This window comes from Podarcis muralis, chromosome 3, assembly GCF_964188315.1.
Source record: "Podarcis muralis chromosome 3, rPodMur119.hap1.1, whole genome shotgun sequence".
In the NCBI taxonomy this organism is placed as follows: domain Eukaryota; kingdom Metazoa; phylum Chordata; class Lepidosauria; order Squamata; family Lacertidae; genus Podarcis; species Podarcis muralis.
In genome coordinates, this window is record NC_135657.1 from 89271676 (window position 1) to 89324829 (window position 53154).

General features: G+C 43.6%; 1 protein-coding gene across 1 annotated transcript; it reads left to right on the forward strand.

Moving 5' to 3' along the window:
• Positions 1 to 266: 266 nt before the first annotated feature.
• On the forward strand, positions 267 to 27366 carry GCLC (glutamate-cysteine ligase catalytic subunit). The gene is made up of 16 exons (XM_028722603.2): positions 267 to 728; positions 9184 to 9296; positions 11700 to 11882; positions 12363 to 12476; positions 14733 to 14791; positions 14878 to 15014; positions 15382 to 15456; positions 17011 to 17127; positions 18575 to 18713; positions 19135 to 19247; positions 19898 to 19990; positions 21121 to 21225; positions 22839 to 22920; positions 23291 to 23394; positions 24264 to 24384; positions 25216 to 27366. Exons 1-16 carry the CDS (start codon positions 579 to 581, stop codon positions 25413 to 25415), a joined length of 1905 nt encoding a protein of 634 aa, XP_028578436.2. The 5' UTR covers positions 267 to 578; the 3' UTR covers positions 25416 to 27366.
• Positions 27367 to 53154: the final 25788 nt, after the last annotated feature.

Genomic DNA, 53154 nt, shown 5'->3' on the forward strand with positions numbered 1-53154 from the left:
GCGGAGAAAGTGCTGAGTCACCGCCCCCGGCGCGCCGACGGTCTCCTGCTGCGCTCGCTTCCCTTCTCCTCGCCACACAGGCGGGCGCGCGCCTCGCCTCCCTCCCTGCGCCCGCCGCGCCGGGGACAGAGGGCGCGCGCGCACATTGCACGCACGCAAACGCCCAGGCGCGCGCGCGCACACAGAGAGCAACCTCCTTCCCCTTCCCCCTGATCACGTGCCCCACTGCTGCCGGGACGGTCACCAGCACCACCCCCTCCCTGCATCTACACACACACACACACACACACACACAACACACAGAGCCGCGCAGCTGGCCTCTCTCGCTCCGTCCGCAGCCGGCACAGGCGCTTCCCCTCCAGGAGCCTCGCGCGGAAAGAGGCGCGGCGGGGAGGAAGAGAGAAGTAGCAGACGCCGCCGCCGCCGCAGCCGATCTCCTGTTTCGCCACCGGCGGGGGATCCTTCTCCTTCCTGCCGCCGCCTGGAGGTAGCTTTTCTCCTTGGCGCTGCCCCGGCCGGCTCTCCCTTTCCCCGCCGCGCGCCCTTGCGCCGCTCGCCCCCCCCCCCGGGGAGGCGCCATGGGGCTCCTGTCGCAGGGCTCCCCTCTGAGCTGGGAGAAGACGCAGCGCCACGCGGAGCACGTGCGCAAACACGGCATCCTGCAGTTCCTGCACATCTACCGGGCGGTGGGCGAGAGGCACAAGGACGTGCTCAAGTGGGGCGACGAGGTGAGTGGGGGCCGGGCAGAGGGAGATGGAGGCCGGATCCAAGAAGCTGCTCTCCTTCCTTCTTTTTTTCTTTTCTTTCTTCCATCCACCCACCATGGCGCGCTTTTGCTGCTGCTGCTGCTTCAACTTCAACACAACAGCCTTGGCAGGTAGGCCGCTGGCCGCCCTGCCCTCGCCCAGCACCCTGCACAGTGCACACTTTGCATGGGGAGCGAGTTTCCTGGACGTCGACGGGGTTTGCTCCTGAAGAGGAATGTTTGGGGTTGTTTTGGTTGTTGCCCTTGGATCAGTTCAGGACATGGAAAAGCACAACATACCGGTACATAATACAGTGGTACCTCGGGTTAAGTACTTAATTCGTTCCGGAGGTCCATACTTAACCTGAAACTGTTCTTAACCTGAAGCACCACTTTAGCTAATGGGGCCTCCCGCTGCCGCCGCGCCGCTGGAGTACGATTTCTGTTCTCATCCCAAAGCAAAGTTCTTAACCCGAGGTACTGTTTCTGGGTTAGCGGAGTCTAACCTGAAGTGTATGTGACCTGAAGCGTATGTAACCCGAGTTACCACTGTAAAAAGAAAAGCAAGCCAATAAGACACACAAACACACACACACACACGTGGGTTCCCTTGCACCCCCAATTCTGCTCGTTCACACTCAACCGAGACCATTTTTAGTAGTGTGAAACCTGTGTCACCTTGGAAAGCCACAAGCGCTTCCGATTTAAAGCTTGTGTCTCTCTCAGTCGGTTTCAGAAGTGGTTTAAAAGGCTTGTATAGCATCCCTTATGAAAATGCCCTTTAGCTTCCCTCATGCATGTAACAGATTGTGCCTGGGTCTTCCCACATTGTGACAATTCAGTAGGCATGGTGCTTGTTTACTAATTAATGGGTTTGTATATGCTAGTCCTATCAGAAGGGCCAATGGGTGGTTGTAAGTGTGAATCCGTTCATTTACACCAGTGCCACCGTGCTCTCCTGTTATCCCGAGTTAAAATGATTGAAGTAGTGTGTGCCTATATTTGCTACAGCAGTTAATACCACCAGTCTTATGAATGAGGTGAGGTGGGGAAAGAGATAAAGACAGGTTTCCCTACACTTTTCACTGTCTTGGGTCATTTCATGTTTCTATTATCAAAATGCAAACAAAAACCGTTTTGGGCGGCAGTAGAAAGAGTTTTCAATATTATGATTTCCAGAATTTTGTTCATTAACCTTTTCTAGAAATTGAGGTGTGTGTAACAGATATACCTCTTCCAAAGTGTATGATGTCAAAGCTGAAGCTTTCTGTGCTCTTGTGTTTTGGCACTCTTCAAGTAATGCTGGAAGTTCAGGCAGCAGAAACGAAAGTTATGTCTTGAGGAGTTGCACAGCATTCCTAGTTTATTCTTTGGATCTGCCTTAAGATAATTGTACATTGAAGCCCCACCATATACATACATAATGTTCCGAATGTAGTTGAATGTCATATGTAAACCAAACCTTTATACACACTGGGCTGGGCTGGACATAGATTTCACTTCCAGGTATTGTCTTTGGGATGCTTCAACGTGGTCGCCCCAAGTACAGCTTCTGAGTTGCTGGCCCAGAGGATGCTGGACTATATCAGCAGCAGCAGCAGTTTCTTGAAAATTGTCCTTGAAGCAAAGCTGAATGATGGCACGTAAATTGTATAAGAGAAATAAATACAACAATAGCATGACCTAATAATGAGTGGCAGGTTTTCTATATTATAAATCCTTAAATAGCCTTGAAGTGAAAGTGAAGGGTGGAAAAGCGTTATACTTGAGATACAGAAGTGTGAAATGCATAACTTGCAAAGGTTACCGTAGGCCAGGGTGATTTAGCAGACAACTGAGCAAGGATTTGCATTTGGGGGAGAACCTCGAGGTGCACAAAAGTGTGCTTCATTGAGCCCAGCACATTTCTAATAAGAATTTGTCAGGAGCTCTTAGACGCAACGAACTTGAGTCTTTGGTCTCCCAACTCGGCTGCAAAATAATTTGCAAGAATTTGAACACCAAAGACACAAGTTGATTGTGCCTAAGAGATGCCCCCCACCCCAGAAATAATATTCATTGTGCTTCTTTTCTGCTGCATCTGGTAGGTTGGACTGGTTGAGAACATTATGGCACTTTTCATCCTTAGAGGTTCCAACCTGTTGTTGTTTTTTTGTTGTTGTTTTTTCATTTGCAAGCCAATGTGAGTATTTGTATCTGAGGAAGGTAGAGGAAAATGTTCAATGTGAGACAAGTTTTAATTTTCGCAGCCTACTTTGTATTGGGCACTTTGGCTGATGGATGTTGTTTATGAAAGGCATCACCTTGCAGTTCTTCTAAGCGTGCTAAAGAATTTAAATTAATGGGAGGAATTGCCATGCAACTTTATAACAGACATGCCTGTGATAATTGCTCCACACATTGTGGATTTCATAAAGCATCTCCTGACTTGCGCTGCCTAGGGCCATGGTATCTTATAAAAATTGAAGATGGTTGCCCGTGGAAAGCTGTTATGTTGAAAAACATTCAAGACTCTTTTGTTAATTGTTTTTTATATATTGAAAAATATCAAACTAATGTAACATGTTCCTAAGTGGAGGATGAGATATTTACAAGTAATTTAACTCACCAGAAGGGAAGATGGAATTGATATTTAGGAGCTACTTTTGGCCTCTCCCATCTTCACTTGATGCTGGTGTAAAAGACCTTTATAAGAATATCCTAGGTTTGCTTCATTCTTAGAGGCTTAACCTGCATGAAGATTAGGAACATCTTATACTGAGTGAGACCATTGGTTCATCCAGCCCAGTATTACATTTGACAGCAGCTCACAAGGTTTTTAGACTGAAGGGTCCGTCCCCCCGCCCAGTCCTACCTGAAGATGCAGAGATTCAACCTATTAATGCAAAGCATTTGCTCTACAACTGAGCTTTGGCCGTCACCCAAAATCTAATGCCCGAGACCACAGAATTGCATGGTTTCTTGAAGCTTATCTTGTATACTAATGAGCCGAATCCCTAATAAAAGTTGAAAAGTTACATATCATATTGTTATCTACACTGCATACAATGTATGTATATGTTATGTACACTCTTAACTTGTTTCATCAGGGGAAAGACAGCTATTCGATACTATCAAAGTAAAAGTTTAATCTTGTCGGGTTTTATGGTATAAAAATTAACCAACCAGAAGAAACAGATCTTCGTTTGGTTAAATCTGCGAATCTTCTTGACAACAAACCATATTTGTTACTCTTGTTTTCTCTTGGTGGTTTGTAAACTCTGTATTTTGTTAACATTTACAATTGTAGAACAGTATCGTTTAATTTAGCATAGGGTGTGTGTGTGTTGTGCACTACACATTAATACTGTGTCCAGCACACACTAAATTGTGTGTTAAAAGTTGAATCAGAGATTTGTGAAGTTAGAGGGGTCCACTAGCGCCATCAAGTTCAATCCCTTTCAGCGTTCTGCACTAGGCTCTGTTCTTTCCAGTCTTACACAATTTTTTACTCAGAAGTAAGATCCATTCTTTTAAAAATAACAAGTACCCTAAGGCCAACTTTAATTTGTAGAACCGTAAGTCTGAAAAAGAAACAAACACACATCTCTGCCATAGTTGAGCATGTCAAATCCTACTGACTTCAGTAAGAGTTTTTGCCTCTGGGCTAATTTGGTTCTGGAGCGGCACTTCAAATGAGTCACAGCCTTTTAAAATTAATTTAAGGGTTCTTACACTTCTGATTCTGAAAAAAGGCAGCTAACTTGAAGCTTTATGTTATATGCATTTACTTAAAGAAGTGTTTGCTTTTAAACATGATGCATGGTGTTTTGTAACCTGTCCGTCACCAAGTGGTCCCAAATTAGGAGTACATACATCATGAAAATAATACTAAAATGCAGTACACATATAAAAATCTTTAAACTAATAATTAGAAAAATGTGCATCCCTGCTTCATGGAAGCAGGTGAATAAATAATTTCAAATCAAGTGACTTATAACAGCAGACTTCCCCTGACAGTATTAAAAGACAAGTTTTATGAAAAGGTTAAGGACAGTAATCAATGTTTTGTTGTCCAAGTAAAGATATGCGGACAACATCTTTCCGTAATGTTGTCTATGCCTTACATTTTCCTTTTCCAATTTTAGAAACATTTTCTTGAACTCTTACGTGAGGCTTAGAAAAGAAAGTATAATTTTACAAATGCTGATTTGAGTTTTTGATTTTTTTTTACATACTTTAATTTTCTATTGCTGTTGAATAACAACTAATTATATTCCTCTGCTCCCTTGGTCTGCATGCAAACATTTACTTCTCCTGTACCTCTTTTACTTTTGTCGGAGGTGTTTGTTTACCGAAGGAAAGGACCTCAGTAGACAACTGAAAGAAGAGGATAATGAGACATTTGCTCTTCTGCCTTGGAGAAGTTCTTTCATATTATTCTACCTTGGTGCAAAGAAAGGGGTTTCGGCTCCTCCTCATGACACCCTGCCTGGGAGCATCCTTCCAGTCTGCAAATTGAGGTTCCCCTTTAGTCTGCATCCAGTGATCTCCTGCCACTAATTTGTGAAGCCATGTAGGCACGATATTCGGCACAATTCAGATTTATCCCATAGTTTCTTGAGTAATGCCGCATTTGGATTCATTTCCCCCAAAACCAGTTTTGATCTGATTTCGAAACATAAGCCATATGCGGACATCTCCTCTCTTGCCCACTGGTGTGGACAGGCAGCAGGAGACGTGGAACACACATGAAACCGTTCTGGTGTGGACAGCGATGCGCAGATGTGATATGAAACAGCAGTAAACAACCTTTGCTGTTCTAATACAGTAACGTGCGCACAGCCTTCGGTTGTGTGGTAAACATACTTCATTGCCCACTCCTTTGGCCAAGGGAAGGGAGAAACGTGACTGTATTTCTCCACAAAGAAGCTTTTGTTCTTGTCATGGTTATCTGCCAGCCTATGGAAAGCCCTAATGAGTCCCCGTTAAATAGGAGTTGTGCGGCATGGGTGTTTGGTGGGATTGAGAGACACAAATCTGCAGACTTTGATGTTCATGCATATCTGTGTGTGTTTAGGTGCTTCCTCTGAGCAAGGGGGAAATGCTCTCAACAGGCGGTGAGAAGCCCCTGGTGTACTTTCTCTTCACAGAAGAGAGCAGGAAAGCTCTCTGTGTTTCTCCCTTTTGATCACACCCAAACTGTATTACGAACAGACCTCCTAAAACTTCAGAAAAGATGGTCGTACTTTTCAGTGTATAAGATGCCCCCATGTATAAGACATTTTTGGGATTCCAAACAGAGAAAATGGGGGGAGATTGCCCAAAGTTGTTGACCTTTTTGGGGGGGTTGCCGAAAATCGCTCACCTGCAGGAACGCAACAGCCAATCGCACACACATCAGCGAAGACACCAATCGTCTGCACGCTCGCCAAACACAAGCACCAGTCGCCCACCTAATTGCCGCAACAGCCAATAGCCAGTAGACCTTTCGGCACCCACCAATCACCTGCAAATACGCCGTGGACAATATCCTTCTCGCAGCAGCCACCAATCGCCTATCCCACTTCTCCACTATCCGTGTATAAAACAACCCCAAGTTTTTAGCACAATATTTTAAGAAAATAACCTAGTCTTATACGCAGAAATTTTTTTTTTACATTTGAAAAATAGCGGCACATGCCATTTGGCTCCTAAGTTTTATACAGTCATACCTCGGGTTACAGACGCTTCAGGTTGTGTTTTTTCAGGTTACGGACCTGCCGAAACCCAGAAGTACCGGAACAGGTTCAGCAGTCGTGAATGCACAGAAGCACCGAATCGCAACCCGCACATGTGCAGACGCGCCGCTGTGGGTTGCGTATGTGCATCCCGCATGGATCATGTTCACAACCTGAGCGTCCACTGTATCTCGGTTTCTAACCCTGATCACAGTGTGCTATGGAAATCCTGGTGGACTATTACATTAACATCTTTATTTCCATATTTCTCAAAGCCTTCCCTGTTGCTTCTTTCAAAACTCATTGTGACAAAGCTTACATAATGCAAGAACTTCCAAAGCATCATGCTGTTCTCAGTTGGTACCCTACAGCATTCACACATTTGAAGCTCAATCTTATGACTCTTGACTCAGAAACAAGTAGCACTGAAATCTGTGCAAAGTCTCTAGGATCATAGCCTTAGACCAAGGATTTAATAACCTGATTGCGTACAGGATTTTGCACCCTTTGCTTTCTGTTAGTTAGTTGGTTGGAGTAACAAGCTTTAGGTGCCGGGATTTATTTTATACCTGCAGTTGTGTGTCTAATATTGTTCTGGATGGAACAAATACATATATGCAGATGACTGGAAAAATAATGTTAATGCATGCAACCAATTTCCACATGTCTCTAATATTAATCCCCTACCCACCCACCCACTCCCCCCAAAATAAAAGTCACTAAGTTTCTTCCCTAAACACAGCTTTGGCAGAATCTGAGAATTTTCCGGTAGCCTTACCAGCAGACTCAACAAACACAAAAATACTCAAATATTATTTAGGAGTTCAGTCTCTTACTACCAGAGTTGCCATGCTTAGAGCTTAGAGGTGGAGATGAAGATGCAGGAAGTTTGGAAAGCTTAGTGTACAGTTAGTTATCAAGGATTCCTATTTTGGAAAGGTGTATTGTGTTTTCAGTTGGACAATGCAGTACTTCATACTGAATTTGCCACAGGGATGCCACTGATACCACTAGCAGGTGTTTTCCCATCCCTGCTGTGACACATAGAAACAGACTGGACAATCTAGTGTCATGGCTTGGTGAGTTTCTATGCCTGTGATCTGTCACTGAAACTCACTGTAGGATTGCATCTACTCGCTGTGACTGGGAAGAGGCAAATGTACTCTGTACTGGTGCAGTCATTCTTTAACAGATGCCTCTATCACAGCTTGCTTTGGGTCACATAACGCCGGAGATTCCTCGCTTGTCAGAATTTTTCTAAAATGCAAATTCCTTGAATTAGACGTTTTAGGTTATTTCCCCAGTATTTCTCCTTTCTGCATTGTGTATATTTGTGTCTGCAATCTGTAGCTCATGGATAGTGACTAAATCCCATTTGGCTGAGAATTTGTTTCAAATTAAAACCTCAGTTTAGGACTTCAATGTTAGTAAATTGAATCACATATTTGTAAATTGAATCACATGTTTGAAAAGTGAAGTAGGAAGAGTCCTTTGCCCCCCCCCCCTTCTCGTGGATTCACAAGGGAAAACAAATTGAAGCATAATAGAATTCTACAAAAGTACGCATAAAACAGTACAGTTAAGAATCCCTTTTGTATATTTTTGGTTTAACCATAATAAACATCACTTTTTTAAAAAAAAAAGTCTGTTTTTATAGTATTGCCCTGCTTTGCGGTACACTGTTCAAAGAAAAGCACACTTTGTTCTCTATAATCTATCACATTTTTTTCCCTTTAGTTGTGTACAAAATACTGTAATCTCTAGGTTTAGTTCTCTATAGTAAATCTAAACCCCGCTTCCTGGTTTGTGGTATGTGTTGCACATCCTTTAGTTATGTCAGACCACATGACACAGATTAGGGCACATTGCTCTGGTACAAATAGAGGGGAAATGGCCAACAGAAATACCTGTGGCACATACAGAATCGCTTGTACAGTGGTACCTTGGGTTACAAACACTTCGGGTTACAGACGCTTCGGGTTACAAACTCCGCTAACCAGGAATTATTTGCTCCAGGTTGAGAACTTTGCCCCAGGATAAGAACGGAAATCGTGCACCAGCAGCGTGGTGGCAGGAGGAGGCCCCATTAGCAAAAGCATGCCTCAGGTTAAGAATGGTTTCAGGTTAAGAACGGACCTCTAGTTCTTAACCCAAGGTACCACTGTACTCCCATGCTATCTATCTATCTATCTATCTATCTATCTATCTATCTATCTATGTGTGTATGTATATTTACAGTTGTGTGTCTCACACCAGTAAAAGCACATCAGGGATTGAAACGAGTCTTTTCCCTTAGCCGTGTGATTATGTAACAGGCTAGTGCATCTATGAGGAAGCAACTCTTAGGCTTTTTCTGGTGTGTTTTTGAAAGAAACAATAATCTGAAAGGAATAGCATTAGTGCCAAATTGAATTTTCACAAATAGGGGAATGGAAGACAGCAGATTAGTTCCCCTGGGAGGGAAATTGTCATGGGTGGATTCCCCACCCCCACCCCAATTGAAAACATCTTGAGGATCCTGAAAAACCACAGTGACAGCTGCTGAGTATTGTCACTTGTGGCTTTAGGGATTTGCAGGTTTGTAATCTTATTTGTGATAATGAAAGTTCAATAAAACACCTGAGATTCCTACCTACAGAGCATTGCCATGAAACCGTCAATGTGTTTACAAATGATGTCTAGCCTGCCGTATTCATCTTGTGTGCTAAATGTTGTGGTGTTCTTGTTTTTGCACATCAGGTGGAATACATGTTGGTAGTCTTTGACCATAAAAACAAGAGAGCGCAGTTGTCCCTAACTGGAGGAGACGTTCTTCATACTTTGCAAGAAAAAGGAGAAAGAGTAAACCCAAAGTAAGTAGCAACTGTCCTTAGAATTGGTTCACTTATTTCCTGAAGTTCAGGTGATTTTCTAAGTCAGTATCCAAGCAGTAAGCAGAATGTGATTTGTATGTTATTTGCCATGTGACAACTAGCGTTTATCAAAGTGGTCAGCTTTGATACAGGTTTTCATTTTGCATGCCAGAATACTGTTAATGCTGCCCGCGGACTGTCTCGCCAGAGTGGTGCATGCTCTAGTTATCTCCCGCTTGGACTACTGCAATGCGCTCTACGTGGGGCTACCTTTGAAGGTGACTCGGAAACTACAACTAATCCAGAATGCGGCAGCTAGACTGGTGACTGGGGGCGGCCGCCGAGACCACATAACACCGATCTTGAAAGACCTACATTGGCTCCCAGTACGTTTCCGAGCACAATTCAAAGTGCTGGTGTTGACCTTTAAAGCCCTAAACGGCCTCGGCCCAGTATACCTGAAGGAGCGTCTGCACCCCCATCGTTCAGCCCGAACGCTGAGGTCCAGCGCCGAGGGCCTTCTGGCGGTTCCCTCATTGCGAGAAGCAAAGCTACAGGGAACCAGGCAGAGGGCCTTCTCGGTAGTGGCGCCCGCCCTGTGGAACGCCCTCCCATCAGATGTCAAAGAGATAAATAACTACTTGACATTCAGAAGACATCTTAAGGCAGCCCTGTTCAGGGAAGTTTTTAATCTGTGATATTTTACTGTATCTTTGGTTTTTATGGAAGCCGCCCAGAGTGGCTGGGGAAACCCAGCCAGATGGGCGGGGTACAAATAATAAATTATTATTATTATTATTATTATTATTATTATTATTATTATGTCTCTGAGCAGTATTTCTCAGTTCGCATGATTGGGACTTCCAATAGGCTGGTTTCACCGCCTGTCAGCCAGGAAGACAGGGGACATGTGACACACAGCAATGTGGCCCTCCAAATGTTTGTCACATGCTTCTGGGTCTGGGTAAAGGTAAAGGGATCCCTGACCATTAGGTCCAGTTGTGACCAACTCTGGGGTTGCGGCGCTCATCTCGCTTTATTGGTACAGCTTCCGGGACATATGGCCAGCATGACTAAGCCACTTCTGGCGAACCAGAGCAGCGCACGGAAACACCGTTTACCTTCCCGCCGAAGCAGTACCTATTTATCTACTTGCACTTTGACGTGCTTTCGAACTGCTAGGTTGGCAGGAGCAGGGACCGAGCAACGGGAGCTCACTCCGTCGCGGGGATTCGAACCGCCAACCTTCTGATCGGCAAGTCCTAGTCTCTGTGGTTTAACCCACAGCGCCACCCGGGTCCCTCCCTGGGTCTGGGTAGCAGGAGTTAAACCCAGAATATTAGAGACATCTCAGCCCATGTAGAAAGAACCTTCACGGCAGCATTCAAAATTCGCCAGGCACACTTTGCACCTGGCTATCGGCCACTTGCGACCCGGACATGGCACCTAGCGTCTTCACCATCTCGAGGTGCATGCCTGGGGATCCTTGTATCTTCACTGTTTTCACACATTAACAACACATCCTGTAGAATTCTGTCCATGATATTTTATCTGCACAGTCTGAATGGATTTCAGGAACCAAAAAGTTGTATTGAAAAATACGACTTTCGAGCCATCTGGTCCCAAATGGCAAGTAGGCATTCCGTTTTGGCGACCATAACCCTGGTTTAAGGAGCCATTTGGTGCCCAGCTTAGATATCTGCTTCATGGGTAGGTGGCTAAAATTCTCTTTCTCATAAAGATGATGGTCTTATAAACCTAAAGTAGACTTAGTCCACTCTGGGCAAACTGATCCAGCTGAGCAAGTTCATAAGCCTATGGCAGAAAACACATGATTCCAAGCTAAGCATTCATTCTTATATTCGTCCTTTATATTTGACTTCATTTAGCAATGTTTTCTTTCGAAATGTTTAAAGATTTTTTTGTTTTGTTAACTTTGCTTGTGTTAAATATGTGTTCTGTAGTTGACCTCCTTTGTGATGTTTTATTTTGAAATCTTTTAAGATAATATTTAAGTTGCCTGTTAATTTATGTTGGCTTTGACTGTATGCTTTATATTTGACTTTCTTCAGTAAGGTTTTTATTTTGGATTGTTTTATTTGATGATTCAAATGTGCTGTAAATGGCTTTGAGTTATTATCTTAAAAATATAAAGTGGTATAGAGATTATGTTGATGATGATAGACTTACAGCAGTGGTGGCGAAACTTGGCCCTCCAGCTGTTTTGGGACTACAACTCCCATCTTTCCTAGCTAACAGGACCAGTGGTCATGGATGATGGGAATTGTAGTCCCAAAACAGCTGGAGGGCCAAGTTTAGTCATCCCTGACTTACAGTCACAGTTGTATGCTATCCTTGCTGTTGGTCAAAAAGATTTCAAATGCACCATTGCTTCCTTCACAGCCATCCAACTCTGTGGAGGCCAGAATATGGAAGCTATATGATTGAGGGGACCCCTGGGCAACCCTATGGAGGGACAATGTCTGAATTTAACACTGTGCAAGACAACATGAGAAAGCGACGCCTGGAGGCTGCTTCTGTGCTGAAACAAAACGAAGCTGTTTGCACTGTGACATCATTTCCAAGGTTTGTCTCCATCCTTCTAATATGGGCCGAAACAGCGTTAAACATGCTGCCCACCAGGGCTGAGTGTGCCTTGCCACCTGGTGAGACACGCTGTCAGTTTGAGAAGCCCAGGAATAGCAGGCATTCCCCCTGCTTTTTCTGTCCTCCTCCGGGGTTTCTTGCAAGCCTGGAAAGCCACTGCCTCTTCCTCCCAACTCTTTGCACAGAAGGAGGGTGTCTTACAGCTGGTGACTTATCTAACAGGGCTTTCGTCAAGCCCTCTATCTGCTTCCTAATCTGGAGATTAGTGTATTTATACAGAGTACCCGTAACTATTTCCATTTCTGTCCATGTGAGAAAGTTGTGCCCAACCCCGAAGTATTTTGTCTTTACGTTACTTTCCTTTTCGTTTTGCTCTGACGTGTTTGTAGTAATTTCCAGCTTATATATTTTTTGTGATTATTTTTAAAAGCCTTTCACGGTTTGCTTTGAAATGTGTAGACTGGGCTGTCCAGGATTTACGATACCGGAGTGTGTGCCTACCCCTGTTGAGACGGGAGCCTCCAAGTCTCTCTTCTTCCCGGACGAAGCCATTAACAAACACCCCAGGTTTAGGTGAGTATATTTCAGAATGAAGAGAGTTGTCTTTTCTTTCTGGACGTGCAAGTCGTAGAATAATATTTCCCTTTGGGTGGAAAGCAAAACTTACTGGAGGATATAGTACAGTGGTGCCCCGCAAGACGAAATTAATTCGTTCCGCGAGTTTTGTCATCTTGCGATTTTTTTCGTCTTGCGAAGCACTGTGTCAGGAAAGTTTTGGAAAAGCTTCAAAAGTCACCAAAGTCTTTAAAAACCTCAAAAAAGGCTACCACACCGCGTTCTATGAGTTGCTCCTCGAAGTCAAGTCGCAACTGTATTAACGGTGTTAAGAAAAAGGAAACAAACTTGCAAGACGTTTCCGTCTTGCGAAGCAAGCCCATAGGGAAAATCGTCTTGCGAAGCAGCTCAAAAAACAAAAAACCCTTTCGTCTAGCGAGTTTTTTTGTCTTGCGAGGCATTCGTCTTGCGAGGTACCACTGTACTTTTGAAAACAAGCTGTGTACTGCCCTCCTTCTAGGTGCACACCAGAACTTCTTTTTCCTGTGTGCCCCCTAAAACTGTTCTGGAGCAGATTTGAGGCAATGCAGGGAAAGGTGCGTGCGAGGCAGCACCATTGAGCAGCCAGACGTCCTTCCCAAATGGAACTGCTTTTTTCTGAATACCAGATGAATAAAGTGCACACTCATTGATACTTATAAACTCCTTCAGGTTTAAATTTCTTTGCTCAGTAGTACAGTATATGTAGAAATCTTGATTTTGGCCAGCTTCTGGTACAGTTTTTATTGACATCTGATGAACGTTCCTTACATTAGGAGCAGGTAATTGAGACTTGCACACCCCTTTCTCCTCAGAGGAATTACTCTATTTATAAACTGGTTGAGGCTGTGTGGAGGTGTGTGTGTGTGTGTGAAGACCCTGACGGCTTGCTGCCTCCTGGCAACTGCTGCTGCAGCAGAACATTAGATTATAGTTGAAGATAAATAAATTCTGCTCCCCTGGCTTTCTCTTACAGCTTTCTGTCGTAGTTGTAGCAGAATAACAATGACTACTTGCTACTTTGCCAAACCTTTATTAGGCATTACAAATATAGGCCATCATGAAACATCCATATCTAAAATTGTAAAATATATACAAATAAACAGCCATGTAAAAATATGTCATAATGAGGATTTTCATGGGAGTTTCTTCCCGCTAAATAGTGGCATTCATCACTCTGAGAGATACTGTTGATAAAAATTTGCAGTTACTTCCAGGTTAATGTCAGACAGATAGAATCTGATATTTTCATTGTGCCGTGATGTTAGACTACCCCAAAAAAGGGGAAAGCACGTGTTTGTGTAGCTGGTTGTACCATGGACAGTAGAAAAGAATATTTTCTACGTGTCTGGCACATTCAAAAAAACATCTGCAATGTCTATAGTTTCTGGGGATGTTTAAATATCTGCCCTTGACAAAAGCTGAGGGGAAAGCGTTCAGTCGGGCTAATTTTGAAATGTAAGTGACCCTGTTATCTGTTGTATTTAAACCATAAAACTTGGGGGAGCAAATTGTATTTACAGCTAACTCAATATTTTGTTTTTCAATGTCCCTTAATCTGATTTTAATATTACGATAATTGTATTGCTCACTTGAATTATATAAGAGTTCCAAGTCAATACCAATAGATCTGATTTTTCTGTGTAAGTGTTGGAACCATAAGGATTTATAAGAGTCCTCAAATAAGTCAGAAATCAGACTCGAAGGCTGGAAATGGCAATGGCAATGCAACCAGTATTTTATAGTGCTAGCCCACACCCAATATTCCATCATGTGTGTACCTAGTTCTGCACACATCGTCTCATACTTGATTGAACTGAGGAGCCCCAGGATGTGTCTCAAGAAACTTGAGCGTATCTTATCTAAATCACTATTATATGCTTGTATCTGTATTGGAATCCCAAAAAGTTGCTGGGATGCCACTTTAGCTTGAAAAATTTGAAGAGCGGCTGGTATAAATTTGTTGCCTTTCTGAAAATAAAAGCGAGCTATATATAGTAGCAGAATATAACATTTCTGCTTCAGAGGATTCTTCATCCAGGGAGTCCTCTGAAGCAGCAGAGCTGTTCTGATACAAACCTAGCTGAGTAGGAAGATAAAGGAAAATCCAGAAAATTAAAATTAAAAGTTTACACCTAAGTTTAAAAAATAAAATAATAATTCTGCTGATCGCTAAAAAGGGTGAGGCTGTTGTTTGTTGAGATGGCATTTCAGCAGGTTCCTTTTCCATTTTAGTACTTTAACAAGAAACATTCGACACAGAAGAGGAGAAAAAGTAGTGATAAACGTACCAAGTAAGTGAGCAAATAATTTGCTTTTCGAAAAGGGAAGTAGGACCATTAGCGACGGGTTTAACTTTTTGTCACCCTGTCTAATGCAGTATTTAAAGACAAGAATACTCCGTCGCCGTTCATAGAAACATTCCCTAATGATGATGGTGAAGGCGCAAGAGCAGTCAAGCCTGACCATGTCTACATGGATGCCATGGGGTTTGGAATGGGCAACTGCTGCCTTCAGGTAAACTCGCGGAAACAAATGCTTTAGCAAATATATGTATTTTTACTAGTGCTTTTAAGCAATATTAACTTCCATATTAAAGCCTGCAGCTCCTGCTTACGTAAAGTGATTGTATAGCCTACTGGCTAGCCATCCCTAGGAGGAAAATGAGCAAGGAACTGCTTGGGAGACCATACTGGGATTTCCCATTACAATTGCGTCTTTATATCTGGATGAAGGGGTGTGCAGTTGGTTAAAATAGTGCAAGTGAGCCTGGGCTTTTGCAGCTTTGGTGTCAGGAGGAAGTTGGTTCTAAAGCCTACTAAAGTGACCGTGCATATTTTATTTCTTTTGGTTTAATAGCGGTTGGCTTGATATCATCCTACAGGTAACATTCCAAGCTTGCAGCATCTCTGAAGCAAGATACCTTTATGATCAGCTAGCGACCATCTGTCCCATCGTGGTGAGTGATTGGTAGACTTTATTCCACCAAACATTATATAATTCATAAAGAAAATCAACATAAAGCAGGTCAAGAGTCTGTGTGTGTGTGTGTGTGTGTGTGTGTCAAGTGAAATTGTGTATAATTGAAACCCATTGAAAAATCTTGCAAATGCCCTTTTAGTGACATTTCAGTGATATCTTTGTGGGGTCAATTCAGGGTTTGGCGCGATGCGCATATACACGGTCACACACATATTGAACGTGTGTAAATGTGTGTGTGTGTCCGCATTCTATTGAGTAGAACAACCTTTGGGCTTCAGGTTATATTGGCCTTAGCAGTCATATCTCTTAATTAGATTTTTGTCATAAGTAAGGATAACTTTTGTTTACAAACAACTCAAACAAGATATTACAAAAAGTTAATGGCTTCCTAGCGTATAAGTGGCGTCACTGCTGCGCTTACCAAAGAAGTTCAGGTAAAATAAGAGTTTGAAAAATCCTAGTTTACTTTCACAACATTTGTGAAACAGGCACTTAAAGTTGAACTCTCTGGTGCCTCCTCACTGTGGAAACAAAACGATATAAGGAAAGTGGCGCTGTTTTAGGAAGGGGTAAGGGAAGACAGGTGGTGAATGGCAGTAGTCAATAATGAAATTATGGATTAATTATTATTTTAGTATATCATGCTTTGTCTTGTGTTCTGTGTTAAGTATTATAATGTATTTCATATATTTTATAAAAAAAAATTTGAAGGGAAAAAATCAGCGAGGGAGGCAGGGCAACAGAATATTCGTTGCAAAGGCCCATGTACCCCATCAGATACAACTCTAACCATACAGTGTTCAAATGCACAGGGCTTTGCACAGGTTCTCTGAATACTACCAACTTGGGGGCACTTTGCAAGAACTGATGGAGCAGAAGAACACGAGGGTTCAGAGAAGTGGTCCAATCACGCTGGAATGAGATTTGCAGAGCAATTTGTGCGCGATGTATTACGTTATGCCAATAAAATGCTCACTTTGGAACTGGGTATGCTTGCACATGGCGTGCAAAACAACATGTGTTGGCGTGCTCTGGTCCATGGGGTCACGAAGAGTCGGACACGACTAAACGACTAAACAACAACAATGCTTGCACAACTTGCTTACCTGTGGATAAAAAAAACCTTGTCCTGCTAGGTGAAGAGTCTTTTTGCCAACTGATGGACAACACCAAATGAAACCAGGGTTGTCATTTTTTAAAAAATAGAATGAGGAATTCCTCATAGAACTCCCACTGTAGATGCTTCTTCCGGGAACATAAATACGCAGCTGTAGTACACTGAATGAGATTGTGCATGCTGAATTAGGAATTGGGAGACTATTAGAGAATGCTAACTGAAGCTCCAAATTATATGTGTTTTGTTAGCCAAAATTGTGCTGCTATTCAGTAAGATACAGCTCTTGTAAGAGTTCTCTGGTTGAAGGCAAGTTGGGGGGGACGGGACGTGCCTTGTGTTTTGGAACGAAAGATCTTTAGATTTAAATGGCGCTACATTAGCAGCTTTCTGTACTTCCTGACACTTTTCTTTTAGATGGCATTAAGTGCGGCAGCTCCCTTCTACAGAGGCTACGTGACAGATATCGATTGCCGTTGGGGAGTGATATCTGCCTCCGTAGACGACAGAACGAGGGAGGAGAGGGGATTGGAGGTAAGTGCACACAAGGACCTGAGCCATAATAATAACAGCCTGTGTAGCAAATGCTTCTGCAGTATGTATTAAGAGTTTGCGTCGCCTTGGGAAAAAGGCCAGGGCAAAACATGATGCCTGAGAAGTTTTTTTGGCTTGCTGGAGATCTCTGTAAAGGAGTATGAGTCAAAGCAGGGACCGCTGAAGTGTTTTGTGGTGCCTTAGCTGTCCAGACACTTTTAAAAAAGGGCTAAGGCACTCAGGAAAATGACTACAATCCACTCTGGATTGGGCTATACAGTGGTACCTCAAGTTACAGACGCTTCAGGTTACAGATGCTTCAGGTTACAGACTCCACTAACACAGAAATACAGACTCCGCTAACCCAGAAAGAGTACCTCGGGTTCAGGATGAGAACAGAAATCGTGCGGCAGTGGGAGGCCCCATTAGCTAAAGTGGTGCTTCAGGTTAAGAACAGTTTCAGGTTAAGAACGGACTTCCAGAACGAATTAAGTTCTTAACCCGAGATACCAGTGTGTGTGTGTGTGTGTGTGTGTGTGTGTATACACCATCCCTTTTAGCAGAAAAACCAAAACAAAAAACACTCTATTGCCATTTTTTAGCTTTCTGTTAGCGATGGGAAGGGAATGAAGCGGACTTGGACCCCTCGAACTGAGTCTTCCAAGTCAATTTGGGCTGCTTTATGAAGCACCAAATTGAGATTCAACCCAAATGGCATAGTCAGTGTGCGCTCCCTAGTATATAGCCTTAGTTACAAAGTTGTTGTTTTTAAAATCAATTTTTAAATTTAATACAGAGTTGGCTAGTTAACAAAGGTTTCACATGGGGTTTTTTTTTGGGGGTTTTTTTTTTTAAAAAAAAGCTCTTTTGGCACAGGAATGGGGAGCTTGTTGGACTACAACTCCCATCATCCCTGACTTGTTATGATGCTGGCTGACGACTGCTGCCAACAGTTTTCCATAGATACTAAATAGGGTTTGTAACAAAGCAGTGCAGCCAGTTTCTGCGCTCTGAAACCATCCCCTTGAAACCAAGCCACAGTTCAGGATAATGCTGTTGTTGATGGTATCAAGAGCCGATGAGAGATCAAGCAGAATTAACAGGGTTGCGCTCCCGTTGTCTTGATAAAAGTCATCCATTAGATCACAAGCAGTAACCAAGGTTTGTTCTTGGTAGAAACACCATGAGCATTGGTTCAGACAACAGAACAAGCCAGACTAGGGGCTGTTTTCCTCTTTGTGGAACAGCAGCGAGTGGGGGAAGAGGGGGAATTTTTAAATAGCATACACCAACTCAGTGCTTGTTCAGGTGAAATCATTGTTTGCTGTTTAGTGTGGCATGAACTGGGCCTGCTTTTGGTATCTATTGCCAGGTAATGTTTATAATTACTAGATATGGTTACTATCACTAGATTTCCCCCCCCCCCCCTTCTTCTTAAATTACACAGCCGTTGAAGAACAACCGCTACAGAATCAATAAATCCAGATACGATTCCATAGACAGTTATCTCTCTGAATGTGGTGAAAAATACAATGACATTGATTTGACGATAGATAAAGAAATCTACGAGCAATTAGTAAAGGAAGGTAAGTTTATTTGAAACGGCGTGACAGTGGCGTTTATGTTGATTTCTGTCTTAACAATACGTAATCTGTAAGAAGGGCTTCTTGTGATTAATTTTGCAGTAGCTGTGCTTGAAATACCATGGCGCATAAAGTAGGATATTTATTAAGGAATTTTCTGAAGAGCACACCTCATCTAGAAAACTGATTTTGTTCTTAAGTAATAGGAAATAATGGATTAGCAACAAATAGCAACACTACAAGCCACAAGCCATAATTCCCTTTATGCTCGCAAAAGCTCATAGGTTTATGGTGATTATTCCACTTCTCAAATAATTCTTAGTGAAGCAACTGCAGGCAAATATGAATTCACCTAGTTATCATATTTGACAGGCCAGTTTTCTTCTTAATATTGAAAAGTGTCCCAATTTCTTGATTTTTATAGGCATTGACCATCTGTTGGCCCAACACATTGCTCATTTATTTATCCGTGATCCTTTGACTCTGTTCGAAGAGAAAATACATCTGGATGATGAAAATGAATCTGACCACTTTGAGGTTGTATCTTATACTAGTGTCCTAATAGTAAAAGCTGTATTTTTCTGCTTAGTGTACTATGGACTGCTATAGAGCATGCAACATGCAACTGCATTCAGATAAGCCAAGTGATCGTTTGCAGTAGTCTGTGGTCCATCGGCATTTCTTAAATTACAAGTGTTCCCAATGTTGGAGACGTAGAATAGACTTCATTGCCCATTGTCTAAATTTAAATAATCAGATATCAGCAGAAGTGCAGAGTGAACCAAAAATATCTAAACGTACGGGTAAGCATTCAGAGCAAAAGTCAGTATTGACTTGGAGATACTCCTATAACTCATCTGGCACAGGGCAAAAAGCAAGTGAAAGGACAAAGTGTGCTCTCACTGGAACCAGCATCCTGTCTGAAGAGCTGCATCAAACTCTAGTGAAGAATCAATAGTTTAAAACGACAGAAATGTGCCTCCAATCTTAGCTTTGAATCATTGCTCTTTTATTGGGGTCGAATAAAAGCCAGCATGGTGTGCTAGTTAGGATTTTAGACTAGAACCGGGGAGGCCTGCGTTCAAATCATGACACCCACTGTGTGGCAAAAACAGTTTAATAATAGTTTACCACTCTTGAAGCTGTTAGAGGTCATAGCCTTAATGTATATATATTGTCTCTTGCAGAATATTCAGTCAACAAACTGGCAGACAATGAGATTCAAACCACCGCCTCCGAATTCAGACATTGGATGGAGGGTGGAGTTCAGACCAATGGAGGTAAGTAGGAAGCATGTTTGATAGATAGTACTGTTAAACCACTGAGCCTAGGGCTTGCTGATCAGAAGGTCGGCGGTTCAAATCCCTGCGATGGGGTGAGCTCTCATTGCTCAGTCCCTTCTCCTGCCAACCTAGCAGTTTGAAAGCATGAAGTACAAGTAGATAAATAGGTACCGCTCTGGTGGAAAGGTAAATGGCGTTTCCATGCGCTGCTCTGGTTCACCAGAAGCGGCTTAGTCATGCTGCCACATGACCCGGAAGCCGGCTCCCTCAGCCAGTAAAGCGAGATGAGCACCGCAACCCCAGAGTCGGCCACGACTGGACCTAACGGTCAGGGGACCTTTACTGCAAATGAAAACTTTACAGTCCAAAGCATAGAGTTGAAGGGTTTGTAACCGTCTACTCACATCTGCCATGTATGTCTTTTTAAAGAAACATCAGTGTCTTCAGTTTTGATAAGGTGCGCAGTTCAGCTTCACTCAGATCAGTGGTGATTCTTGCCACTTGATTTCACTGCCTGGGGTGCTGCACCCAGTCTCTGTCCAATAGGTATGGACATCTTAAAACCATGAAGGGCAACTGCTTTTATATCATGGTTTAATCCCCAACCCCCGAATATAAAAAGGTAAAGGTAAAGATAATATTCCACAAATTTTAGCTTCCAGATATAGAAAATAAAAGTGAGTGCGTGTGTCACTACTTTGCTAACGCTACAGTAATGGAGACAGTTAGCAGTCCTGGGAAGAAATTGTGTGATGAGGGGAAGCTCTGATCTATACATCACTTTCCAGCTTCTAACTGGAATTTCCTTCACCTGGGGCAGAGGCCCCATGTTTGCTTGAATGCAAGATTCCCCCCACCCTGCAAGGTAGAATCCACTTAATCTAATGGGTTGAATCCTTGAAGGCTCAGGGGTATTCTGCGCCTGAGAAAGTATGGGGTGTCTACAGTTGGCTCCATTGTGAAAGAGGGAACAAGCCCAAAGGCCATTCCCAGTCTCCTCACTGTTGTGTGAGTTTCAGAGCAACAGAGCAAAAATGATTTCAGACTGTGAACTTGCTGCTCAAGCATGTTAGTGGTTCTTCTGGCACACTTGTCCGTCTTATATTCGGTGATTTCTCAATCCCTAGGTCCAGTTAACAGACTTTGAAAATTCCGCCTACGTTGTGTTTGTAGTGTTGCTGACTCGAGTCATTCTCTCCTACAAACTGGATTTTCTCATTCCTTTGTCCAAGGTAAGAGGAGCATTTTCTTCCTCGGTCTAATGTATTCAAACTGTGAAAACATTTGCTATTCTCACCTAAGGTGAGAATTGACTTAAAGTATACATGTTCCCCTTTGTATGTATTACAACTTTTTGTAATTTTTTTAAAAATGGCTTTTGTTAGTCTTTTAAAAATTCTGTTCATGGTTTGGGATCCAAGGTTACGTGAACAGAAGGCAGCTCACACAACTGAATTTTCTCCATCCTCAAAAGGCCTCTCTGGAGTGTGAGGGGGGCCTTGCAAATGGTATAGGCCAGGGGTCTGCAACCCGCGGCTCCAGAGCCGCATGTGGCTCTTTTACACCTTTGCAGCGGCTCCGGGGCGGATACTAGCGAGGGGAGGAGGCGCATTGTGCGCCCCAACACTCCCCACTGTGGCGGGCGCTGTACTGGCTGTGACGTCGCATGGGGGCGGTGCGTGCGTTAGTCACGCACCGTCCCAACATCACCTTCCCGCCCGCTGTCAGATCGCAGCTCCGGAGATATATTTGTTTTAAATGTCACAATGGTTTTGCGGCTCCCAGTTGTTGTTTTTTCTTCGGAAACGGGTCCAAGTGGCTCTTTTTGTCTTAAAGGTTGCAGACCCCTGGTATAGGCTGTGCTTGAAGAAGGATCCCTTGAGAATAGGGAATTGCCTAAATGTGTATGGAGGCACTCTGTTGGCACGGTGGCCCTCTCTCCAGTTTTGGGAACTACGACTAGTTGCAGAAGTAGGGTTCCACTCCAAAGTATAGTTCTGTTAGCTTTCCTAATATTCTGATTTTGTGGTTTTCGGACACTCTTCCCCAAATCGACTTCTTTGCTAAAAAAAAACCCCGTGTCTTGCAGAAAATTCTAGGCTGAGTTGTAGCATGTGCACTTGGCCTGGAAAGATGCCTAATACTTCCCGGAAGCTGCAGGGTTTGGTAGTTTCCTGTAAGAGTTTTGCAAACCTCGCTTGACAGGGTGAGCACTGGGAACATAGGAAGCCATGTTACGACCAGGTGGGACGTTTCTCTATCTAGTCCAGCATTGTCTGCACTCACTGGCAAAATCCCAAGCAGAAGTCTTTATCCTTTTAACAGGAGATGCTGCGAACTGAACCTGGTGCTAACAAAGCACGCCAACCCATTTTGCATTGAACTTCCCACAAGAAATCAGACTTTCAAGCACTCTGAGGACTCTGGTTCCGTGTGAATGTGAATGTTAAGCTGTGAAAGGGGGAAATGTCTCTCTGTGTGTGATGTCTAGTTGCTTTCTATATATTTAAACTAGTAAGTAAGTAAGTGAACAGCTCAAAGTCGTCTCAAATTGCTAAATTCCTCCCTATGGTTGTGTACATGAATAAACAAATGTGTTCCCAGAATAGCTTGTGAGGTGGCAACCATTTTTCATCATAGTTGCTGTCGGAGAAACTGCAGTTGTGACCAAGTAGATGGCTTGCTGATTCACCCTGAAGTTTTTCCCAAGTGCCACTTGTGTAAATGATCGCGTTTAGGAAGCCAGATGTGTAAGCCAACCCTATGAAATGCAATTTCCAAGACTCTCAGACTTGCTACCACCATCTAGTATATAACCTTTCCCCCCCACGTCTCCATTCGCTAGGTGGATGAGAACATGAAAGTAGCTCAGAAACGGGATGCTGTTCGGAAAGGCATGTTTTATTTCAGAAAAGACATTTCTAAAGGTAGGCTCCTGTCTGTCTGTCTGTCTGTCTGTCTGTTTGTTTGCTGGTCGGCTTTATTAGACACTTGAAGTATATATGATGACCAGTGATTAAGTTAATTCTATGAGAAAATTAGTTTTAGAAAACTGTTACAATGATATACACTGAAATTCAGCCAGGGGGATTTGAGGAAGTCAATTAACAATGTTACTAAGATTGGATTAAGTACAATTAAGAGGTTTGTTTGTTTGTTTAAAAATTTTGGAAAATCAATTAAAAGGGGGGGGGGGAATGAAGTATATATGATGACCATGAATCTAACGGTTTTCTCTAGCTGTTCTGTGTTCTCTTTCCTCCCCCCGCCCCCCAAAATGTGTCTTCCTCTGAAAAGGTGGCAATGCTGTAGTGGACGGATGTGGGCCAGCTCAAAATGGTACAGAGACAGATTCTGAAGAGTATACCTTAATGAGCATAGATACAATAATCAATGGAAAGGTGAGGACGGCTTCTACATTTTAAACATGGCGGAAGCTTCATATTAAGATCTGTAAACAGACTGCAGGGAAGTGTAGAAGCTTTCTCTTGTCTCTCCTGGTGTATACCTTTGATGCTCTGCTCCTTGCTCCAGCGACTTCCAACCAGCCCAGTACCCACCCACTACCCTCAGGGAGTTTTCAGTCTTGGTGTATGAATAGGGATGGGATGGAGGGCCTTAACTTCCGTAACTCTCTCTGGATTGGGCAGGGGTAGGATTCAGTAACGTTGTGGGCCTAAAGCATTCAGGCAGGAGTCTCGGATTTGGGACTCCTGAGGACAGAAGATGATGGATGCTGATTCACAAGACATATGTAGAGCCCTGTTGGATTGGGCAGAGCCCCGTCTACACAGACCAACCAAATACCTTCAGGATATGGCAGTGTAGTTTTGTTAATTCGTTTTGAAATTTATATCCCACCTTTCCGCCGATAATCTCATGGTGGCGTACATGGGAACTCCCCATTTTATCATTAGAAATAACCCTGAGAGGCAGGTTAGGTTGAGACAGTGACTGGCCCAAGGTCACCCAGATCTTAATTGGCTGAGTTGCCTGTCTTTCATTTTGACTTAGCCTATAAGACAAGGGTGGGGAACCTATTGCCCTCTAAGATGTTGTTGGACTACAACTCTCATTATTCCATTGGCCATGTCTGCTGGGACAGAAGGGACCTGGAAGGCCACGACAGGTCAAGTTTATGGGGTCTTGAACTAAATTTTCTTAGACTGTTAAGACAGGTTGAGAATCCCTTGGAAGAGGAAACCTTGGGTTTGAAGTATTCAACTAAAAGGAAAAACCTTTTATTTCAATTATGATCTGCCTCTTGCAGGAAGGAGTATTTCCTGGATTAATTCCAATTTTGAACTCTTACCTTGAAAATATGGAAGTGGATGTAGATACAAGGTGCAGCATTCTAAACTACCTGAAACTCATTAAAAAGAGAGCATCAGGTAAGGAAACGCTCTTGGCATCACCAGCGATACAGGTTTTTGGAAGTATTTGAATCGGAAAGCTTTTAATGTCCTAAGTAGAATAGTACATGATGCAGCCTGCTTTGGTTTTAATTTAATTTTACTTTATATGACCTTCTCTTTTGCCAACTCCTTTTATCACATTCATGTCTATTTATTTGCAGCAGTCTAAAAGTTAACTACAACTCTGACTGCAAATCACCTTTCCATTTTATCCATTTGTTTTTGCTAAATAGTTTCCCCCCCCATAGAAGTAAAACCTTCAGAAATTTAAAAACTGTAGAAAAACAGGAATGCAAAAAAATGTTTTTGTGGATGATGATAGGGAATGATGATAGAGAAACTTGATAGAACTTGTTTTATTTACAATGTGGTTTGAGATGTACAGTCGTACCTCGGAAGTCAAACGCCTTGCGAGTTAAACATTTTGGCTCACAAGTGCCACAAACCCAGAAGTGAGTGTTCTGGTTTGTGAGTGTTCTTTGGAACCCAAACATCCGACACAGGTTCCGCAGCTTCCTGCAGCCAATTGGAAGCTGCACCTTGGTTCCGGAACGGATTCTGTTCGACTTCCAAGGTGTGACTGTATCTGAAATTGGTGTTTTACTATTGAAACCCAATGAGTGCTTTACCTGTATTCCTTGCGTTGGATATGCAGATGGTTTGAGACAGCACCTTGGAGCTTGTATTCAGTTATAAAATGGCCTTGCAAAGTAAGTTACCTCTTAAAACAGAAAGCAAAGGGATGGGTATATATTCTCACAGTAGATAAGAAAATGTGAATTTGTGTGATGTTTTCTTCTCCCCCAGGAGAATTAATGACAGCTGCTCGATGGATGCGAGAGTTCGTCGCGAACCACCCAGCATACAAACATGACAGTGTGATTACTGAAGAGATTAATTACAGCCTGATTTGGAAATGCTACCAAATCGCCGAAGAGCAAGTTGAATGCCCTGAACTGCTTGGCAACAAAGTAAAATACAGCGGAAATAAAACCAGCACTTTTTGATGAAAGGTTTTAATTCATTGTTGGGGGGGGGGGGCATTCTCTGCTAAAGCACTAGCTATATTTACTGGTGTGAATACCTGCAGTTTCATAGTGTAAAGACCAAAAATGGTTCTACTGCACTATTAAGATGGGCCAATCTGCCTAATATTCTCTTAAAACTTCCTACGATAGGTGTATTCTTATATTTAAGGTTTATACTGTGTACATGTAAATAGTAAAATATTTTTTTGATTTAACATCAATGTATTTTAATAACATTATACGAAAGTCATTGTGAACCAGCTTGTAACTTTTTATATGCTTATTCTGGAAGAAAAAGAAAAAGTTCATGTTCTCAAACAGCTTTGCAAAGGTACTGTATGGGTACTTGTATATTATCAGCATTCCAGACCTTGAATGTTTACTCTGACTTTTGTTACCTGGGATGCACTGAATCTACTGTACTTTAAAGGAAAGGAAAGAAATCAGAACCCGATTCACATAGATATATCTTCCCGTTCTGCCAAGAGAAGAGATAATAGCAGTGCCGATCCTTCTGCCACGGAAGGCGGAATCAGTAGATATTCGTCCTACTATTGTAAATGGAATACGGCGAATTTAAAATTCTCCCTCCTTTATTCAGTTTGGGTATCAATCGGTATGTTCCTATACTAAGAGTGCTTTTGCCCTTTTTGCAAAACTCTTGACACCTTCAGTTAAATGGGAACGTGTCACTGATGTGTTGCTTCCTAATAGACAGAGAATCCTTTAAGTTCCTTCGAAATCACTTGTTGCAGAGGAGTAATTAGTAATTGGCACACGCCTCCTCTGTGGTTGAAGGTAACATGACCCTAGTTAGGATAACGGAAGTTACCATAATTCCGGTATGTTCTTTCTTCACTATTTTCTGGCTCAGTTCATGCAGTGGTGGCTTGTAACCTGATGGTCAGACTCAAATCAGCAGACTGGGGAAAGAAGCAATTTTTGGTGATTTCTCTTCCCCCCCCTCCCGCATTGCTCCAGAAGGTCCCTTCAACAGATTGTGGGGGATGGGGCGCTACAGGGCAAGGGGGGAGGGAATCAACAGTTGTGCACCTCCATTTTGCTGCTGCAGTCTTTCCACCTCATGTATCTTCCCAGGGCATAAGATCTGGAGCCATGATGGAGAATCAGGCAAGTACCTTACCCCATTCTTCAGCTCCACTATACTTGCAAGCAGCTCACCGCATACCTGTAGAGACCCCAATCGCACATTTATTCGCTCTTTTAAAAGCTTGAAAGGAAAACAAGAGCTTCAGTTCTGTCTTAAAGTCTAGACTTGGATGCGGCACAAAAAATAAGAGGATATTAAATTGCAGCAAACAGATTGCAAGATAAGGTTTTCTCTCTCTTCGTGACGCAGTTAAATGTGCCCGACATTTCTTATAACCTGCATCCTCTTTAGTATATAACTAATGATTTCAAGAAGAATCATGAAATGTACTAATATATCTGTGAGTCAGGAACCTCTGAAACATAAAGGAATTGTATAGAATTTAAAACTAAAGACAATGGCTGTGATTTGTACATAATAATAACCTGAGATTTAGAGGGAAAGAAGAGGCTTTAATATTAGCTGCTTAAAGTAAGACTACAGTAAGTCACTTTTACTGTATGATAGGTTATGAAATACTTAATAACAAGCGTATATAAATATCCTAAGGTGTAGTGACTTACAAAGAGCCCGTGGGGAAAAACTGCAGTAAAACTGCGTTGATAACCATATGCCTGCTGAGAGATTAGAACTCATTTGGTGTTCATAAGTGTGCATTAGGAAACGCTTGTATCAGGTTGCAGCTGAGGGGCCAGAGGCTCACTCATCTGTGGAATGAACAGAAATTTGCAATATATGGTGGATGTCTGAGTGTAAATCTAATTCATAGACATATTTTCCACAGAAGTTGAAAGCAAATAAAGTTTTTTTTTAAAAGAACCTCAATCGTGTTGTCTGTTTCCTTCGCGTACCCTTCTGCCGTTGGCTTAGCAGCTGCACTGCCACCACTGCTGAGGAAAGGTGAGCTGCTCCTATGCGAAGTTACAGTTCGGCTTCTTTGAGCATCCATGTGGAAGGGAAACTAGAAATGTCATTATGTTTGTTTGTTTTGTTTATTTCTACGCTGCCCATCTGGCTGGGTTTCTCCAACCACTCTGGGCAGCTCCCAGCAGAATATTAACATGATAAACCATCAAACATTAAAAACTTCCCTAAACAGGGCTGCCTTCAGATGTCTTCTAAAAATCAGATAGTTATCTGACGGGAGGGCGTCCCACTACCAAGAAGGCCTTGGTTCCCTGCAACCTCACTCCTCGCAGGAAGGGAACCGCCAGAAGGCCCTTGGCTCTGGACCTCAGTGTCCGGGCAGAATGATGGCGATGGAGACACTCCTTCAGGTATACTGGGCTGAGCTTTAAAGTTCAGCATTAACATTTTGAATTGTGCTCGGAAACGTACTAGGAGCCAATGTACGTCTTTCAGGACCGCTGTCATGTGGTTTCGGCGACCACTCCCAGTCATCCTCTAGGGATAGGAGGATTGCACTGTGGCATAACAGTTACAGTGTTGGACTAGGACCTGGGAGGGCAGGGTTCGAATCCCCATACAGCCACGAAGTTCACATGAGTGACTTTGGGCCAATCACCATCTCTGGGCACCTAACTTAGCTGACAAGGTTGTTGTGGGGATGTAATGGGGAGAAGGGCAACCCAGAGCACCTTGAGATCTTTGGAAGATAAAGGCAGTATAGAAATGAAATTAATATATATATGGAAGGAATGAGGAAGCAGTATTGTAGTAGGGTGAAAGGCTGTGGGAGAAATCACTTGGGCAAAGAGTTGAAGTGCGTGGCAATTGTGAGCTAGAGAGCTGGGTCAGGGGAGGATGTATAATAATCAAATCCAGAGGAGAGCTGTTCAGTGTTGCATTTGATGTGAGAGAAAGGGCAAGCGCTGTGAAATGTTTCGACATCCATGTTTTGTCATGATTCCAACATACCTTTCACCTGATTTGTGAAGAGCTCAGGGTATAACAGCATGGCATGTTTCAAACATTCCTAAACTTGCCCAAGTACAAATGTTGAGGCACTTGACATCAGCATGGCTGCTTGCTTGTTTGATTGCCTGAAGGGGAAGGGCAAGACTGGTTGATTTAAACACACACACACACACTCTGAAGATTTTCGCAGATAGGAACTGCCTTGAGGTGCATCAAATCAGCTGGCATCTAGGTGTGGGTTGGTGAGGCTCTCGACTAGCAGAGAAGGTTCAGAAGGTACATGTCCCGCTAAAAGAGGGAATGGTGATAGAGAAATAGTAATACAGTATATGGTTAATTCTACTGGTAGCAAATAATTGCCACCCCTTGGAAGCAGCGTGTAGTCTCTCAGTGTTAAAAGTGGAATGGACTTTTCAGATTTATTTCAGGCAATATTCTTCAAACTTTATGGACCTGAGACTTTTAACCACATATGCATGTGAAGACTCACTTCTTAACAGTAAAAAATAAGGTTAATAAGGTGGGTTTGCAACAGTAGCCATTACCATCTTAGATCAGGCCATGACCTAGTAGTGGGTCCCAATCCACCAGCTGAAATCCAATCCATCGGTCTTTCCCAAATGTGGGTCTTCAGCTGCTTTTGGACTACAATTCCCATCATTCCCGCCAGCTAGGAATGATGGGACTTGTAGTCCAAAAACAGCTGGAGACCCACGTTTGGGAAACACTGCTTTAAAGCAAGAGAGGGCCTTCAGCACATAGGCAACTGTACTGCTCCTACTCCCCTACATCCAGGGTTCCTTTACCTTCTACATCAGGATCATTTCATTTCCCCGCAAGCAGTCGCCTACATCCCTCTAATCCCTGCAGTGCCTCGTATCTGCGAAGGAGGAATTGGCCACCCCTCATGCTCTTCTTGCAACCCTTACCACTATCTGCCTTTTGTGCTTCTCGCAGCGGAACGTGTTGTCAATCTTCAGCTGATCTACGCAGTGTGTAGCGGTCAACTGAAATACTGCGCTAGGAATGAAAATAGTTTAATTTCCTGTGCAGATACGATGAGCCAGAAGAAATGATGACGAGCTACCAGGGGGAGTCTGACCCTTCCCTTTTGTTCAGTGGGCTACATTCCAGCCATGCTGAAGTCAAGAGATTTCTATGCGCACAAGGCCTCGCACATCTTTCCATCCAGCCAAGCAAGGGGCATCATCGCAGTTCAGAGACACAATCCAACCAAGCAAAAGTCCTCGGGGAGGAAGCAAAGCTGGACCGGTGAGAGATGTGGCTTGTGGCCAGGACAGAGTCCCCTGGCCTGGATGCAGAGATCCCCCAAAAGGGGTTCTCCACCCCTGCTGTGTAATGGCTTGAGCCAACTGAGTAGAGCAGCTACAGTACTATTTGTTGTTGGGCATACGCTGGCACAGAATTCCTTGAACACTGCTCCTATATGCCATTGTGATGAGCCATGAGATTAGACCCAAAGGGCACTTAATGGGACAAACTCTTGAAATCAATTATTTCAACAACTGAGTATCAAATTCGCTATCATTTTATTTGGGCTTGCTGCTGCTGCCGCTGCTCAACCCACCTACCCCCCCCCCCCCAATTCACAGCTAGACCTTATGATACCTGGAATATCCAGCTGGTGGCAGCAGTGCTTTTCTTAACATAATGCAGTGGAATACCCTCTATCCTGTGAAGGTGATGGGCGGATGCAGAACCATATTTTCAAAAGGATGACCAAGGGCAACAGTCGTAATTTGTGTGTGTGTGTGTGTGTGTGTGTGTGTGTGTGTGTGTGTGAAGGTTCCTGTGGAAATTATTCACACCTGCCATTGTCTCTTAATTTTCACAGTGAGTTCATTTCCCCCCAAACTTTCCAATGTGAAACATTTTAAAATTAAAGCCTGAAGTTTTATTACACCACCCAAAATCATGAGGCTTTTGCTCTGAAAGCCTAAGATCTGGTGATTCCAGAGCGAAGGAACATATGTTCTGGAATACAAGATAACATTTTATCCCTGGAAAAGTCGGGGGTCATCTTATACGCCAGGTATACGCGTTGGGAAGGAGGAGAGGGAGCCGGTGAGCAGAGGCACCCCTTCTGCCGTCGCTCCTCTTCCCTCCCCACAGAAGGGGACGCGGAAAGTCCTTCCGAGCGTGGCACCTGCCCGCCCGCCAAACACCTCGCCTCAGACTGCTGCTGCTGCGATGGTAGAGGCAGCGGAGGGGTGCACGCTCTGCCCCTGGCGGCACTCAAACTCTATAACTCTATAACTCTAAAATTGAACAGCAAAAGTTGGGGGTCATCTTATACGCCCAGTCACCTAATACGCCGGAATCTACGGTACCTTTAAAGCGCAAAGCTTCCCCTAAAGGAATTATGGGCACTGTAATTTATCCGTCACAGAGTTACTATTCCTAGCTACCCTTAACAAACTACAGTTCCCAGGATTCTTTGAGGATGGGGGCTGAAATGTACTCGGAAAGTTATAGTGAGTGTGTGTATGTAGCCTCAGGACATGTTTTGTGCTCTGGTGGGGACTTCTGCCAGGTCAGCCTCCATTCTTTAGAAATGTAGTATCAAATGAATGTTTGGTCATTGGACAATGTGTAAAGGGAGCTTCTACTGAGTAGGTGCTGCCTTTTCTGAGCTTTGCAAAACTTTTAACTTGTTTAAAACATCTGATTTTATCAGCAAATTATAATTTATTGAGGTTTGGTGATTAAATGATCTATAAAACCTGATAAATAAAGAAAAGCAGCAAGCTCAAAGCCCTGTGCAAGCATTTGATCCTCACACTGTTCCAAATGCATGGAGGGGAAAGCAAGGCTGCACTTGTAAAGATCCATGTAATTCAGAATCCTAAACTCACAGGATTCCAAAATGCACAGGAGACTGGTCTTGCTTCCTGCTTTCACAACTCACCCCTCCCACACTGCACTGGAGCCCCCACAGTTTGGTAGGGTCAGCAAGCACAACCCTCCTCTTCCCTTCACACATGTGGGATCAAAGGGTTGAACACCCAAACAAGGTGGTGATGACCCACCATCAGGGACTTCTATGAAGGCAGGAACTCCCAAGCACCTCATTTTAGAAACTAAGCACTTGGCTGAAATGTATTTAAGATTGCCACACGAGAGCCTTGCCTTGTATCACAATTGGAACTAGAATGGACTAAGGCCTTGTAGTGTTTTGCTTCTCCTTTCTGATTGTCCAATACTTTGTTGTTGTTTAGTCATTTCCGACTCTTCGTGAACCCATGCCCCAAAGCACGCCAAGCACTCCTGTCTTCCACTGCCTCCGGCAGTTTGGTCAAACTCATGCTGGTAGCTTCGAGAACACTGTCCAACCATCTCGTCCTCTGTCGTCCCCTTCTCATTGTGCCCTCCATCTTTCCCAACATCAGGGTCTTTTCCAAGGAGTCTTCTCTTCTCATGAGGTGGCCAAAGTATTGGAGCTTCAGCTTCAATACTTTAGGGAGCTGTGAAACCAAGTGCAGAAATGTTTGTACAGTGGTACCTTGTGTTAAAGAACTTAATTTGTTCTGGAGGTCCGTTCTTAACCTGAAACTGTTCTTAACTTGAAGCACCACTCTAGCTAATGGGGCCTCCCACCACCGCTGCACAATTTCTGTTCTCATCCTGAAGCAAAGTTCTTAACCCGAGGTACTATTTCTGGGTTAGCAGAGTCTGTAACCTGAAGCGTCTGTAACCTGAAGCATCTGTAACCCAAGGTACCACTGTACATCTTCTGTGTGAAAAGCAGCCAACCAAGAGTTTCTTGGGGGGTTTTGGAGCGGGGGAAGGGGACAACCCCTACACTACAGACTTTAAAACTATGAACACAAGCCTTCAGAATTTCACGCCCTTGAGGTGTCAGCCAAAAGCAGCGCAACTGTTCCTTATTTCAACCGTGCTTAGAAAGTGTCTTGTTTTCTAAGTGTACACAGAACTTAGCTATGAATGGAAAAGATTAATGGGGTGGGCCCTCTACTACAGTGAAACATGTTAGGGCAAGTATTGGCTTAACATTGTGCACGTAATTTAAGTTTCCCTATTTGAATTCATATCCATTGGTCGTTAAGTGGGGAAATGATTGTTTTGGCACATGTTTTGGCACACAACTGCACCCAATATAGGGGCAAAATATGTGGTCTAAACCACAGAGCCTCTTGGGCTTGCCGATCAGAAGTTTGGTGGTTTGAATCCCTGCGATGGGGTGAGCTCCCGTCGCTCTGTCCTGGCTCCTGCCAACTTAGCAGTTCGAAAGCATAACAGTGCAATTAGATAAATAGGTACTGCTGCGGTGGGAGGGTAAATGGCGTTTCCATGCGCCCTGATTTCTGTCACAGTGTTCTGTTGCACCAGAAGTGGTTTAGTCATGCTGGCCACATGACCCGGAAAAGCTGTCTATGGACAAACATTGGTTCCCTTGGCCTGCAAAGCAAGATGAGCACCGTAACCTCATAGTCGCCTTTGACTGGACTTAACTGTCCAGGGGTCCTTTACCTTTTTTTTTTTTACCTTAATACTTATGCAAAACTAAACTTAGGAAAATTACTTAATCAGCCATGTACACCATGCAGTACACAATGTATAGATGCCACCACGTTGGCTACTACTTGTTGTTGTTTAGTCATTTAGTCATGTCTGACTCTTCGTGACCCTATGGACCATTACTGACTGGCAGCATCTCTCTAGGGTGTTGGAGAGGAAACATTCCCAGTCTGGCTGTGTGAGAGGGAGATAGTTCTGCGAAACTATATGTATGGTGAATGGGCATGTGTACATTAGTCAAAACTACGTATATATTAGGAGAAAATTGTACTGAAATGCTGAGCAATTTTGTGAGGATTTTTAAAATAAAACAATTAGCAAATTGCTGCAGAACTGTGGAGAACTGAATTTGAGATTGGAAAAATGAGAAACTGACAGAACCTACATGGGAATAGCCATCTATTCCTATTCTCTTTTATTTAGTGTCTTAGAAAGATAGGTGGAAGATTATTACAATGGTGGAATTAGGAAGAAGAAGAAGAGTTCAGTTAGGAATGTTTCAAAAACCACCAGCCTCCAGTATTATGGGTTGAGGAGTTAATTCCTAAGAGCATTCTTTTAAAGTAAGTGAGGCATGAACCATTCAAACTATACAACCCCTAGTGCAATGCCTGATAATGTCCTGTTGTAACTTGTCAAATTAAAAAAAAAGTAAATGCTTCAAAGACAGAAACAGCAACTTTTGAGAGATTAGCTCTGATCCATGCATTCAAATCCATATTTCTCATTACTGCAAAAGGCTGAAGCCAGATATGGGACTGCATGTGGTTTGCCTTGTGTAGCTCAGATCACCTGTTTGGGGCAGGGGCGAGAAGAAATGAACCCAACACTCCTAAAATGCACATGCAACAGGTGTGTGTGTGTGTGTTTCATCCTGTTGACTCAGGGATTTGCTATTCCTAACATTTAAGTGATTCTTTGATCATTGATATCACATAGACTTACTGGTGTATAAGGTAAAGGTAAAGGTACCCCTGCCCATACGGGCCAGTCTTGCCAGACTCTGGGGTTGTGCGCCCATCTCACTCAAGAGGCCGGGGGCCAGCGCTGTCCGGAGACACTTCCGGGTCACGTGGCCAGCGTGACATCGCTGCTCTGGTGAGCCAGAGCCACACACGGAAACGCCGTTTACCTTCCCGCTAGTAAGCGGTCCCTATTTATCTACTTGCACCCGGGAGTGCTTTCGAACTGCTAGGTTGGCAGGCACTGGGACTGAACAACGGGAGCGCACCCCGCTGCGGGGATTCGAACCGCCGACCTTTCAATCGGCAAGCCCTAGGCGCTGAGGCTTTTACCCACAGCGCCACCCGCGTCCCTTACTGGTGTATATCAAGTTGCTAAATGTGAGTGACCTCAACAAATATCCTAATTGCTACTGGGTTAAGATTTGCTGCTGAATGTGTGTGTACCATTTGCATGTAACTGGAAGTTGACATGATAAGCTGGCATGTTTATAACAACAGCAAGTTTATGACAGTTTGTGCAAAGATAAGTTCTTTGGGCTGTTCTGGTGCTTATTTTTGCTTTTGCTTCAAGGGCTCATACATTACCCCCTATATTTGGGTATCATTCGCTCTGCATGGCGGATGTCTTTCGCACTTTTATTCTAAAGGCAGACTGTGGTGCACTTTATCTATCTCATTTTATTATACTATTGTATACTTTGATGCAATTTCATCGTTTCCAAGCAGTATACAGCAGAGATATAGCATATATCATGAAATCAGTTATAAGTAACCCTTTTAAAAATCTCAACAGAAAGCAGAACAGTTGGACGTCATCCTAGAGTGAATGTTTTCAATCATTCCTTTTATGTAACTGACAGGTAGAAAACCGGAAGTCCTTTTTATCTCTCATTTCTTTTTTTCCCCTTCATCTTCTTCTATTTCCTCTCCCCCTCCTCCTTTGTTTTCCTTGGTGTGCTCTGCTCTGGGCAGTTATTGGGGTCCAATGGTTACACACACTTGAAGGTGATGCATGGTTGGTGAAAAACCCTGAACGAGAGACAGGAATGGGAATATCTCTGAGGTTGAGAGGCTGAGAGAAAAAAGGAAATCTCCGAAATGGAGCTGAGAGGGTTCACCTCTTTCTGTGGGGGACAAGGCTTTGGAGCTACATTTGAGAGAGGACTCTGCCTTTTCTTTTCTCTTTCTCTTTTTATTTTGATTAGTTTCTTTTCTTGTATTATGAAAAAGCTTTAATCAAATCTGTAGGAATAACAGAGGACGGTGGGAGGTTGAATGCAGGTGAGCTGTGCACAGGCAAGCAAGCAAGCTGCCAGCTAGCTCTGCTGAAGCTCTTTTTATTAGCACAATATGCAAAACTAGTCAGATACACTTTGGACTGTGACCTTTACACATCTTCCAATCCCGAGATCGTGGGTGGTACAAAGTTATTTTGGCACCTGTTTCCACCGTGTCATTTTCCCCGTGAGCCAGTGTGGTGTAGTGGTTAAGAGCGGTAGACTCGTAATCTGGGGAACCAGGTTCGCGTCTCCGCTCCTCCACATGCAGCTGCTGGGTGACCTTGGGCCAGTCACACTTCTTGAAGTCTCTCAGCCCCACTCACCTCACAGAGTGTTTCTTGTGGGGGAGAAAGGGAAAGGAGAATGTTAGCCGCTTTGAGACACCTTTGGGTAGTGATAAAGCGGGATATCAAATCCAAACTCTTCTTCTTCTTCTTCCCCTTGAACAATGTATGACGAAGGAGACAAAGGGCACAGACAGGGCACAGCAGACCATTAAGAGAGCAAAGGTTAGATAGAGGGCATGATGTTCAGACAGCTGTGGCTTTGTCTGTGGGTGGAAGTGTGCTCCACACCCGGCGATCATTCCTTCAAAATCTGATTGGTGGGGGGGACTCACTTAAAATGCCTACTGAAATAAAAAGGTATTCATTCACTAGACACTGGAAGTTCAAAAAGAAGGGGATCTGTCTGTACTGAACCAGGAGAAACAGCTACAGAGTTGGACCCGCAGTACTGAATACAGGGCTCCTAGGGGATACAGATGCAATACGTCTGATCCACAGAGGACCCCTAACACTGACTTCCCTGGAAATCTCAGCGATTGGGCAGGGATATAAAGTATATGGTTCACCTTACAAATTATTAAGGTTCTGAGTCTTTTTTGACCTACTGTCAGTCAGGGCCTAGAGTAGACGTAGGCTTTGAAGTGAATTCAACAGCTACAGCTCTGTACCACAGGCTACCATGTAAAACAGATGGACAACCAAGAAAACTTAGGATGTGCCGTTGCATGCCTTTCCAGGGGACTTGAAGGTTTCAGTCTAAACATGTGCATGTTTACTCCGTGGGCTTGCTCCCAAAAAATGAGGCAAAGAAGAACTGGATCTGAGCTTTTGCTGAATTGTGCCCAAACCCCAATGAGCTCAACAAATGTTACAAGGACAGAAGACACATTTTTCTCCTTGTCTCCTTGGTAGGGAAAATGATTTTATTCAATGCATGAGAAAGTGTTGATGCTGCAGGCATTCGGTTTCCAGCATACTGTATCTTGGACAAGGTCAGAAAAAATACAGATGATAAAACAAGGAGTTGGGAATGAGATTTCCTTTTTCCTGGGTGCTACCGATAACTCACCCTTCTGTGGGGAGAGATTACGGCCGTTTATAAGATGCAAATGACTTCAATGACAACAAGAAAACAATTCATGACATTACGCTTGGGAGATTGGCTTTTTAAATAAATAAATTGCAGTTTGAAACCTTTGTGTTTCTAAGAACAATGTTGCATTCCTCTGCTTTTCTTTGTCTTCTTTGAAAGCACTCACTGTACTCTGGAACAAAATGGCATCTACTGTGCTTTTCAGCGGAGAGATAAAGACTTTCTTCGGTTCAATGTGCCAAAGCTCATCAGTATTATCTTAATTTCTCTGACCTTATTTCTCAGAGCTTGGATACATGCTGAAGAATATGACGATTCAGACAAAGGAGTTTTAGGTACAGGGTAAAAAGATGGTGGCTGGGATCTAAGGAGCTGGTAAAGTGGAATTTTTGGCTGCTTCTTGTAGTCAAAAGGCAACTGACTGGCTTGAAAATAGATCTCACTAAATGACTGTTAACAGACTGCTGAGACATCATTTCCTTGCTCTCTCTCTCTCTCTTCTTGTTGCTGTTATAAAACCAAGGTGGGAATGGGAAGATCTGATCTAATGTAATCTGCAAAGACCTGCTAAGATGCATCTGGGCTTCCCAGTAACAGCCCTAAAAGGACCAATTAAACCTATTATTTTAAGGATATTATCTGTGCCTGCTGGATCAGTTTCCTCCATTAATTGTTATGGGTCTCGCAGGAACAGCCATCCAGCACACTTTAAAAGAATGGATGTGCTCCCAAAGAGCTGGAATACATCTTCTGTATGAGCGGCTTTTTGTTTCGGATGAATTTGCATGCAGTCAATAACAAGGCTGTTCAACTGGAGCTGAAAAACAGCCTTACAATGCCAGGCCCTGAATGGATCCTCTGTTAAAGAGGATGAACCAATTAAGCCACGGGAGCACATGAGAACTCTGATTGGCTTCCACAGGATTGGACCAATCCATAAGCATTTTCTCACTGGCTTTGACCCCCTCGGGCTCTGCTCTCAAGTTGCGATGAACACAACTTGAACTGCGCTGGAAAGAAGGAGTGGAGGCAACAGCAGCAGGAGGATCTCTCGGCTTTAACAGTGATTAAAAACATTAAATTTCTAAATGTTCAGCAGAAAGCATTCCCTTTTCTAATGGCTAAATGAATGCCTTTGTACCCCTGCATTGACAGAAAACAAAATGCTACCAAGGTGAATAAAATTAGAATTGCTCCCAGCATTGAATCAAAGCATCCAAAAGGCTAATTACTGTATTTTTTGCTCTATAAGACTCACTTTTTCCCTCCTAAAAAGTAAGGGGAAATGTGTGTGTGTCTTATGGAGCGAATGCAGGCTGCGCAGCTATCCCAGAAGCCAGAACAGCAAGAGGGATTGCTGCTTTCACTGCGCAGCGATCCCTCTTGCTGTTCTGGCTTCTGAGATTCAGAATATTTTTTTCTTGTTTTCCTTCTCCAAAAACTAGGCGCGTCTTGTGGTCTGGTGCGTCTTATAGAGCGCAAAATACGGTATTATGACAAAGGTGTGTCAAGCGGGGTGCAGGTCACCCACTGCCAAGGATGGCATACTTTGTGCTTCTCACAGTGGTGACCTCAAACACACATTTTTACTCTCCTCACCGCCACCGCCCCCCAAAAGGGATGAGCTGCAGACTTCCATTCATGCAAAAGGAATGTACTCAGAAAAAGAACACAACTGGGACTGAGTCTAAACCTGCTCTGCAGACCACAGCTGCTCCTTTATTTTGTTATTTAGGTAGCTTATGCACCAGCTAGGTTGCTCAGTTCAGATGGACACCGATTTTGCAGGGAAAGGCATCGAAATGCAGTATGCCATAAGAAATGACAGGACCGGTATGGGTTGCGGGGTCAGGTGGGAGAGATTCTGCTTGAACAATGCCCAGAGACCCTTGACTCAAAACAGACTCAGAATCACAGGAAAGCCCAGAGTGGATAAGGTGATTATTCACAATGTCAGTTTCCTGCCATGTGAGAACCATTAAAGTCAAATACAGTATGCATTCATGCCCACAGCCATCGATCGGCCCATGAGAGTATTTTTTGCAAACTCTGTCATGTGGGCCTGTGCTACAGCTTCTTTTGAAAAGGAAGTGCTTTGTCATGCTATCATTCCTACAGACAGACCTTCACTTAGTGAGATTACACAGACAGGGGAATAGCTCAGTCGGTAGAGCAGAAGACTCTTAATCTCAGGCTCATGGGTTCAAGCCCCCGGTTGGGCAAAGCCACTTCCGGGCCTGCCCCAGGAGGTGGGGTTGCGGGCATTCACGCCCTCCCCACGTGAGCGGGGGCTGCGTTCAGCCCCCGCGAGAGCAGGGGAATCCCGATCGACCACGCCTCCCAGCCAGCCAATCGGCTGGCTGGGGGGGCGTGGCTTGCCCTATTTAGGGCCGGAGCGGAGGGGGCTTGCCCTCTCTTCTCCGGCTAGCCCCCACGTTTTCCCACCCGCCCTCCCTTTAGATGGGGTTTTTAGGCAGGTTTGACTTTGCTATGGACTTCGGTCTGTCGCCGCAAGGGGCATGGTAGGAATTTTTCCCAATTGGCCATTTACAGCCTTTTGGTTTTTCGCCTACCTCGTAGCAACTCGTCACAACTCTTCGGCATTGGCGGTAGGCATTGGTAAGATGGGGTTAAGAGGATGTGTGTGGGGGGAGGAACGCCATCACCTCCCCCCAAAGAACGAAGGGTGGTCTGTTAAAGGACTCCGGGGGGCGTGGCCCTGTCCGAAGCCTATGGAGGTGAGGGCCAAAGGCACGCCCCAGAGCGGTGACCCGGGGGAGCTCTTAGCCGACGTGCCTCAGCGGGAGACTCCCCCGATTAGTGTTAATCCTGCCCCGTGTCTCCAGCAAATGGGCTGGAGCCGGATAGTCGATAGGACCAATGCCTAAGCCAATGCCTCTCATTCCTGAATTCAATAAAGTTGTGGCCTAATTCGCCCAATTAACCTTAATCATGGTGTCTCGTGTGTTTATTTATCTTGGTGGGGGGCGGGAACTCGCCACGCAAAAGTTTCCTGCATTGCAAAGCGTTGGACTAGATGACACTTGTGGTCCATTCCACCTCTACAATTCTGTGATTCTATGACTCCCAGAGAGGAGTTTGCAGTTACTTTGCTTTCCCCAGAGTCTGGCTTAGTGTGTCATCTGAACCTGGACTTCTTCTTAAGCTCTTCCCTCTTGCTAAGCCCCACCTTCTGGTTAGTGAGGAGAGAGCTTAGCCAAACAACACGCTAAGCTGCAACTGTTCTTCACAGCTGCAGAAAGGACCATAGAGAAGCCAGGCATCTGCAAGCTCCTTGTTTGCATGGTCTCACCATGCCACGCTTTGCCTTAGCTGGTGCTGTGAACCAGTCCATTGTGGCTGCAGGACACAGTTGAAGAGAGACAGAAACACAAGCTCCTCCTTGCCACAGGAGCACCACACAGAAAAACAGGCATCATTGCTCAAGGATTTTTTTTCCTTGGCCTATTTGCATATTTTGAGATGCCATTGAAAGTCATTCTGCTGTGTTAGGGAGCCTGCTCAGTAGACCTGGGTTTCACAGTTTGGTGAATTACGGTCTTTAGACAGTGGCAATTTGTCAGATTTATCCATAGAATCATATAATTGTAGAGTTGGGACCCTGAGGATCATCTAGTCCAACCCCCTGCAATGCAGCTGTCCCATATAGGGATCGAACCTGCAAGCTTGGTGTTGTCAGCACCACACTCTAGCCAACTGAGCTATCCAGGCTGTGCTGCATCCAGTCGCTTACATTCACATAGTTCCCCACTCTGATGGGGTTTTCTCTTGTGGATACAGGTGATGATATTCACTCATTAGCTAGGTTTATTAGATCCAGACTTCGACTTGATTATTTCTATTATTATTATTATTATTATTATTATTATTATTATTATTAGGGGGGTCGTATTGATTGGCTTGAGTTGCCCAAAGCTGTATGTTATGCATATGATTTGTGGCATCACCTCCCATTTTAACACCTTAGGTTACTCCCCCCCCCCCTCCCCACAGGTCTCCTGCAACCTCTTCACTTGGACTGCAAAGTGAACTGAACCGAAGCCATTTTAAAATCCGTACGGTATAGGCAATATTGGGGCAGAGCATTTCCCAGGCTCATGTAGTTGGCTGTCAGGCTCTTGTTAGCTTGTCAACAACTCATCACCAAAAGCGTGCTTGTAAAATACGCAGTTAAAATTTGCATCAGTGCCGGGCAGAGAGGGGAGGAATGCCATATTGTCGTTTGGTTTCTGAGTTTTCAGATATGAGTAAGCAGCTAATAAAATAACGAATCATCGTTACCGGATGCTAGCTGGCAGCCTGTTGGCACAGTACAAGATGTTTTAGTTAATTAAGTTGTGCAACAGTATCATCTTAACATCAAAGCATATGGTTTTATTTGGGTGACAACTGTAGGTAGCAAGTGTCATGCTGAAAACGTATCATAAACAATGGCCTTAAAACCCCGCTATATACAATGTAATGTTTCTGTTTCATTCTGGCCACATGTGGCAGCTTCTCAGGTGAAAAGGTAAAGGTAAAGGACCCCTGGACGGTTAAGTCCAGTCAAAGGTGACTATGGGGTTGCGGCGTTCATCTCGCTTTCAGGCCGAGGGAAGCGGTGTTTGTCCACAGACAGCTTTCTGGGTCATGTGGCCAGTATGACTAAACCGCTTCTGGCACAATGGGACACCGTGACGGAAATCAGAGCGCATGGAAATCCTGTTTACCTTCCTGTTGCAGCAATAGCTATTTATCTACTTGCACTGGTGTGCTTTCAAACTGCTAGGTTGGCAGGAGCTGCGACAGAGCAATGGGAGCTCACTCAGTTGCGGGGACTCGAACCGCTGACCTTTCAATCGGCAAGCTGAAGAGGCTCAGTGGTTTAGACCACAACAGACACCTGAAGCATAATAGAAAATGATTCCTAAAGTAAGTGATATTCAATATCACTATTAAATCTCCATAGCAGACAAGAAAACCGACCTGATCCAGCAGCCCCTTTCTGCATGTCAAGGGTGGTAGCCAACTGAGTTCAGCTCAAAAAAGACCTATTAAAATTAATGGATCTAAGTTGTTCATATCCAGTAGTTTCAATGAATCTACTCTGAATGGAACTTTATTATACATACATACATCATACATACATACATACATACATACATACCCCACCCATCTGGCTGGGTTTCCCCAGGCACTCTGGGTGGCTCCCAACAGAATTTTAAAAACACGATAAAACATCAAACATTAAAAACTTCCCTAAACAGGGCTGCTTTCAGATGTCTTCTAAAATTCAGATAGCTGTTTCTTTCCTTGACATCTGATGGGAGGGTGTTCCACAGGGCGGGTGCCACCACCAAGAAGGCCATCTGCCTAATTCCCTGTAACCTCACTTCTCTCAGTGAGGGAACTGCCAGAAGAATTGGATACAGCTCTGAGTTCCTCAATGCACAAAGGAAGTAACATCTCTCTGTAAGCATCATTTGGCACTGTCCCTTCCATTGAACTGATTGGGGAACTCTGCTGGCGTGGAAATCCACAACAAAAGTCACCATAGAGCTCTGGACATGGTCCAGCATGTGAGGTATTAATTAGATTCCATTTAATTGAGCCTTGCTTTTACAAAATGGTAGTGGAGTAGAGCTTCTTTAAGTTCTTTAGATGGCTGAACCAGTTTAATTAATTCCCTCACCTGTGCAAGCAACAATTATTGCCCAGAGCAGAGGGTCACACATTCTCCCTCATCCATGTCACGCAGGAGAATAATAATAATAATAATAATAATAATAATAATAATAATAATAATAATTTTTTATTTATACCCCGCCCATCTGGCTGAGTTTCCCCAGCCACTCTGGGCGACTTCCAATCGAGTGTTAAAAACAATAGAGCTTTAAATATTAAAAAATTCCCTAAAAAGGGCTGCCTTCAGATGTCTTTTAACGATAAGATAGCTACTTATTTCCTTCACATCTGAAGGGAGGGCATTCCACAGGACAGGCACCACTACCGAGAAGGCCCTCTGTCTGGTTCCCTGTAACCCCACTTCTCGCAATGAGGGAACCGCCAGAAGGCCCTCGGCGCTGGATCTCAGTATCCAGGCTGAAAGATGGGGGTGGAGACGCTTCCTCAGGTATACATGACCAAGGCTGTCTTGTACAAAGTCCAGTCACTGGACCATTTACCTCAAATAGTCCATACTGGCTAAACAGCCAGTCTCCAGGTTTTCAGAGATGAGTAATTCTTAGCTTTACTTGAACTGGGGACCTGTCGCATGTCGTCTTCTGCTATGAGATTCAGCACTGGTATAATGGAAACCCGTGCTGACTGTCTTCTTCCTCTCCTCTGGATCAAACTGCAAGGCTAATCTAATAAAAATATGAATCAATGGGATCCAAAGCACCAGTTATTCTGCTCACACATGGTCCACCCCAACATTGGGAGGCCCCTGAAGTCCTTGAGACTACTGAAGCCGACACGAAAAAGAAATATTTGCCCTCTCCTTTTTCTACTCACGCAACACGGTGCTGTGAGGGTGTTTGATCCCAGTCATAGGCAGAAGTTCCCATTCAAGCGTACTGACTCAGAAGATTAAATAGGATTTATGAATCTTGTTTTATAAACTCTAGATCAATACTGAGAAAAATAGCTACAGAGTGTCTCCTCTAAACCCTAGTAAATTGCTGAGAACTGCAAGGCAGGTTTGCAATGCACCGGAAACTGGAAATTTTCTTTCTGTGCAAAAAACTTGAATTTGCCTTTGGTTAGGTATTTATAACATTAGCACTAAGAAGAAACGTCCCTGCCATGTTTCTGGAACATTAGGGTGACAATTCTGAGCATACAAACTTAGTAGGAGTGGGGAATCCCTTTCTCAGCCCATTTTTGATACCATAAAATGGACGTAAATCCCACTTGGATCCCTGGAGTCCGAAAGGGCAAGCTGACCAGATCATGTATGTGGTGTCTTTGATGTGTAAATATACCTTGCTAACCTCTCTCACTACCAAAGGAACACAAGCGAATAGCAAAGAGAACCTGTACAAGCGCCGCTGACACAAAACCCCACACATACATTAAGTAGAATAGAAACATCACCACCCGACCCCACCCTCACTCATCGTGCACCCTCCACCTCTTTCCCCCTTTTCTTCCTAATGTAACACTAATGTCTCAACAAATGAAACTGATCTGGAGAAAATGTAACTTGGAAAAAGAGACATTGCGCGTACTTTTGTAAACCAAGAAAATCTTTAATAAAAATACATTTTAAAAAAACCTAAGAAAATGTGGAGTTAATTTTTGATTCTTTCCTGGGGGTGCTACATTTTTGAATTGCCTGTTGAATGCTAATTGATCTTTCTCTGTCCTTAATAACCCATCTTGTGAGCGAAACCTAAATCCTGTTAGAGGAACCTAATTGAAGCCATCCTTGTACCCATTATTAATATAATGAGGGGGTTCCAGCCCTTCTTCTCCCTACATTATGCCCTTCTTCTCCCTACATTAGCGAGCTCTTGATGCCACCTTTGCTTGTGCAGTGATTACACCAATCCCTGCTCTCATCTCAGACCTATTTGCTTATCAAGCAACCAACACGCATCACACAAAAGAAAATGGTCAAAGAATCCCACGGTTAACAAACCTGGAAGGAAAGGGCAAAGAATGAAGGTAGGGAGGAATGAGAGCAACCACCACAACTCCACCTTACATGCTCCTGGTGGGTTTTTTTGCTTGTTTCATATATCCTTATGACGTTCGAGACATGCATAGTCCTGAAAAGGCTGGGTTCCGTTAATTAGTGAGCGGTACATAGTCAGTACAATCTGCATTGTATTTCTGGCTGTGCAATAAATCACAAGAAGCAGAAGCTGTTTCTAAAAGCACACCTATCTGTATTTGAGAGAAAGGTGGGTGCAATATGGCTGAGCATACAGCATAAAGTAGAACAGAGAGTTTCATCCTTCTGTTGAGTCAGCAATGATTGGGTCTGGAATATGCTCCATTAAAACAATAAAGTGGAGTTTCTGCAACTCTCAGCTTGCTTTAATTATAACATCAAGGTAATGCTGCGCTGTCTGAGCTAACTGGGTGGCACCAAGAAAGATTGTGTGCATCTGTGATAGTTACCTGAATTGTTCGCAACGGGTTGGGTCCAGACCCAAGTGAGTTGAACTTGGAGCCCATTGAAATCAGTGGGACAAGGGAGTCGTTGTTTAAATTTGATCCCACCCGAAGCAGTGGGACTTGCGTTCAACTGACTTAGCTTGGGTGGAACCCTATGTTTTGGATATCTTACATTTCTAGTCCAGCATCCTATGTCAACCTGCACCATATCATCTTCTCTGCACGCCTTACCCACCAAGGCACCCCTGAGCCAAGGAGATACAACCTTTAGAAGACATCTGAAGGCAGCCCTGTAGAGGGAAGGTTTTTTTTTAATGTTTAATGTTTTATTATGTTTTTATATATGTTGGAAGCCACCCAGAGTAGGGTTGCCATATTTCAAACAGTGAAAATCTGGACAGAAGAGCTCTTGAGCTTTTTCTTTTGGCAAAATCGCAAAAGTAAATGCCGTTTTTGAGCTATTTTTAGGGGAAATTGGCAAAAACTGCACTGCCGACATGGACTGCTGTATGTCCAGATTTTCCCACATATTTCTTCTGATTGCAGCCCAGGCACTGCTACCGACTACACTATTCTGGATATGTCCAGGAAATTCTGGACGTATGGCAACCCTAACCCAGAGTAGCTGGGGTAATAATAATAATAATAATAATAATAATGGAATAGGACACCCCCATTTTCATCAGAGAAATGTTGAAGGGTGTGCAATGCCCGCTGTGTACCCAGACCAGCCTGGGACAATTTCCACAGTCGTCCGGTTTTCTGAGAAACATTGGTGACTGGACATGCTTGTTCCGGTTTAAGCTGGCAGAGAGCCTTCATGGATACTTGAGCAGATGGATGGATGTGTCAGTAGTGAAAGCTTTTAAAAAATATGCTCTGACTCATGGAAAGCTCAAGGAAAGTCTGGTTTAACCCACTTTTGAGAGAACTTGCCTGGGTGTGGCCAGCTAATGATGACCAGTTGGCAGGCTCCCTTCAGTCGTACCATGAGGCCTGAGTGTGTGGAGCTAGTCAACCAATATGTTCGGCTGTGTCAGGCACCGAGAAACCTCAGCTCATGGGCCTTATCTGGCAGTCCAGATCTGACTCCAGATCTGACAGTCCTCCTAGACCACACCTAGATTTCCTTCAGGGGGTTCCTTTCTGCAGAGAGCCTCTTTCTCAGCACATAGCAAGGAAATGCAGTGTGCCTCACCATCACTTGCCAGCTTGCAGTGTTTCCTGCCTCACCAGCTCACTGTGTTTCCGCTCTCCTGAGGAGAAAAAGGAGGAAGAGGGTTGGGGAAAGGAGTGGGGTTGGGAGCATGTGTGTGTGGCACAGATGGAGAGCAGCTATGTGGTGATGTCATTTCCCGCACACCTCCTGAATTCCTAGGTATTTTGAACGTGTGGCAAAAATTAGCATTTGGCCTTGTGCTGCAGAGGCCTGGACCCCCACGAGCTGTTATTTGTGAACCCTAGTAAGATTGCAGGTGGCTGGGCACTGTGTGGAAAATGCTCATTTATGATCAGTGCTAAAAAATTTTTAATAAAGAGCTGCCAACCAATAAACTGAAACTGACACGGGGACAAATAGAAGATGATACCTTCACCCTGGTATGGCTCCCCTTCATCACATACACAGCCCAACAAGACAACGACAAGAATCCACCAACAGCATATGAATCAATATGGCTAACCTGACTCAAAAACACCCACCCACCCCACTCACACACGAAAACAAAGTTCAACACAGCCAATCACAAACAAGCAACCGCACCCTAGGCCAACCACAATTTCTCTCACCACCAAAGGAACACAAGCGAATAGCAAAGAGAGCCTGCACAAACGATGCTGACACAAAAACCCACACATGCATTAAGCAAAATAGAAATATCGCCTCCCGACCCCACACCCACTGACCATGGCCCCCTCCACCTCTTCTCCCCTTTCTTCTTCCTAATGTAACCCTAATGTTTCAATAAATGAAACTGACCTATGGAAAATGTAACTTGAAAAAAGAGACATTGCACATACCTTTGTAAACCAAGAAAACTTTAATAAAATATTATTTAAAAAGAAAGAAAAAGAGGTGCCGGAACTCACCATGGCAATGGTACCCACCTGAGAGGTGCCAGAACTGAGTTACAGTGAGTTACGGCTGAAAAAAGCCCTGTTTATGATGGAACACTCAGGTGGAACTTTATATCTGCTGTAGGGATGAATGAATGGATCTGTCAGCTTTGGTTTCTCAATTTCCTGATCTTAAATTCCATTCTCCATATTAGTTTGTGATCCCCCCCCCCTTTAATGTCCTCTTTTAAAAAATAGCATCTCACTGCACGTTTATCCTTATGTACACATTTCTGCGAGCGACACCCCCCAATCTAATGCATTTTGTATGTTGACTTTCACCAATTTATGCATTTAGATGCACACTTTTTAAAAGGTATGCAGTGTTGTACCCTGAAAAATTCAGAGAAGGGTGGCTTTTTAAATTAAAACAACAACAACCCAATACTTTATTTATTTATTTAAAAATAAACTTTTATAATTTTTTAAAAATAAAGACAAAATGCAAACAAAGTCAAGCACTCTGACACAAAAGGGGGCGGGGATGAAAAAACTGGAATGGATAGAAGGGAGGAGGAAAGATAATACCCCATATTTTAAGGACTATTTAAAGAAATATTGCAAAATAAATGAAGCTTAAAATGATGTTGGATTAGTGAATAAATGGTTGCTAGCAGTAATGGTTAAGATAAGGAGAAAAAATATGATCAAACTAAGTTAAAATATGGGAAGATTTGCTGAATAATTGATTAGAAATTGGAATACAGAAAGGGGAAGCATGAGGAAGTCGGGGAAGTAAGCTATAAGAAAATAAGATCTGAAATTATACTTGTTATTGTGTGTTTGTTATGTTTATTGTATTGTTATGTTTTGTTTTTGTAGTTATAAGAAAAAACCCTTAATAAAAATTTTATATATAAAAAAAAGATAATACCCCATATTAATTCATGTGATGCATCCAATGCATTTTTTTAAAAAGAAAAAAAGGTGCCAGAGTCACCATGAACTTCTCCCTTGTTCTTTCAGACTAGCAATGGCATTCACCTGAGAGGTGCCAGAAATAAGTTCTGGTGAGCTGGGGACGGGGAGCCTTTTATAATCAAATTCAATACATTGAGAAATCACTTTTATTCTAATCTTCTAAAATATACCCTCTCTACAAACGTAACTGAACGATGGGGAGGGGGGGTGTCTATGTTCCATCTCCGTTGTAGCGACGTATATCAGGAATTTAGACCAAATAGCATAAAGATTCTCCCCTAGTTATTTTTCTTCGGCACCTGAGAGCATTAAAATAACAATGAAAAGAAAGAATAACAACAAAGAAACAAGAAAGAAAAATGAAATGAAAGAAAGGACGCCACCCCCCAAAAAATATTTTTTATGAGGTAATGATTGAGAAGGGTGAATTTTGAAGCATAGCTGCACTTCAGTTCACCAATTGTTCTGAGGAAACGTGAGCCAGGTAGGCTCATGCAGAAATGTCAGCCTGACCACATTTCTAAGGTGCCAGTGGTGATTCCCCATAATGCATAATTTTGGGGGAGTTTTCCCTAAGAAGAACAAAGAAGTGAAACCAATACCTGCACAAACTCCATGAGGGAGTTTGAGCTGCTGTTCTACCTGCATGACAGACAAGGAAGTAAACTTCCTCACAAGATGCAGCGAGGATTAAAGTATTGAGGGGGGCGGACATTCTTCGCTGCTCAAGGCAGACAGTGGGGATTTAAAACACAAAGCATACCTGTTGGCTTTTATCTTTTTATCTGTGTGGTTGTCATCCCACTGCCACCCGCCCCCCCTGCTCGCTGGAATTATGAACAGGCCGGGGGGGGGGGTTTGTTGTTGTTTTTTAATAAAAAATAAACAAACCATGCCACCACTTATAAGAACATTTTCCTTCTGACTTGCCCAGATTTTGTTGGCATGAATCACTGGCTGGTGTAATCCTGTTGCTTGGAACAAACAGTGTGGTTGTACTAGCAGTAGTTACAAGGAAGGAAAAGGCTCTGGGCCATGGATTTTCAGCTAAAGAGGTACAGCTGGCATTGAACAGAAAGTGAGCGCTTGGTGTCTGAAGATCAGGTGCATGGCTCTCAAAGAACCCCTAATGCAGGCTTCCTCAACCTTAGCCCGCCAGATGTTTTTGGCCTACAACTCCCATGATCCCTAGCTAGCAGGACCGGAGGTCAGGCATGATGGGAAATGTAGTCTCAAAACATCTGGAGGGCCAAGGTTGAGGAAGCCTGACCTATTTTTTCCTTTGGGGCGAAGGACTGTTGTTTGGTGGTAGAACATCTACTTTGCTTGTAGAATCTGGTCCCAGGTTCAACAGAGTGGTGATGAGCTTGATGCGTGAGGCGACATATGTGTGTGACAAATTGTTGGCTCCACTGAGCTCAATGAGCAAGTCTGTTCACAAAGCTGTAGCCTCCCCCCCCCCAAAAAAACCCCAGATAAATGGGCCCTCCATTTGCAATGTTTACTTAAAGAATGTGTACAAAGGGAGCATCTTGTGTTCCTGGGACAGTGGTTTAAGTTCACCATTGCAAGATTTAGTGCTAGATTTTGGACATCTGTCCATTGCATGGACCCATGATGAACCATATTCTGTGGGTGGGTGTGCGAGTAAAAAATAGTGATAATACCCTCCAAAGTGGGAATAGTGCTCAGGAAGCTTCCTACTAACCTGCTAGCCTTAGCCAGCTGCTGTGGTGCTTCGATCTAGGGTTCGTCTGTTGAGTCACGGAGCAACCTTTGAAGGTGACTCGGAAACTACAACTAATCCAGAATACAGCAGCTAGACTGGTGACTGGGAGCAGCAGCCATGACCTTACAATACTGATCCTAAAAGACCTACATTGGCTCCCAGTATTTTTCTGAGCACAATTCAAAGTGTTGGTGCTGACCTTTAAAGGGCCTTGGCCCTGTATACCTGAAGGGGTATCTCCACCCCTGTAGTTCAGCCTGGACACTGAGGTCCAGCTCCAAGGGCCTTCTGGCAGTTCACTCACTGTGAGAAGTGAAGTTACAGGGAACCAGGAAGAGGGCCTTCTCGGTAGTGGTGCCCACCCTGTGAAACGCCCTTCCGTCAGATAACTATCTGACTTTTAGAAGACATCTGAAGGCAGCCCTGTATAGGGAAGTTTTTAATGTTTGATGTTTTATTGTGTTTTTAATATTCTGTTGGGAGCTGCCCAGAGTGGCTGGGGCAATCCAGTTAGATGGGTGGCATATAAATAGAAGAAGAAGAAGAAGAAGAAGAAGAAGAAGAAGAAGAAGAAGAAGAAGAAGAAGAAGAAGAAGAAGAAGCAGCAGCAGCAGCAAAGGCTTGGCCTTGCTAGTACCTGCCATGTTTGGAGTAGAGCAGGTTGTATTATCATTCCTTGTTTTTCAAGAGCCATTAAACTATGACAGTTCCTGGACATGGTTTGGAACAAGTATAGAGGTACCTTGGTTCTCAAACTTAACCCGTTCTGGGAGTCTGTTCGACTCCCAAAACTGTTCAAAAACCAAGACATGGCTTCCAATTGGCTGCAGGAGATTCCTGCACTCAATGCGAAAGCCACGTCGGAAGTTTGGTTTCCGAAAACATTCGCAAACCGGAACACTTACTTCCGGGTTTGTGGTGTTCAGGAGGCAAGCCATTTGAGTACCAAGGTACCACTGTAATATTTTTTCGAAGGCATTTTACAACTGTTTTCAGATACTTCAAGAGACTCCCTAAAGAAGAAGATCCGAAACTATTCTGAAAGTAAGGAAGAAAGTGGGAGCTTCCAGGTGCAGAAGACCACCAGCTTCCATTGTTTGTTGGCTGCGGAATTGCATCAGACCACCCACCCCATCACAAACCCTCTGCCAGTGTGTATGAGGATGCAGAAGGATGGCCGCAGACACATCTATCCCCAGACTGATGTGGAGACACACTGTTGTCACGCTGGTCAAGAGTGATGGATGGATGTTCTGCGGATGCACAATTGCAAATGTGGGGAGGAAAGTGACTCTTACAGTATAAGATTGTTTTTCGTTGAGCTCTAGAGTCACCCAGTTCATTATGCACGTTAGGACAATTGATTGCGGCTTGCCAAAAGTAAATAAATAATCTTTGTGACTGAGCAAATAAAGGAGCAGTTCTGTGCTTCTAAAACCATAGCCGGGCATCCAGTCTTACAGAGCTGAGAGCAGAAGACGATTTTGGAGGATCAGAGGCTGATCAACAGTCCTCATTGTTCCATTGATCCCCGTTTTGAGAACTTGGCTCTGGCTCCGAGCTCCGAGGGACTGTTGGCCAATTAACACCTTCGTCTGAGGGTTTGCCAGTAGTGCTGCTGTGGTGCTTGGATCTTGGACTTGCCTGGTGAGTCATGCGGCTTTCTGCACCTGACCCTCTGCCTCTGGGGATTTATAAACAGAACTTGGCTTTATACAACACTGAGTTATCATGTGCCAAACAAGGCTGTCACCTTAGTCACTGTGGAGGAACAGGGCTTTACTACCCTGAACGGCTTCTGTATTCTATGGGAATACACATTGTTGCCGGTGTGTGTACTGGTTGTGCATACAGTGGTACCTCGAGTTAAGAACTTAATTTGTTCTCGAGGTCCGTTCTTAACCTGAAACTGTTCTTAACCTGAAGCACCACTTTAGCTAATGGGGTCTCCTGCTGCTGCCGCAGCGCCAGAGCACGATTTCTGTTCTCATTCTGAAGCAAAGTTCTTAACCTGAGGTACTATTTCTGGGTTAGCGGAGTCTGTAACCTGAAGCGTATGTAACCTGAATCGTCTGTAACCCCTCGAGGTACCACTGTACTAAAGGAATGTATGGAAATGTCTTGTTGCAACCTGCAGGGGGAGTAGAGGGATAACCATACTATGCTATATATCTATATCTTAATAATAATAATAATAATAATAATAATAATAATAATAATAATAATAATAATTTTATTATTTATACCTCACCCATCTGGCTGGATTGCCATAGCCACTCTGGACAGCTTCCAACACACATAAAAACATAATATATAAAAACCATACTATATCTATAGATATAATAGTGATTGAAATTGTTTGTTGTTTCGTTGGTATTTTTAGTTATGCTTTATGTATCGTTTGTTGATTTTATCTTTCCACGTACTCTGTCTTGCTAAATTTTGTGCAGAAGTGCAGGTTATAAATGCATTAGATCTGTAAAAAAAACTTAAGAGTCCTAGCGCGTGTCCCTGAGACATCATCAAAAGTGCGATGTCATATATCTCCCGCCGAGAGAAGGAAATTTAAAAGCTCTAAACTTCCTTGAGCAGGCGTCCCAAGGCAGAGCGTGACCAGTTCCTTCAGACTCAGAACCAGGCCTAGGAGCTGTCGCAGGGCATCCCAACTTGGATGTAGTGAATTGAGCAAAACATAAGGTGAAAGGCAGGAGGGTGACGAATGTTGGCCTTGCACAGGATGCTGTTGAAATTCGAAAAACCAAAGCTTGTCCCTGCCCAAGCTTGGCAAGGGAAGCCTGTAAAAAACAGATGGAACCAGGAGGGCCTTCAGATTAGGTGTATCTCACAACATATACAGCAGTTTGCTGAGCTTGGCAGAACAGCTTTGAGAAACAAAGGCCTCCTTGAGCTCAAGGCAGTCGTCAAAGTGATACAGATTGCTGAGCCTGGAAGAGAGGCTTCAAGAACAGAAAAGTTACTTATAAGAAAGATTCTACGAATACGGTGTGTTCTCAGACTAGGGCCAGAAGACTTGCATTTCTCCCATTTTTGGTGTGTGTTTTCCTCCAAAGGGAACATTTTAGATTGCTGTAACTTGAGAAATGGCATTGCATTTCTTTCTTTGTAACACTTGCATGTCTTGTATTCCTTTCTGCAGAAAAGAGCAGAGGAGGGATGGCAAGGACATAGCAGCCTTGCTATTGGTGACAGCCAAGTAAAGTCTTAGGGAGCTTCTGTGACATCACAGCAGCATAGCTAATGGCGGTGTGGTATCCCTAAAAGTTTACTGTGCGGCATCAGAGCAGATCAGCCAATGATACCAAGTAGGTAAGAGGCTGAGATTTTTAAGGCGAAAAACCATAGTACTGGTGAGTCCTTTGCTAGTTATAAATTCATTGTGTCCATGCATTTTGTGTTCTTTCACTGTGCCTTCAGTTATGGGGGACACACAGGGAGAATAATTGCTCCTGCCTTCAAAGGCCCAGATACTTTGTTTAAAAATGCAGTCTCAGTCTTTCTAAAATGCCTTACTTTTTCATACAATGGCATCAGTGGTGGGGTTGGGGAGAGAGCTGACACCATGATTCTTATGCAATGACTCATTGTAACAAATATTCACAGTGAAATCCTATACCGTACCTATTTACTCTGA

Bases quoted from the DNA above. Each gene is read 5' to 3' on its own strand.
- GCLC (XM_028722603.2), top strand. From the start codon at position 579: ATGGGGCTCCTGTCGCAGGGCTCCCCTCTGAGCTGGGAGAAGACGCAG. The intron at 14,792-14,877 runs GTAAGTGAGCAA...TGTCTAATGCAG, and splicing joins AGTAGTGATAAACGTACCAA to TATTTAAAGACAAGAATACT. The intron at 18,714-19,134 runs GTAAGTTTATTT...TGATTTTTATAG, and splicing joins CGAGCAATTAGTAAAGGAAG to GCATTGACCATCTGTTGGCC.